The sequence below is a fragment of the Apodemus sylvaticus genome, chromosome 19 (assembly GCF_947179515.1).
Source record: "Apodemus sylvaticus chromosome 19, mApoSyl1.1, whole genome shotgun sequence".
Lineage (NCBI taxonomy): Eukaryota > Metazoa > Chordata > Mammalia > Rodentia > Muridae > Apodemus > Apodemus sylvaticus.
In genome coordinates this window covers 712,597-783,226 of record NC_067490.1, presented here as the reverse complement: position 1 = coordinate 783,226, position 70,630 = coordinate 712,597, and the positions used below count along the sequence as shown (strand labels likewise).

Below are 70,630 nucleotides of genomic sequence, written 5' to 3'. Positions count from 1 at the left end.
CCTTGATCTCCTGAGCCTACTGCCTTTGCTTCCCAAATGCTGATACTGAGATGCCCCACTCTACCTAGCAGGTCAGAGTGTCACCTTTCTCCAATTCATAGTTAATTATTTGGACTGCCTTGAATCTGACCTCCAAATAAAAGACACAAAGACTTGAACTCTCTCCAACTACCAAAGGAATTGGAGTTATGCATAACAACTCTGCTAGGCTTAGAAAGGGCTGAAAATATATTACACCCCCATAAAACCAGACTCTTTGCTTTTCAAACTGAAGGGTCTTTAAGACCCTCATTTCTTCAGCCAGGTCTCAAATAGGGAAATTATCTAAGAGACAACTGAGAAGGTCCTCTTCCCCCAGGAAAGGATCAGTTATCCAGAGTTACAGTTAACTGGACAGTCTTAGCCTTTGTCCTACTGATAGGGCTAGGCTGACTCCACAACAGGCTTCAAACAGGCAGTTTAAGAGACTAGGCCTAGCCGGGCAGTGGTAGTGCATGCCTTTAATCCCAGCTCTTGGGAGGCAGAGGCAGGCAGATTTCTGAGTTCGAGACCAGCCTGGTCTACAGAGTACAGAGTGAGTTCCAGGCCAGCCAGGGCTACACAGAGAGACCCTGTCTCTCGGGGAAAAAAATCTAAGAGAGAGAGAGAGAGAGAGAGAGAGAGAGAGAGAGAGAGAGAGAGAGAAGGTCTAAGTCCAAGCAAGTCAGTTACTAGAAAAAACCCAGGCTTCAGGAAGCTAGTCAGAAAAAGCCCTGTTATCAAAGGCTGCCTAGTCACCTGTCCTGAGGCAAGGACAATGGGTCAGTAACAATTTCCAGACTTCCCCAGGAACAGTTTCCACCCTCCTTAAGGGTTCTGGAATGTCCATAGAGATGGACCCAACAGATTAAGATAGAAGTCACCTGCCTCGGAATTCCCCTGAGGCGCTTTAAAACAGGCCTGCAAGCTCACTTGGTTGTCTCTCTATTCTGATAATGGGAGACCCTTCCCTGCTAGACTTCTGCAGAATAATACACTCCTTGCATTAACATACTATTTGAGTCTGGGATATCATTCTTCAGCGAACCATGGACCCTTACATTAAGGCTTTTCATAAATTTTAAGAAGGCCATAAATGTACTTTGGCTAAACTTAATAATCTATTTTCCTTTTGTTAGTTTGTTTCAATTTTTTTTTTTTTTTGACACACTGGGAAGTGATACAGTGGGTTTAATGGATCTAAGTGGAAGTGGGTGGGCAGCTGCACTTTCATTTTCTTGTGATTTAAACAAAACACAGTGTAGAAAATGAGGGGAAAAAATCAGTTATGTTCTACTGTGTCAGTCTGGGTTCTATTGCTGTGGATGGTGAAGAGATGCCGAGACCGCGGCAACTATAAAAGAAAGCATTTAATCGCGGCTTGCCTTCAAGTAGAGGTATAGTCTATTGCCAGCATGGTGGTATCATAGCAGCACACAGGCAGATATGGGAGCTGACAGTTCCACATCTGGAGCCACAGGCATGGGGGGGGGAGAGTGAGACTCAGGGCCTGGCTTTAGCGTTTGAAACCCCAAAGGCCACCACAGTGACATACTTCCTCTAACAAGGCCACACCTACTCCAACAAGGTAACACCTCCCAATCCTTGCCAATTTGCATTACATCCAAAGGACCACGAATTCAAATCTTTGAGCCTATGGGGGTGGGGGTGTGGGTGTTTCATTCTCATTCAAATCACCACATCTACTAAAGATCAAAACAGGGTGGGGGTGGGGGAATGGGATCGGAGAGACGACTCAGAGTTCAGAGGTTGAGAGCACTGACTGCTCTTCCAGAGGTCCTAAGTTCAATTCCCAGCAATCACATGGTGACTTACGATCATCTGTAATGGGATCTGATGCCCTCTTCTGGTGTGTCTGAAAACAGCTGCAATGTACTCATATACATAAAATAAATAATTCCTTAAAAAAAAAAGATTAAAATGTTACATTTTACATTCTCTCCCGGTGGTACATGCTATAATGTTGCACATGATGGTAAAGGCAGGAGGATACTTGGCTACAAAGCACAGATCAAAGACTGACTGGGCCTAAACAACAATAAACCCCCAAGTAAAACAAAACAAACGAAAACAAATTAAAAAAAAAACTTCTTATGTGACTTTTGTTATTGGAATTATTATTATCATGAAAAATGACCGCATTGAGAGAGAGAGAGAGAGAGAGAGAGAGAATCATGTAGCTTACTGAATCAGGAAAACCAAGCATTTGCTTGCTTCCATTTTAAATGGGAGGGAGAAGTGCTGGTTTTAACTGAAACCGAGCAAGGGCTATCCTGTGGAAGAAGCATTTAGTTGTTTGGTAGGTGGGGGCCGGGGGCCACTGAAGCATCCCGGACAGCTGAGTATGAGAATTTGAAGGCACATATTATTATTCCTTCCTCACAGTGTAAATAATTTCTTCCATCTGGTCTGCAAAGCCAGGGATACACAGAAAAACCCTGTCTTGGGGGTCGTGGGGTGGGGGCATCCAAAGTTTTTTGGAGCTGTAGTCACCGTGGGGAAATACTGCATGAAAGAGCTTCCCTTTCTGGATCAGAAAGCCAGCACTGAACGTTTTTCTTCAGTATCTTTCCCCTTTCCTCTCCATCTCTGCATTTCTGTGATAACTTTGTAGCAGGCCCTTGCTGGGAGGAGACAACAGAGGTTTCTAGTCTGCCCAGCAACAGTGACGTCCATCGCCTGATCATCCGGAATTGGTTGCCAGGACCAGGAGACTTAGGGGGAGTGGGCCTCTAGCATCTGCCAGCGTCGCAGTGATACCAGATACCAAGAAAAACCTGGCTAGCCCTTTCGCTTCAGACTCGCTGCTTCTGGTCACCTGCTTCTCCTCCACTGTCCCTTTCGTTTCTGGTCGGTACAGTGTGGACCCCCGCAGCCATCAAGGCCCGGAGAGGGAGGCCCCGCCTCGCGGTGGGCTGTCAATCACATCGGTGGCAATGACGCCAGCGAGGAGTGTGCGCAGGAGGTTTTTGAGCAGAGCCGCTGTCTCCTTGTAGACCATCTTGGAATCTCACAGCCTCTCTCCTTTGTTTTCTTTTCTGGGGTTCCACCCAGGATCTAACAGAATGGGCGGGCAGCACTCTACCTTTTAATTATAGCCCATCCCAGTCCATTTTCCTAGTAGAGAAAACTATATAACCACGTAAGTATGTGGCCTGGAATTCCTTTGAGCTCTTAGAATTTTTATTCCAATATGAGAGAGAGAGACCTTGTTTCTTCATCTTTGTCAGAAGTGAAATTCTCAAATGTAGATTCTAAGTCTACACCTTCCTAACTGACTGAGGAATGTCTGAGACCCTAACCCTGCACATGGGTTAAAGAAACCCCAACTTCTGTATTTATAAAACGGTAACTTTTAAAGAACCAGCTTAAAGCTATCGTATAGTAAAGACAAACTAGGTTCATTCCTGTTTATGATTAAACCCTTGTTTCTCAAGGTCTAGGCTATGCTCCACCTGTAACCTTAACTACAAATGGTTCTGTAGTGCCCTTTCCAGGAATGACAATCACCTCTTTGTTTCAAAAAGTTTTTTATAACCATCTTGCAACCTTACTTTTGTTTCAAACGTTATATTGAGAGGACCAAGCACACTCCATTTTAGAACAGGCAGCCATATTAGGCCGCCTTCAATTCCCAGAAGTACAGCCCAGGCTTCTCAGAAAAACCGCAGAAAAAGCAACTGACCTGACATCTGGCCAGGGGCTTAACACAGATATAAAAAGTCCCTATAAGGTGTGAATTTATCAGAAGTGTACAAATATCCCATACTATAAGCTCAAACAATCCTAATGAAGGTAATCCAATTGGAAGGAACTGGAAAAGCCATAATTGGTTTTTAAAGGGGTCTGCAAGCTTCCCTAGTGAATGCCGTTTTGCTTAGATGGTTGACCCCCACATGCTGACTGTTACTGAAGAATAAATGCTCTTTGTCTTTGCATAGTATTCGAATCTAGGGTTTTCACTCAGAGACTCTTGGACCCTTACATTATAATAGCCTATGACTATCTTATTATGCTATTGTTATTACTTTGTTTTGACCATCTGTTATGTTCTGCTCTGGTAACCCAGCCTATTACCCCACATTTGGGAAACTCCTACCCACTCGTGAGTTATAAAGCCTTGTCTTTCTCACAACCAATGCCGGCCTTTCAAACCCTGCTTTAGGATTAGTTCAGGGATTACCATTCTATGCCACCATGCCTTAGTTCAATATCTCTTGCTGAATTAATTACATGACAACTGTCCTGACTAGTAAAGTGGTATAATTTCCATTTGTCCTTGGTTCTCAGCAGTGTTCTGAATAGCTGGCATTATTAAGTTACTAAGTAAAGCAGGCATATTGAGTTACAGTTGTAACCCCCCCCCTAAAAAAAAGTCATATTAAAGGAGAGAAAACTCTCTATGCTAGCACATTTTTATTATTTTTGATTCAGCCATTTTATGCATATGCATAGAATATTTTGGCTGCTCACACTCCCTAACTCTTCCTCCTCTTCTTCTTTTTCCATTTTGAGATAGGGTCTCTCTATTATGTAGATTTGGCTGTCCTGGAACTTGCTGTGTAGACCAGGCTGGGTAGCAGTGATGGAAGACACAATCTGGCTAACAAGGTGGATAGTTAGTATAGGTTGGACATTCAATATCAAGGTTTCTATGATGGATGTCATAGGTGGACTCCTAGTCTACCATAAAGGCATAGTCAGAGTTGCCCACCGTGTGAATGGTGAGGATGAAACTGTAGGGCTCAACAACAGTGGTGGGAACCTGGGTGTCTGGGTAAATGGAGAGTGACAGCTTGGACTATAGTTCTCCCCATCTCCTGAATCATTAGCCAGCGTGATCCATGAGGGCAATGGGAGCAGAAACAAAGAGTGGCAGGGATGAGAAGCCCTGTGAGAATGTGCAGTGAATAACCACACCCAGATGAGCTATCAGGAGGCAGAGCAACTTTACTCACGGTGATTCAAGGCTTAGAAAATTTTGAGAGACTGAAGGTCTCTCCTGGACTTTTGCATCCTGGACTTTTGCATCTCATCCTGGACTTTTGCATCCAGGATGGACAAAAGTCATTGGCTAAGGGCTGAGGGCACTGAAATGCCTCATTAGCATAGGGAAGCATTTCAGGAATCTCAGGTGCTAGCTGAACAGGTTTTACCAGGAAAAGGAAATTTTTGATCCCAAATCTAATTGAGGGTATGTGACATTCCTCAGAGAGGGATATGTATGGTATTTTTGTTGTGTTGTGTTGTGTTTTGTTTTTGTTTTGTTGTTGTTGTTTTTTAACTCCCCAGACAAGGTCAGAGGAGGAGAAACCTTGCTAATGAGGGGAATCCCCCATCAGGAGCTGAGCCTCAGAAGGCTATCCAGTCAATGGGAGACTTCCACCTTAATTCGCAGAATTTTCCCACATTGGACTTCTTTCCATAATCAACAGATGGCTACTCCATAAGCAGAGGGGTGAACCCTGAACCACTTCCTCCACCAAAGCTGTGGGAAACCAAGAAGTCCCAAAGACTTGTGGGTTGGACAGACTGCTTGTGAATTCAGTGCAAGGTAAAGTCAGTCATCAAGCTGGGCTGTGGTGGCACACGCCTGTAATCCCAGCACTCTGGGAGGCAGAAGCAGGTGGATTTCTGAGTTCGAGGCCAGTCTGGTCTACAGAGTGAGTTCCAGGACAGCCAGGGCCAGGGCTACACAGAGAAACCCTGTCTCAAAAAAAAAAAAAAAATCCTAATTAAAGTTGGTTTTGAAAAAATCTACAAAGCCTACAAAGTACCAGTGCAAATTTTATCAAAAATGGTGGTTCCAGGTCTAGGAACACTTGCCTGGGCATATAGTTGCCAGTACCTATCTCACTGAAGAGGAGTCATTTCTTTCCTTGATGATATTCTTACTTGATCTGCCCTTCAGGCTAGATTCCATGTTCTAGGCAGTAGAGCTAGCTCTTAGTGAGCATTGCCAACCTGGACACCAGCCTGCCCCATTCGAGCAGAGATACATTCATGTGTGGTAGCTACAGTTTAGGAGGTGAGAATGATAGAAATAGACACAGTCCCAATTAGCATCCCCGGACAAGCTGAGACTCCAGGTATGTAATGCAATAGTAACATTCTTAATAAACTCATGACACTGTTGACTTAGTTATGGACTTAGACTACAAAAGCTGAGACAGCCTAGTCACCTGACTAGGGGAAGACGGGTGGGGGGAGGGTGGGGGGAGGAGCGGGGAAGGGATCTTTGTAAGAACCAGCAAACTATAAACAGTCTGGAACCTTTACTCCAGAGCTGAATGAAGATACAGTAGGAGAGAGAGTTGATGTGGCCACAGTGGTTTTGTTATCCTGGTAGTAATGTTATGAACAGAATAGGCATGTCAAGTCGCTCAGTACAATCCCCACCACTACATCTCTGTAGGGTCCAATGTAGCCTAGGCAGCTATGAACTCGGTGTATAGCTAAAGCTCACTATAAACACTGACTTTCTGTATTTCTCAAGTGTTGGACTTACAGGTTTTTGACACCATGCCCAATTAACAGTACAGAGCTCTGTTAATTGGCTAAACTGGGTTTAACTAAGAGCTTATACATTGTTGTATTCAAATAAGGGCCAGAAGCTGTCTTGAAGCTTACCAGAAATGAGATTTTTTTTTATTTCATTTAGTGCTTTTGATATATTTTCACAGCGAACATATGGACTTTATAATGATAATTTTTGAAAAAAATGTTATAATACAAACAAAACTGAAAAAAGCATTTGCTCTTCAGACTTGGTCCCTTTCTAAAGATTCAGAGCTGTCTTGTAAGTCATGCCGTCTAATGGACTAATTAAGTCATTTACCTGTGTACTATGGTATACACTTGAAATTCTAACATTTGGGTGACTGAGGCAAAAGGGTTACCTAGAGTTTGTGACTAGTCTAATCTATATAGTTCGACTTTGTCTTACACACACACACACACACATACACGTTATCAGTTGTACAAGAGCACAGGAAAAAAATATATGGATGCTGAAAACTTCAAAGGCAAGAGTGAACCGTGATCCAGCCAATTCACTCACTAAAGTTGCACCAAGTTCATGCTTAATGAGATATCAGGCCAACAAATGCTGGTAAAACACACCAACATCTGTATGCCATTCAACTAATATGTGTCAGATTTTTTTCAGCCTTAGAACACTTTTTCCTGTCAATATATGTCTCACAATAGTATATATAATGGTAGATGAGCTGTATTTATTCTAATGTCATAAAAATGGAGGTCAGAGGTGTTGTGAAAAGGCCATAAGTCTGATGATTATTGTTTTTACAAGGTTAGGTCCCTAGACCTTCGGTCACCAGACTGATATTCTTCTCAAAGTGTTTATGTGTTCATCTCTTCCATACCCACTGTGAGTGCTTGAGCTGAGACTCAGGAAAGAGGACTTAAGATGTTCTCTATCAAGACTGGAGAGATGGCTTAGTGGTTAAGAGCACTGACTGCTTGGTTTTCCAGAGGTCCTAAGTTCAATTCCCAGCACCCACATGGTGGCTCACAACCATCTGTAAAGAGATCTGACACCCTCTTCTGGTGTTTCTGAAGACAGCTACAGTGTACTTACATATAACAATAAATAAATCTTTTTTGTTGTTGTTATTTGTTTGTTTTTCGAGACAGGATTTCTCGGCATATCCCTGGCTGTCTGGAACTCACTCAGTAGACAAGGCTGGCCTTGAACTCAGACATCTGCCTGCCTCTTTCTCCCAAGTATTGGGATTAAAGGCATGCACCATCACTCCCCAGCAATAAATAAATCTTTACTTTTTTTTTTTTTTTTTTTTTTTTTTTGGTTTTTCCGAGACAGGGTTTCTCTGTGTAGCCCTGGCTGTCTTGGAACTCACTCTGTAGACCAGGCTGGCCTCAAATTCAAGTCTGCCTCCCAAGTGCTGGGATTAAAGGCATGCACCACCACTGCCCGGCCATAAATAAATCTTTAAAAAAATAAAGATGTTCTCTGTCACATAATGTGATGTTCTTTCCTCAAAATGGTTTTACCAATATATACTCAGTTAACTATGCTTGAGAATACAGTTTATTACATTACTGTCATCACAATTTCATTTTAAAAAAAAATCATGTGTATGTGTCACCAAATAAAATCTCAAGTGCTAGGCACAGGTTACATCTTTTCTGGTTATTGGCCAAAGGAGTCCCATACACCACCGCCAAAACATCACATTTATTGCCCTATTGATTACTCTCCATAACCCGATGGTAAGGCCATGTTGCTGAAGATACAACTTACTTACGTTGTTGAACATGGAGAAATCCTGCTGGTGACCAGCTAGAAGTTTGACTCCTACTGATTAGCATTCATGGGGTTGGAAGATACTCTGCATAGCACTGGGAAAGAAAAGCATTCATTGGTATCACCCAGTAATAAACCTTATGGCTTACAATAGCAACCTGTCTGCAAAACAGACTAGTAGAATCGTGGCAAAAATGTTATGGGAGTAACTGTGTTAGTTTGAATGAGAATGACCCTTATAGGCTCATGTATTTGAATGCTTAGTTATCAGTTTGTGGAAATGTTTGGGGTGGATTAGGTGTGACCTTGTTGCCAAAGGCATGTCACTAGGGTGGGCTTTGGGGTTTCAAAAGTCCACCTCAGGCCTAGTCTGGCTCTTTCTTAGTCTGATACCTGCAGGATCTAAAGCTCTTCAGCTACTGCTCCAGTGTTATGCTTATCTGCTTCTTGACATGATGATATCTATTTGCAATTAATATCTTAGAACTGATGTTGAGAAAGGGAAAGCCAGTTTTCTTCAGTGGAGTCACCTGAGTAGATCAATCAAACTCCAGGGTAGCCTTGTGCTCAGAGGTAGTTGACAAACACAAAACAGACTCCATTTTTTGGTGCACCTTTTGTAATAACAAAAAGTTATTTTCACTTTACTGATACTTTTTATTGAGAGGGAGAGAGAGAGAGAGATATGAAATTTAGTAGCAAGATAAGACTTGGTGGAGAAGAAACAATATGATCAAAAATTTGTATAAAAACATGAATATATGTATGGGGTTTATGCACTTATATGTAATGCTAGAAGAGTGTGTTGGATACCAGGGAGCTAGAATTACATGGGGGTTGGGCGGAGGTGTGAGCTTCCCAGCATAATTGCTGAGAAACAAACTCTAGTCCTCTGTAAGAGCAGTATGGCTAGCTCACCTCACCTCTCACACATTAACCAGTTCTGAGTTTGTGCTACTGAATCATAGACTTCTAGAATTAGGAACACCACCATCCCTACCTCCTTTAGGAAAATGACAAGATAGGATTGAGGAACTTTTATGTGGTACATTTGTCCTACCATTTTGGAGACAGCCCTTCTAGGGCCATCGGTCGAGGCCTCCTTATTGTCTGGCAATCCCTTACCCTACGGTAATACTCATCCATAGAGAATGAAAGTTGGACCCTGGCACAGGTGAAGATTCACTATCCATGTACCTGATTTTGGAGCAGGAGCTTGGGATAAACTCAAGAGTCATGATCTTTTGATGGACATTTTCAGAGAACAAGCAGAGTGATAACAGCCAGGCACAGTGGTGCATACCTATAATCCTGGCACACAGGAGTCTGAGAAAGGAAGATCTTCAGTCGGAGACCAGCATGGGCCATATTAGACCTTCAAAACCAAAACAACAAACAGAAGAGGAGAGAATCAGAGGAGAAGAGGGAGTGGGAGGAGAAGAGCAGGGACAAGAACAGGAGGAGGAGGAAGAGGAGGAGGAGGAGGAGGAGGATTGATTTGGCCCTCCTCTTGGCAGGAGATGTCTCACTGTATTAGTGATCTGACTTAGGCCACAATTATTAGCTTCACTATGTGGAGTAGAACTTGTATATGTACTAGAGGTCACACAATGGCTTCAAGGCTCAGAGATTCTGTCACTTCCAGTGCTGGGAAGAAACTTCAGTTTCCTAAAGACAAAAGCAGTTGGGTAGGAAGTAATAATGTACCTGGCATGACAGCATCCTAGATAGCATCTGTAAACGAGACAAATTAGCAAAGAGATTGATAAAACATGACATATGGCAAACAGTAGAAGAATCTGCTGGACAGGGACTCTGCCTAGAGCCCAGCCACACTGCTGCCAGCTCCACAGAAAGCTGACTCGACTCCCAGAAGAACTGTTATCCAGGTAACGATGACCCTAGTGGATTTATCTACAACAGCACCACAGAGACACAGAGATGTTTCAGGAAGACAGACTATGAGCTAGATAATGCTTCCCTCAGCTATACCTCATGTCAAGTAGGATCTTTGGAGTCAGTGTTTCCATCTTCCCATGTCACATAAGTTTGAGTTTCTTATTAATAGAATGGAAATAGTAGTATCTATGCCAGAATGTTTTCCCCCCATTGGGGGGATTGACTTACATTGGAGTACCTCCGACAATCACCTTCTGCTGTCAACTTCCCTAATATAATTAATTAATTCACATATTTTGTGTGTGTGTGTGTGTGTGTGTGTGTGTGAGAGAGAGAGAGAGAGAGAGAGAGAGAGAGAACATGGTGGTCAGAGGACAACTTGCTGGGTTGCTTCTCTACTTCGAATGTGTACCTCCCAGATAACAGTATCAGGTCTTCAGGCCTGACGGCAAGTGACTTTACCTGCTAAGTGATCTCACAGGCCCTATTTAAAATTTTTGAACTCCAATTTTCTCATCTGACATTGTGAAGAAATTATTACAAAGAAACAAAAACAATAGGACAGAAGGGGTTATGGAGTGTGGCATATTGCCAGGATCCATGGCTACGTATATTATGTCCTGGGTTCTGTTTCCAATTAACACATGTGCACACACACACACACACACACACACACGAGAGAGAGAGAGAGAGAGAGAGAGAGAGAGAGAGAGAGAGAGAGAGAGAATTAGAAGAGAACATAATGTAAATTACACACCATTAAGGTATTCTGTTTCTGCACAGATTCAAGTGTAACAAATACTGAAAGCATCTGAAGGTGTGTATGAGTCACACTGTTGTTCCAGAGTGACGGTTTAGAAAGACAGGCAGGGAAGAGTAAACCCAACAGGTGTTTGTTTACTCTCAATTGAGAAAGCAGAGCTAGCAGCACACCTGTTCCTGGCTTTCCCCTCTGCTGAGATTCCAATGGCTTATGTGATTCTCTGGGTCTGGCGTCTGCTATGCTGTGATAGCTCACTGGTGCAGACTTGGTTAAATTCACAGGCACGGCCTGTGTGGGATCCTTGCTGGAAGTTTTATGGTGTTTCCACGAATAGAATTTTTGGTCTCTTGCCTCAGCTTTCTTGATTTGACTCCTAAAATATCTACTTGCAAATAACTTCTCATATATATATATATGCTTAGTTTCACATGTCATTTTCTGCAATTCCAAACTTGCCAATAATTTCAAAACCAAAGTTTTGCATCTTACTAATTTGGTGGCAAGATCTAGCCAAACTTGCATTTATTCTGTGGCAAAATTGGGCATGAAGCTCTTTACTGATTATCCCACTCCAAGTGAGTCTTACATCTAACAAAGAAATATAATTGTGCATGTTATGGGCTTTATATTTGCATATACATGTTTATTTTAATTTTAAGTTTTTGGAGACAGGATCTCACTATATAGCTTTGGTTGGCCTGGAAGTTACTATGTAGACCAGGATGGCTTTGAACTCACAGCAATAAGCTTACCTCTGCTTAAGGAGTGCTAGGATTAAAGGTGTGTGCCACCATAGCGCCCTACTTTATTTTTAACTATGTATATGAGTGTATGTATGTTTGTATACACTTATGTGCATGTGTATGCAGGTGTCGTTGGAGGCCAGAAAACAACCTTAGATTCCCAGGAGCTGGAGTTACAGGCAGTTGTGAGCTGCATGCCTGACATGGGTGCTGGGAATTAAACTCAGATCGTCACAAACTCTCTTAATCACCAAGCCTCTCCCTGGTCTCCTTGAATGACGATTTCCCCCATAAGTTTCCATTCCATAAGTTTCTAATAGAAAAATCTCATAGAGGACAGATAAAGCACTTTTATATTCTGTGCTATGGGAGCACAATTCATACTGTAGTTCAGCACTTAATCCATATGGTACCTGAGGACAATGTAAGGCTCTGTGGCCTGGGAATATGAAGACCTGACTGCTTATGCGGGGAGAGACAACCACCTGACTAAACTTTGAGATGATTGGCTTGTCTTTGTTCTCATTGTCTCTCAAGTCTGCCAGCTGGAGAGGAGCTCTAAGACAGGATCTTAGGGTATCAATATACAGTTTTTCCATACTGTCTGCTCTCTGGATAAAGTACAGCTTAAAGCTCTTGTCTCTGTCTGTTGGTATTGGTGGTAACAGACAGCAGGGACCAAGGATTCCTGTTGGATACTGAGGTTGACTGGTCTCTTTAGCCAGGTATATTCTGAGAGTCCCACGGGAGTGCACAGCAGTACTTTTGGATGTTGTCTAGTCTCTTCCGCTGAGGATGTCCTACTTTACTCTGTAATAAACTGTGTATGCCTGCTACATTTTAGGAGAGAGAGAGAGAGAGAGAGAGAGAGAGAGAGAGAGAGAGAGAGAGAGAAGAGCTGGAGAGATGGCTTAGTGGTTAAGAACACTGACTGTTCTTCCAGAGGTCCTGAATTCAATTCCCAGAAATCACATGGTGGCTCACAAGCATCTGTAATGGGATCCAATGCCCTCTTCTGGTGTGTCTGACAGATACAGTGTGCTCATATTAATAAAATAAATAAATCCCCTAATGAAAATAGGGAAAGAAGGGCTGGAGAGATGGCTCAGCAGCTAAGAGCACTGACTGCTCTTCCAGAGGTCCTGAGTTCGATTCCCAGCGACCACATGGTGGCTCACAAACATCTGTAATGGGATCCGATGCCCGTTTCTGGTGTGTGTCTGAAGAAAAAGAAAGAAAAGGCCAGGCGGTGGTGGGCACGCCTGTAATCCCAGCACTCTGGGAGGCAGAGGCAGGCGGATTTCTGAGTTCCAGGCCAGCCTGGTCTACAGAGTGAGCTCCAGGACAGCCTATGCAGAGAAACCCTGTCTCGAAAAAAAACCAAATCCAAAAAAAAAAAAAAGAAAGAAAAAGAAAAGAAAAATAGGGAAAGAATAACATAATTTTTCTGAGTATTGTGAGTATTATTAGTCTGGTGTGTTTTTGCTTGATTATTATTTACATTTTAATTATATTTTACCTCTCTCTCTCTCCCCTCCTTGTGTGTGTGTGTGTGTGTGTGTGTGTGTGTGTGTGTGTGTGTGAGAGACCCTGCCTACCTTCCTGCCTGCTGTACAGGTGTGTAGAGCTCAGAGAACAACTTTTGAGATTCGTTTCTCTCCTTTTATTATGTAGGACCAGGGAATTGAACTCATGTTGTCAGGTTTGGCAGCAAGTACTTTTACCCAGGTCTTAACTATGTATGTATGTACGTATGTATGTATATATGTATGTATCTGTATATATGTGTGTATTTGTATATGTATATATGCATACATATATACATACACACACACATATATATATGTAATAGTCTTAGTTTATTTTGAAATATTTAAAAGTCTGATAATTTAAATTTGTATTGGTAAAAACTGAGTCTGGTCTAAGTCAGTTAGTGTATACTCATCCGTATTGTAAAGATAAGTTTTCCTGATTTATTATTGCTTCGGTTACTCTAACACTTAATTACATTGTTCTCATTCACTTATTACATAAGCACTTAAATGTGGAGACTTTATTAATAGAGTCAATCCACACTGCCAACTTGGTAACCTGGTTATTGGCTCTGAGTGTCCCTGAGACAGGGACACGTGAGCTAGAGAAAGGGTTTCACGGTGTTGTTTTTTCTTTATTTCACTGAAGTTTTGTGAATTCTAGGCTAGGCCTACCTGTGTATAGTTGCAAAGGCAAAACAGCAGTAACCAATCTTCCTGTGCCCTAGGGTGGAGCAATGCACTTGCTGTGGTCTGAATGTTTGTGTGTTCTGCTCCTCCAGTTCATATGAGACCTAATGCACCCGATGTAATAGACATGGGCCTGAGAGGCCAAATCTTTTAAGTTCTGACTCGATTTAGAGAACCTGACCTAAGTTTGAACTTAGACAAACTAACAGGCGGTACCTAACATTGGTTTCCAAGTTGCCCTGCAACAAAGCCGGAGCCTAGCGCCAGTCTCCATGTTATACCCCAACAAGACCATCATCTTCAGGTATTCCTCCAACAAACCTGCACCACAAGGTTACAAGCCTGCCCCCTGCCTAACAGCCACCAAAGCTTTATAGTAGCAAGTCAGGGATAAGTGTGCAAGCATCTAATTGGAAAGATTCTGTGGCCTTTAACATAATTGGCTGGTGTTGGGAGTATATCACAAACTTTATTTCTGCTTCCCACTGCATTGGTGGTCATTAGGCAGGGGGTGGGCTTGTATGTAACCCTGCAGTGCCCAGAGTGTGATAGAGGTGGGCCTGAGAAGCCAAACAAGATCTGACTCTATTTTAGAGAACCTTACCTAAATTTGAACTTAGACAAGCTAACAGATGGTACGTAAGAACCAACACTTCAATGTGATAAAAACACAACTATACAGACAAACAAATCCAAAACAAAGACAAAATTCTAACCTATTTATTTATTTTGTTGTTCAGCTTGGCCTCAAACTCTGTGTAACTCAGATTGGCTTTGAACTAGTCCTCCAGCATCATCCTCCCAAGTGCTAGGCTTATTAGCATGTGCTGTGATACTTAGCAAAACTAAACTTTGAAATGCAATATGAAGAATTTGAATATAGACTAGACATAACTATAACCTCAGCCCTCAAGATGTGGAGGCTGGAGGATCACTGCAAGTGAAAGGCTGTCCTGCTCTATGCAACAAGTTCCAAACAGCCAAGACTACACAGTGAGTGTCTTAGTTAGGGTTTTACTGCTGTGAGCAGACACCATGACCAAGGCAAGTCTTATAAAGGACAACATTTAATTGGGGCTGATTTACAGGTTCAGAGGGTCAGTCCATTGTCATCAAGGTGGCAGCATGGCAACATCCAGGCAGGCGTGGTGTAAACAGAGCTGAGAGAGTTCTACACCTTCATCTGAAGGCTGCTAGTGAAAGACTGACTTCCGGGCAGCTAGGACAAGGGTATTGAGACCCACACCCACAGTGACACACCTACTGCAACAAGGCCATACCTCCAAATAGTACCACTCCCTGGGTCAAGCATATACAAACTATCACAGTGAAACTGTCTAAAAAAAGAAAATTAATTTGGATGCAGAGTAAGAAGCTAGAGTTCAAATATTGGCTTTGCTGACTTCCTTGTGCTGCTTCTCACTTTCTCTAAAGCAGTTTAGTTGAATATAAGAGCATGAACATCCATTTACTTCATGTGGTGGTGCGAGGATTAGGCGTCATCTACCGGAAGACGCCAGACTTTTATAGATCATCAACACTGGTCTACTTTGGTTCTTGTGTTTTTATGGTAATTAAGCTTCATGATCTCTAGGATGGAAGAGAAAGAATGGGGGGAAAGCATCAGAAGGAGAATATGGGAAACAAGACGAACAAGAAGGACCACCATTCCATAGGGAATCTGAGTAGAAACTCCTGTTTCCATGGAAAATGGTCACAAAACCAAAAAACTGCACAAAGGAGGTAGCATCACACAGGCATACCTGTGAAGAATGGATTGTGCACAAGAACCTTTCCAGGAGAAGTTTTTACTTTTTTTTTTTTTTTTTTTTTGGTAGAAGGAAAAGAAGGAAGTTGAGGGCTCGAGACCCTACATTCATCCCCAGCATGGTATCTGCTGTGGAAAGAATGGGGCTGACACATTGTGGTTTGAGGAAGGATCTAAACAGGTGTCCTGAGGAACATGGATAAGGAACTCTGGGAATCATACTGAAGGGTAAAAAGGTATGAAAGGAGAAAATGGCAGCTACAGACTGTTCTAGAGGCAAGCAAATCAGAGTCCTTACACAAGGATGTTGAGGGAAGTTTGTGATCCCAGAGAGCATGCTTGCTCTGATGATGTTCCATTGCAGTAGGCAGAGTCCTGCTGGGTTTGGGGAGGGGTTTGTGAACTCAGCTTTGCCAGGATCACAGGGTACCACTTGGCTAGGAAGACTAACCTTCAGACCTGGTACAGGGTCAGACAGAGTCAGGTAGCTCTTCCTTTTGGCTATCTGGAAAACTTCCCTTACTGGTATCTAACTTCAGTTGGCCTTATTGAGAGGACAGGCCACTTAGAGGAGGGTGGCTGTTCTTTCTAGTGGTTAGAAATCCTTTCTACTCTCTGTTCATTGTTTAGTCCAGTGGTTCTCAGACTTTTTCCAGGCAACATTTAAAAGTTTGTGGGGTTTCTCTTCTGTATTTAGCTCTGTAAGAGGGGGTGTACTTATGGGCAGAGCCGTGTAAAAGCTGCCCTCCTGCCAGAAAGAGTTCTCTCTTTATCCAGATTTTCAGAAGTCCCCTAGGACATTCATGTAGGTAAAAACTTGTGTTTAATTATCTGAGCCTAGAACTTAATAGTTTTTTTTTTTAATGGTCTGAATATGCAGTGAACTTTCTAGGAATGTAATTACATTTCTGTGAGTTTAGGGAAGCTTGACTTTGCTACCAAGAGTTGCTCAACATTTCCTGAAGTCATACATTGATGGCAACATGCCGGAGGTAGTTGAGTCACTGGCTGTGCACCTGTATCAGTGTGTGTTGGTAGAAGTTCCATTTCTGTGACTCTGTGGAGAGGTGTAAGCATTTGCTTGCTTCGAGGTAAATGGCACTCACTCTAAAATACTGTTTATGTTATAGCAAATTGCTATGCTCCTCCTTATAGATGGGGAAATATTTTGTTCTTTTTTAGTCACGTGCATAGGGAAGTGATGTAATCTATGATTATTAGTTCGTGGTTTAGGAGTCGTTACAAATACTTGTTCTAACATAGGGTCGAAGGTTGAGAGCCTCGATTCTCCTGGGTCTCATAATATTTGGTTTCCACCCACCTCTCTAGAAGAACTAGCCAGCAAAGGAGTGCTCCCCCCCCCCCCCCCCGCTTTTTCATCTTTTGTCCATCATCATTGTTAAGGACAATCGGAATGCAGGAGCCTTGGCTGTCAGACCTATCTGTCAGGGCCTTCAATCACCCTTAGTCAAGAAGTGCCGGTATCCGTTCTGGTCCGAGAGTAGATAACACAGGCTCCTGCTCATGTGGACAGTCTCTTTTTGTCCCCTCCTTTCTCCATCTACCTCAGTATCTCTTCTTGATGTCCCTGATCTTTTGGTCCCCGCCATAAGCTGGCAAGTAGCCTACCGCTGGACCAACGAGCCACCCTGGGCTCCCAGTGCCAGCTCTTCCATCCCATTTTGATCCTTGTGCCCCCCTCCACCATCGGCTGCCCTTCTGACCCTTGCTTTTCCCCCTTCCCTTTCAAGGTCTGTTCCCCAGGAATATGACATCTTCCCTCCTTTCGCCAGGTCCAGATCTGTCTTCCTTCGCTTTGTACAAACATCCTTTCTCCATTTTCACGCAGGCTCCTGTCTCTGTGCCAGCTCTGCTTTAAGCTTGGGTCGTATAACCCCCCCCCCCTCCCTCACAATCCCCCTCCTGTCTCCATCAGTCTAGTCTGCAGGTCTCTCGTCAGCTCTTCGTCCCCGCCTGCTTGCGTGATCGCCTGTGTTCCCCTCCATCCTACCTCCACGCCCTCCCGCGCCGTGGGCGGTCTAGGGAGGGGCCGGGATCCGGGGCGGCTCCTGGGGCACGGGTTGTGGGAGGCGCCCTCTCCGGTCTCCCCCTCCCTTCCCCCCGCCCCGTCTTCCCCTGCACCCTCCTTCCTCCCTCCGCCCGAGAGCTTCCCCGGTCCCCGGCGCCGCCTCCTTCCCTCCCGGCACCGTGCTCTCGCGGCCGCCGTCGCCCCGGGGAAGGAGAGACGGGGGTGGGGTTTGCGGATAGCAATCGCGAAGGGGAGAGACCCCGGCCGGGCTGGAGCCTGGATTCCTCTGGAAGAAGAACAGGGGGAGGGGAAGCTGGAGGACCGGGAGGGAGAACGGGGACCCGCGGCCGGGCCTGGGCCCTTGAGGCCCGGGGAGAGCCGCGGAGCGGGACCGGCCGCCGAGGTAAGAGCGGGGCCCTACGACCCGGGCTTGGTGAGGAGGCCGGTGGACGCAGGGCAGGGCCGGGGGGCGCGTGGGGATCGGGTGCTAGGGGGCGAGGGATGGGGTAGCGGGACCCCTGAGCGTGGTGGGTAAGCTGGGCTAGCGTTAGCCACAGGGGCCGTGGAGAGGAGGTGGAGAGAGGTGGAGTCCCGGGAGGGTGGGGGGCCGAGGGAGGCCGGAGGAGGGTGGGGACAGGCGCTCTCTCCTCCTCTCCCCCAGCCCGTGCGGCTCCGCCCCCGCCTCCTCCGCGGGGCGCCCTCCGCGTCCCGAACCGCGCGGTCGGAGCCGGTGGGGCGCGCGGTGCGGGACCCGTCGGTCGGCTGGCCCAGGCCGCTGTCGGCGGGCTCCTCCGTGCCCTCACGGCTGCCTTTTCCTCAGATGCTGCTGCTGCTGCTGGTGCCTCTCTTCCTCCGCCCCCTGGGCGCTGGCGGGGCGCAGACCCCCAACGCCACCTCGGAAGGTGCGCCCATCTCCGGCGCCCCGGACCTCTTCCATTCCCAGCACGTCTCCTTTCCTCAGCACTCGCGCGTCGTCAGGACCTCTACCCCGCCCCCACCCCTGGCATCCTGGTCCGCAGCCACTTCACTTCTCCTGACCTCCTTTCTGTCACTCCGCATCACCACCATCACCCATTTCCTCTGCCTCACGTTGCTACACTACACCGTTTTTTGTGACCCCGAATTATCTTTCCAGCCCCACCTCCCTTTACGGGCCCCACATTACTACAGCGCCCCCCTTTCCGTGGTCCATCTTGTTGCTTTGATGGGCTTGCGTGGTCCTCGTTCAATGGGCTTGTGTGGTCCCCACCGGTATTCTCCTTCAGCCCTGTCCCTCATTTCAACCACCCAACATTATAGCCCTTAGGATTTCTTCTATTATTCTCCATTGTACTTCTCAACCGGTGGACTCTCGCACCAGCTTTAGCCCTCACCCCAAGACTCTGGGTTCTGCAGCTTGGGGTTCTTAAGTGTTCCCACTCCCACCTTCCAGTCGTGTATCCCTTGTGCCCCTCCTTCTCTGTCCCCCAGCCCCATCCCCATCATTGACCACGCCCTGCTCTTCCCCCTTTCACTGCGGCGCTGCCTTCTCGCGCCCACGGTTCCCCTGTGCCTCCCCATTCCTTCTCAGGTTGCCAGATTATACATCCGCCCTGGGAAGGTGGCATCAGGTACCGTGGATTGACTCGCGACCAGGTGAAGGCCATCAACTTCCTGCCTGTGGACTATGAGATTGAATATGTGTGCCGGGGGGAGCGCGAGGTGGTGGGACCCAAGGTGCGCAAGTGTCTGGCCAACGGCTCCTGGACGGATATGGACACACCCAGTCGCTGTGGTGAGTAGCCCGGGAAGCCACCCACCACCCCTGCCCCCATCCTTCAGGCCCCTCCTTTCCCAGTTGCAGACCAACCTTAGTTGTTTTGTAAGTCAGCAATTTAAATCCAGTGGAACCAAATTCACAAATATGTTTAATGAATGAGTACTATGTAGGAGGAGGGGTGTTGCTGGGCGCAGCTAGTGGGAGGAAGCAAGCTGAGCCGCCAGCACATTCACTTCATCGTCTTCATTAGGATGTACTGATCGTTGGATGAAATAACTTTGAATTTTCATCTGCGTTATTCCTTGAGGCTCATTAGTGAGAGATTTTTTTAAGTTATAAAACGATTTCATTATATTTTCTGACACCTTTGTCTCCAACTCAATGACCATATAAGCCAGTTTAGTAGTAGGATAGCCCAACCATAATAAGAAAAGCAAGCCTGATCATGCATCCAGATTTACATACATCCACACATTTTAGAGGCAGAGAGCTACCTACTGTGCTGTGAGCACTATCTGTTTTGTGTGCTTATAGCTCCATCTTGGGTTCCTACAATAGAAATGCTATTTTTTTTTTCTGATAGGAATGTGAGTACTGGGGGGCTGGGGAGAGCGGGGAGGTAGGGAGGCATAGACATTGCTCACCTGATTTCCTGTGGAGCAGGGTGCTTGTGAACCCAGACCCAAACCCAAATCCCTGTGCTCCCTAGGGGAAGGATCCTCTACAACTTGCCTTTCTTCTTATTTTCCTGTCTCTCCACAGTCCGAATCTGCTCCAAGTCTTATTTGACCCTGGAAAATGGGAAGGTTTTCCTGACGGGTGGGGACCTCCCAGCTCTGGATGGAGCCCGGGTGGATTTCCGATGTGACCCCGACTTCCATCTGGTGGGCAGCTCCCGGAGCATCTGTAGTCAGGGCCAGTGGAGCACCCCCAAGCCCCACTGCCAGGGTGAGGGGAACAACAGCTGCCTGCCTGCAGCTGATGAGGGTGCTTGCCCTGGAATGGGAGTGGGGTGGGAGTGGGTAGAGGGAGAGGATGGTTGCCGTGAAGAATGTCGGGGAGGACTTTGGGAAGACGCAGGTGAAGCCCATCTTTACACCGCCCACCTGCCCCAGACTTGGTTCCACAGTCCTTTCTGTTGGGCTTCCCCCCACCCTCCTTTCCTTTAGTGTGTTCTTCCTGATTTCAAATCTTGAACCTTCTTCCCCACTCCCCATATTAGTCTCAGCCCCGCCCTCCCTCGGCTGCTTAAAGTTAAAAAAACTGCTCCTCCCCCTGGAAAAAACTACCCCCTCTCTGTAGACTTAGAACATCCTCTGTATCACTCTTCTAGAATTGATTCTTTGCTAGTTACTCTATAATGGAATTGCTGTAATTATTCAGAATTAAATCATACACTACATTTAGGAAAAGTCGGTGAGATCTGGGATTGGAAACATGGAAAAAGCAAAAAAAAAAAAAAAAAAAAAAAAAAATGGTGTAGAATGACCAGAACAGTGATAATTCAAGGGCAGATGGAAGAAAACTATGAGTCTTGTGTACTTTTAACAACCTTGATCATTCCTTGAGGGAATAATTGCTATAATTGCTTTTGTGTTTGCTACCCCTTGCCTGCCTCTTTGCTGTCTTTTCTGCAAATGTCTCCCTTTTCTGGGCACCCAAACTCTTGTATATATATATACCCTTCTCTCCTGGAATGAATTAAGCTTCAGGGTTCTTCATTTTGACTAATCCTCGTTTTGAGCTCTTAAGACTGTGTGCATATGCTAACAAACCTTTGGAGAACTTGCTAAATTAAGGTATTTAAACAGCACTCATTTAAAACCAATTGTTTTGTAATTTGTTTTCTTAAAGAGATCGCAGATTTATATATATTCAAGCTCTACAAAACTCAGCTGCACCCCGACCCCCTTTATTTGCTGACACAAATTCTGTTGTCCTTTGAATAATAGAAGAAAACACGGGTCCTGACCCCTAGCCCCGCCTTGCTCTTATCCCCAGGCACCCTTCCCTCAACGCAGTCTCCGCTCCGCATGAACAGGTGTGGGAGGGGGCTGGGGATCAGGCCTGGGAAGCTGGGCGCCCCTGGTAACTCTTCTCTGATCCCCGTCTTTCCTGCTGCCAGTGAATCGAACGCCACACTCAGGTGAGATCAGAAACCCTTCCCGCGTGCACTGCCGCCCCCATCCCCTCACTCTTCACCCAGCAGGATTTCTTAGCGTAGGTTGTGGGTGTCCTGTTACTCATTTACCCCCAACCATTCTAGTATGAGGCCCGGCCCTCCTCTCCTACCTGTTTCTTGCCGCCAAATCGCGGATTTCCGCGGGTCGCGCTCCCTCCCACTTCCCTGCTTGGCCACGCTCCTCCGGGTCGCGCTCCTCTCGGACTCAGCTTCCAAGCGCGAAGCCCGGTAGGGGGCAGCCGCGCGCCGGAGGATCCCAGATCTCCCCTTCGTGGGGTGCCTTCAGACCTCGGGGAGTCTTATTCCTGCCGCCCCCTACCTAGGTTTAACCGGCGAGGTTCCATCGACCCTGTTCACAGGTCCCACCCATGCGAGCCTCGCATCCTCAGTAGACCCTTTCTCCCATCACCTTTCTTTAAGCCTACCCTCAGCCGCACTATCCTTCCCCTAAGCTGCACTTCTCCATACCAGTTCTCCCTTCTGCAAAGCCTTTCCCATCGCTCTCGCTTTTCCTACCCTTAGTCCCTCGCTCCATCTCCTCATAGCCCCCTTTCAGAACTGTCGCCGGCCCCTCCTACCCTACCCACTCTCGCTTCCCATCTTTGCTCTGTGCTTATCCTCTCACCTTCCAAATTCCCATCCTCCCCTCCAGTCTACTTGGGCAAAGATCCCTCCCTTTCCTTGCGCTCTCCCTCTTTTCCCCTCCCCTCCGGGCCGCTGCACTGGCTCCTATCCCCGCCTCCAGCCCGTGACGTCAAGGCCCCCCTCCTAGCTCCTTTTCTCCCTCCTCCCTCCTGTCGGTCGGTCAGTCGGCGAGGAGAGTCCGCGGTGGCGGGAGCGAGCGTCTCCTGGCCCTAGGAAGCCCACGTCTCTGCCTTCCCCAGGCTCTAGCCCCTCCTCCCCAATGAGACCGGGGATGGAGGCGCCTCCCCGACGCCCTCCCAGAAGCCTTCCCCAGAAGAAGTGTCCCCCCTGAGCTGCCCCCACCCCAAGGAGGCCGCCCCCGCCCCTCCTCGCCATGGGCCCGGGGGGACCCTGTACCCCGGTGGGGTGGCCACTGCCTCTTCTGCTGGTGATGGCGGCTGGGGTGGCTCCGGTGTGGGCCTCTCACTCCCCTCATCTCCCGCGGCCTCACCCGAGGGTCCCCCCGCACCCCTCCTCAGAACGGCGTGCAGTATACATCGGGGCGCTGTTTCCCATGAGCGGGGGCTGGCCGGGGGGCCAGGCCTGCCAGCCCGCGGTGGAGATGGCGCTGGAGGACGTTAACAGCCGCAGAGACATCCTGCCAGACTACGAGCTCAAGCTTATCCACCACGACAGCAAGGTAGTCGGGGTGAGGGACAGAGTGGCTGGGGTGGTGGGAGGCGAGGGCTGTGAATCCACTTTGGGATTTCGAAGCAGACCCCTCCCGAGGGTGCCTGGTTGGAGACGCACAGGAGGTGCAGGAGCTTTGGGATGTCTCAGTAGCTCTGAAGGCCCACTCTCTTGCAGGCAGTAGGAGATTCACAGAAGTGGGGGGTCTTAGGTGCTGATCCTCTGGAGTAAGCCATCCCTGGCCAGGGTTGGGGGCTGAAAGGAACGTCAGAGGTGGGCAGCTGGCTCAGGGGTTTACATTTGCCATGGTAACAAGGTAAATCCTGGCGTAGGTTGGGGCTGAAAGGAATATGGAGAGAAGGGGGAGGATTTAGAGAGGCAAGAGGGTTCTACTTTATCTGTCAAAACAAACAGCTGCCTTACTCTTCATCTCTACCTTTTAGAGGATTCCTGTGAGAATGTGGCCTACAGCTCAGGGAAAGATTAATAATGGTTAAGAGATGGGCTGAGGCACTGGGAGAGTTAGTGTATTGGGGTCCTTAAGGAACCCCTACAAGAGCATTGGAGATGGAGAGTCACCTTACAGGAAGATCAAAAAGAATGGATCAGGGAGTGGGTGGGGAGGAGGGTGCGGACAGTCAGAACCCTGGTCTTCCTGTGGAACTTGGGGCAGAGGGGAGGCATCCTGATTTGGTTTTATTATGGCCTAGTGGATCTGAAAAGAGAAACAGGATGCAGTTTTGGGAAGAGGTGAAGGTTGGTTGTGGTGAAGAAATTCTGGGGTTAGAGGATGGCTTATGATAAGATCTTTACCAAGTCTCTCCCTAAGTGGGAAATGGCATGACAGAAGTTTGGGTGCTTTCTGTGACTCCAGAGATTTGAGGTTAGGAAAACTGTACAGGTGGGAGATTTGGCCATTTTATTCTTGAGGTGTGTGGAACATTGGTATGCACCTAAAAATAGAAATGTGCCTCCAAAGGGAGGCAGAAATGAGCCTGCTGGCAGAATGCTAGGGGAAGGGGCTTGGAGGGGAAAAAACCCTTAAGTTCCCCTGGATTTTTGCTTTCTTTGTGTGTCCCAAACATCACTGAACAAACACACCAGTTGTTTAAAATACTAGTTTGAACTCCTTAGTCCGGAAGGAATCCCAACTAGTATCTTTGTTTTCATCACAGAAATCCTGCCTAAGGAGATGGCTGCATGCAGCTTACTCCAGGATGCCTGTGGGAAGAGAGGCAGAGCACAAGGAAAAAGTTAGACGTGAGGGTAGGGAGGAAGGAAGAAGAGAGACAGTTTTGATCTGGTTAGAGAGCAATATAGATTATTGACTATGAGGGGAAATGAGAAGAGACCAGAGATGGAACACTACTACAGTAAGATAGGGGAGGCCTGGCTTGAGTTCAAATTCCCCCTTGACAAGTGATCCCTAGAGGTATTGGGGAGCAAATGAGGTGGGGGCCTCTAGAAGAAGGTAGCCATGAAGGAGAGGATATGGTGCAGCGAAGGTCTTGATCCTTGGCCAGTGGTAAGATAGGAACTTCATGGGTTGGGGTAAATGGTTGTGTATGGGGTTTTTGTAAGAACAGGTAGAGAAGAAATGAAGCAGAAGACATTAGTGCACACATTAGGCCACACAGGCCCTGTTTTATGTAACTGTAGGTTTCTGAGTATCCTCATTGTTCCTGTGAAATCGTTTCTTCAGACAAACAGTGGAGGGACACTTTCAGGACTTAGGAGAAGCTGGGGTTAGTATCTGTTCTAAGTCAGGAAGAACCCACTAATGCTAAATAATAATAATAATAATAATAATAATAATAATAAATTGTAAAGATGCTAAGTCGGAGGCATGTTCTAAACCTACAGGTGAGCCCTGCCCTTGACAGGGGTGGAAAACAGAGCAACAGCAGTGTCCAGAGTATGGTTTTTTGGGTGCCCAGAGTTGCTAGCTCCCCCTGGCTCCCTGGGCTTCTTGTCTCTAACTTCCCACAGTGTCTCAAATGTCAGGCCTCAGTGGGGAGCAAGCAGACTTCTTTATTTTCTTTCCGCCCCTCCACCACGTTCACTCTTCAGTCCCCTGTGCCTCCAGTCTCTGTTCCCTCTGCTCTGACGCCCCACTGGCTTGTCATTTCTTCTCTGGCTTCTTTTGGGGGCTCCAGCAGCTTCTGAAATGTCATGCTTCAGCAGGAGGGGAACAGACAGTGGGGGACCCACTGCTGGCCCTTCCTCCCCCAATTTCCCCTCCTACCATTCTTCCCTCTGTAAGCTCCCCTGTCTTATCTTTTCCAGGCACCTCTCTTATCATCTTGCCAGTGGAGAATTCCACTCTATTTATTTATCTGAATCTCCCTCATTTTAGATTCTTCTACACTTCCCGTCCCCCTTTTTTCTAATGGACTTGTCAAATGTCAGGGCCCAGCAGGAAAGGATAGGGTGCTGAGCAGACACCCTACTGATCTCATTCTTGTTCTCTGAAATTGAAGGTGGAAATTTCATTGGGGGAGCTGTCTGGAGATCTGCAGAGAATGTATTTGTATTCCTGCAGACTTTTCTGGGCAGATGTTTCAGACCCTGTAAACATGGGACTGGGGGGCAGTGTGCACAGTTGACCAAAGAGAATCGAGTGGGCTTAGGGTTGATTGAGAATAAGCAGAAGTGGAGGGCAGTAGAGTACGTGTTAATATGGAAGGAAGGGCATTGCCGTTGTGAGTGGGGCCAACATGCCAGATGGAAGACAAGAGAAGGAAGCTTAATGGAAAAAAAAGGTGAAACTAGAAACTTGACAGGAAGAAGGTGGTGCTGGAAGTGAGTAGTTAAGGAAGCGCACTAGGTTGTCCAAGACTGTAGACAGCATGCGATGTGGTGTCAGTATGTTGGTGGGGGGCTTGGGAGCCAGCCCTCATTTCCTCCTTCCTCCCTCAGTGCGACCCAGGGCAAGCCACCAAGTACTTGTATGAACTACTCTACAATGACCCCATCAAGATCATCCTCATGCCTGGCTGCAGTTCTGTCTCCACACTTGTAGCTGAGGCTGCCCGGATGTGGAACCTTATTGTGGTATGCAAGGCAGGGGGGTCACTTCCTTTTGGGCTGGATTAAGTAGAGAGATCCCGGTTATGTTCGAGAGGACCAAGGAGAGGGACCACTGCCAGGACTCAGCCTACTGAGGGCCTGAGCTGGTTGACTTTCTGGTAGAATTGCCTGAAGGGCTATGGGGATTTACGGGTGTGTGTGTGTGTGTGTGAGTGACTTTTCCCAGGGTAAAGGTGGGGAAGTTTGGAGAGTTGGGAGAAAAGTCAGGGCCAAGAAAGAAGTAAAGACACTGCTAGCATCCTCAGTTTGCACACGGACACCTCCCATTCTTCTGCCTCAGCTCTCATATGGCTCCAGCTCACCTGCCTTGTCAAACCGACAGCGGTTTCCAACGTTCTTCCGGACACATCCATCCGCCACACTCCACAATCCCACCCGGGTGAAACTCTTCGAAAAGTGGGGCTGGAAGAAGATTGCCACCATCCAGCAGACCACCGAGGTCTTCACCTCAGTGAGTCCGGACAGAGGGTGGGATGTGAGGTCCCGGGGCATCTGCTCAATGCAGGCAGGACTTGATGGATTATCAAAAGAGAACACATTCCAAGTGGGCGAAGTGCTTGTTCTTTCTGTAGCCTGGGGAACACACGGATTGGGTTTTTGGAATCCTCTCCGCCGTTTCGATTTGTTCGGCAGAGACAGATAGGACTCTGTTCTGTTAAAGCAGGTTTAATTCCAATTTGAAACAAGAATTAGGGTCTTAGGGGAGTAGTGGATTCTAGTGCCTTCAGGGGTGGAGGGTGATTGGCATCTGAGTGTGGAGCTGCTGGATGCAGTGGGAAAGAGCGTGAGGGGGCAGGCAGACAGGTAAGAGACGATTGACACGTGTGTGGGTCTTGTAGTTTACCCAGAGAGATGCTTACAGACAGTCTGAAGAAGGACAGGGAGGTTTGCAGAGGCATAGAGGAAATGGCCAGGCTCCACACTGGAGAAAGTAGCCTGATTCTTCTCTTTGTTTCTATTCTTTGAGTCCTCATCATTTTCAGTAGCCCTTTAATTTTCCCTTCGCACTTTCCCTCAGTGACTCAGTCCATTTTCCTGTGATCCTTTTGACTGTCTGCCCACTTGCCTCTTGAGTTGGCACCATTTTGTGTATTCCAGACCCTGGCTTGCTTTTTTTCTCTTTTCTTTGTTTTCTTCTCAATGTCCAGAGTGGGGTAGATGGGGCAGTATCCCTGGATACAGATCCTGAGGAGGGGTTCATCATGCATCTCCGAAGCTGCCTCCTAAGACTGGAGGTGCTTTCTTTCATCCTCTCCTCATGGGGCTCAGGGGCTGCTCTTGGTATAGGGTTCAGATCCTACTCCCGCGCTGTGAGTATTCAGTCAGTTCTTGCTTGCAAGCTCTGCTTTATTCTCGATGTTTCTTATCTCCACCTAAGACACTGGATGACCTGGAGGAACGAGTGAAAGAGGCCGGGATTGAGATCACTTTCCGACAGAGTTTCTTCTCAGATCCAGCTGTGCCTGTTAAAAACCTGAAGGTAGGAAAGCAGGGATGTTAGGTTCAGCTCACTGTGGCGCCAGTGTGGGTGGGTGGTGGTTGGCTGGAGAGGAAAACCTGGAAGAGGCAGTTTTTCATTCTGTGAGACGGCTCAGTCTCCTGGGAAGGTTTAGTTCAGTCTTCCAGTTGACATTTATCCACTGCCCATTCACTGAACATTTCTTTGCATTAAGCACTTGGAGCTGGGAAATCAGCACTTAGAAAGCACTGGCTTAACCCCTCAGGCGCTTTTAGCGTCTCTCAGGAGCTCTGCTTCTGTTTCTGTTTTATAGCGTCAAGATGCTCGAATCATCGTGGGACTTTTCTATGAGACTGAAGCCCGGAAAGTTTTTTGTGAGGTGGAGATGGAGATGGAATCTGGACCAGGGAGGGGTTGGATGGGCTCTCTCCTGTGGTTTCCTCCTGGGTCCTCCTCACTGCATCTCTGCCCAAATTGATAGCAAATGATCTGAGGTGATAATGAACACCAGGCCTGTCTGTAGGCCCTGACTTTGTTATTTGTCTATATTCAGACACATACGCACACACGAACACATTCTCATTTTATTGCTTTGTGTTTTGGCCCTGTCTTTTCCGAGTGGCCAAAGGAGGCATTTCGTTGAGACTTTCCTATGATTTAAAGATATATATAATTAAATTTTTAGATCAGCATACACAATAGTGGATTTCAGTGAAGATTAAAAACAAAACAAAACAAAAAAAACCCTCCTGCTCTTTGATTCTTGAGAGGCTAAACAGTATCTAATGAAATAACACTAATTGCCCCAGAACAAAAGCAAACCTCCAATGCTTCCCTCCCTACTTTGAATGCAGGTCTATAAGGAACGGCTCTTTGGGAAGAAGTATGTCTGGTTCCTCATCGGGTGGTATGCTGACAACTGGTTCAAGACCTACGACCCATCAATCAATTGTACGGTGGAAGAGATGACTGAGGCTGTTGAGGGTCACATCACCACGGAGATTGTCATGCTGAATCCTGCCAACACCCGAAGCATTTCCAACATGGTGAGGGAGCGTGGGAGGGGAGGAAGAGGAGGGGGATGGAGGATAGCAGGGGAGTCAGGACATGGGAAGGGGCCGTACCCATCTTGTTCTTCTTTGTGTCATGTCTCATGGGTTCTACCTGTGCTTGCTTGGTTTTCTTGGGCGAGAGAGAAAAATTGTGGAGCATACAGTAGGCTTCTGATGAGCGGAAGGGCTGTTACCATGGAAACAAGGAGCAGTTGGTGAGAAGTCAAGTGAGGGAGAGAGGCGTTAATGGTAATATAGTCTTGTACGCAAAGCACACTTTCTCCAGAGAGCTTCCCTTGGGCACTGATGTGTTCTTATTTATTGCTATTATTATAGTTATTATTATTATTTGTGTGTGTGACTTACATTAGTGCCTCAGAGGGTTGTTTAATATTCCCTTTCTTGTTTTTGTTTTTTTGTTTTGTTTTTTGAGACAGAGTCTCTCTATGCACTTCTGGATGTCCTGGAACTGGCCATGTAGACCAGGCTTGCGTCAAATTCACAGAAATCCTCCTGCCTCTACCTCCCTAATGCTGAGATTAAAGGCATGTGCTAGCATGCCTGGCTTAAATATTCACTTTGTATCCATGTGAAATTAATTTTTAGTAATACGCTCTTTTTTTTTTTTTAAAGAACTTTGTATGTACACAAACTTCAGAAATCCTTTAGGCCTGGTTTGTTTTCTGGTGATAGGCACTTCAAAGGCACACTGTCACTGTCTTGATTTAGAGGACCAGGGTAATCCTGTCGTGGGGGTGATAAGTGAGTGAGCGTGGGTGTGGATATGTGGGGAAGAGACCCTTGCTGCACAGCACCACATTGCAAGGATCTCCATCGTTAAGTAGGGTAACCTGGGTACCTGGTATAACTAACTGTGAAATATCAGCTTTCAGAGGGGTGAACTAATGATGGTTTTAATAATGGCTGATTTTTATGAGGAATAGCAGGATATTTAGTGTATAATTTCAGGTTCTTAACAGCAATACTCTAAAATAGGTTTGTTAGTTACATCTTATGAGCTACAAAATTGGAACCAGGAAGGTTTAGTGTCCTGGGTCATGCATCTCCTCGTGCTTTGTGGAGCTGAATTCCAACCTGCTCTTACACATCACTTCCCATGGCAAAGCACAATGCCTGACCAGAATCTTTACACCTTCGTGTGCAAATACTGTTTTCAGTTAATGGTGGTGTTTTATTCATCAAAGGAAAAATGAGATCCGGGAATCTGATTCTGGCAATAGGTTGTGGTAAAAAGGTAGGCTGCCATGTGGATTCTGGTTATAACCTGTGTTCTGGAATGTTCTAGCAGGATGTTATACTTAATTTACCTCAATTAAAAGCAACAGTGAAGAAACAATGAACAACCACTCTCCTTCAAAGGACAAGAAAACTGAGTCATTTTCCAGAAACCAAGGTAGTGGAGTAGGCTACTAAAATCAGAAAGGCTTATTAGTGTCCTAAGCCCAGAGCCTGGCATTCAAGGTCTCTGTCTCATACTGGGGAGAGAGAGAAGAAACTGATGAGAGCTTAGAGTTGGGGGTGAGGGGGGAGGATATCACTGGATACTTGGGCCTTGGGGTAGGATGTCTGTTCTGGTTTTTGGCTTTCAGAAAATACATCTTTTTTATTTATTTATATTTTTTAAAAGGTGTTCTTTTCTCAAGAAAGCTGAAGGCCTTTTGGAGGCAGACCCTAGCTGAAAATGTCAGGTGGAAAAACCCTAGTTATTTTCAACAGTGGAAAGAAGCAGCCTTTTCAGGGGACTAGGGATCATTGGAGGTGGGTCAAATGGTACCCAAAGAAGTGGATCAGAGCAAGAGTCGGACTGAAGGGTGAAATGGGCAGGACCTTAGAGATATAGAGAAACGGAAGAGTTGCCTTCATCCCAGAAGGGTGGCCTCGGGTATGATTGGATCAGTTCCCAAACTCCCATGGGGACACCTGGAAAATTAGGTTAGTGAGTAGGTTACTAAACCCTTTTCCTAGAGTTCTCTAGATCTGAGGTGTGGGACCTGAGGATTTCATTTCTGGCAAATTCCTAAAGTTTCTGATGCTGCTGATCTGGTCGCCCATGAGAACTACAGGGAGGAGGTTGCAGTGTGTGGAGGGTGAGGATAATGGGGACTCTAAATACCCTACCATGCACATAGTTCAACCCCCAGTGACAAGACTTCCCAGATTAATAAGTTCAGCAGCGTAGGAATTGAGAAACCATGGTTTAGAGAAAGAATCTTAGGTACCACGCCTAAGGAAATGGAGGGTCTGAGATTATATACACTCCACCCCACCTCCCCTATGGAAGAAAGAAAGTATAACCATAATCTTTGCTGACTCAAAGGGGAAGAGTGGTTTTTTATGATTTTCAGTATGGCTCCTCTTGGCTAGCTGTACCGTCCTGAGTGAGCTGAGAATCTGAGGATAATATCGTGCTGAGCAGATTAATCCCTTCCCAATATGGCAATTTTCTGATGTAATCTTTACTTTGAACTGAGGATTGGGTAGACCTGAAAGCTGAAGGCCTGACTGCTCAGAGCCTGTTAGCTCGCTGCTGTCTGAGAGCTTCCAGCATAGAAGCAGCTCAGAGCAGTGCACGGGAAGCACAGTGGTGCATGCTGGACACCCTGGGCTGGGAGCCCAGCATCAGTACTGGCTGCAGTTAGTTACAGGACCCTGCGTCTTTGTTTCCTCATCTCTAAAATAGAGATAATAACAAAGCACACTCATTGAAATGTCTGAGGATTAAACACATTGATCTGTGTGCTTGGCCCAAAGTAAGGACAATATAAATATAGCTGTCACCATGACACCTACAATCGCCACTCCCCAACATCATCATCTTCACTACCTCCCACCATCAGCCTCTTTTCTTTCCCCCTGTATAGAGGGATGATATTAATGAAACATTAGAGCAAACAGCTTCAGAGGATTTGCTGATTTGATATGTAATTTACTGGGAGTCTTATTCACTGGACACTGGGAGTATGAGAAAAAAGTGAGCTAGGTTTTGTGTCTTTTGTGTTTTCTCTGTCTTGGTTTTCATTTTGTTTTATTATTTTTAAGCATGTGCGAGTAATGTATATGGGGGTGCCAGTGTAGGTGAGAGATATCTGATCCCATGGTACTGGAGTTTCATGGACTCTTTACAGTAACTTCTGCACTCTGGACCATTGAACCATTTCCAGCCCACCTGCCTTTCTGTTTTGTTTTGTTTTGAGATGAGAGTCTTACTATGTAGCTTTGGTCAGCCTTGAACTTAACGATGTACACCAGAATTGTCTCGCATTTGAAATCCTATTGTTTTTGTCTGCCTCCCGGGTTTGAGATCATAGGTGTGTGCCATTATGGATCCCCCCTCCCCCACCCTTGTCTCTGAGGTTGGTCTTACTGTGTTGCCCAGGTTGATCTTGAACTTACAGACTCAGACTCACACCCCCACACTCCCTTTAGCCTCATAAGTAGCTTGGTTTTGCTGCTACTGTTCTTCCTTTGAATCTGAAATCAGTGGTCATGTATAGTGACAATGTGTTTGAATAAATGGGAGCTACAAGAGGTTTAGAGCCAGAATTATAGGCCTGAGCATTGGGAACAAAGACGAGGGTGCAACTAGGAAAACTCACAGAGAGGGAGTGTAATGTACTTCATACGCAGCATTTTATGTATTCTTACTTAATCCTTGCTGGAGCTCTTTAGTGCAGTATTATTCCCATTTTCAAGCTGAATAGTCAGTTTAGTGAGATTTAATAACTTGCTTGAGATTTCTTAGTAGGTAAGTGGTTTAATTAGAGTTAGAACCCATTCATCTACTTATCCATCCAGTGGACTTTCTTTTTACTTGGAGATGTTATTGTTTTAGGCTCATCACAAAATTGAAATGAAGGCCCAGAGTTCCCATACTTTCCCATGCACAACTTCTTCATTATCAGGTTACCAACACATGAGTATACTTGTGAAATTTGGTGATCTTTATCAACCAGCCACTGTCACCCATGGCTTATATTAGGGCCAGCTGTCGGAGTTTTGCATTCCGTGGGTACATGTGACATGTGTTTACTTTTACACTGTCATGTGAAGTACACAGAGTTCCAGGGGGGCATTTATATCGTGTCCACTGCAAGCTATGTTCAATGCTAGGTACCAGTCCCCAGGAGAGGAGTGGGGCTTATTCCTATTTTAGGGTAGTTGAGGCCAGACCTTTGTGTTTCAAGGTCCAGGCTATTTCTAGAAAACTGGACAGAAAAATAAATGTCTTGAGGGCATGAGAACAAGGTTTAAAATTTCTTTAAATTACATTTTATCCATTTGTTTTATGTATGTGTTCACTCCAAGGTGCACATGTGAAGGTCAGAAGTTAATCTTTGGGTGTTGGTTCTCTCCCTCCACTATGTGTATACCAGAAATCCAACTCAGGCTTGGCAGTAGTAAGTAGGTCCTTTTACATGCTGAATCATCTCACTGGCCAGGAACAAAGATTCTTCATTCGCGTATCATCCCTTCTTCCTTAGAGTGTGCCTGTGAATATTCTAAACCCAAACAATTATCTGTGCTGTAATTCTGTGTCATACATGTGTTCTGCCAAGAGAAATTTAAATGTTTCCCTACGTGGTCAGGAAAGGAAGGTGTGATGCCTCTCTGCTATGTGGAAGGCAATTCTGAGAGGTTCAGGAATTCATTCACCCATGAGTAAGAAAGCCAAGCAGAGCTATCATAAGCTATACAGCCATGTCTCTCCATCCATGAAAGTTAAAGGATTACCATTCCTTTTAGCTTTCTTAGAAAAAAGGTTGAGTGCAACGAGGAGAGTGAATAGGACTAACTCTGGACCTCAAGTGTGTGAAGGCTGCGTCCTGTGGCTTTCATCAGTCCAAAGAGGCAGCCAACAGAAGTCATACCAGGCTAGCAAGAAGTCAGGTCCCTAAAGAACGATCCTCCTGGTTGGCAGGCAGAGTGCAAAAGGCTGTGGTGTCGCCTTTTCTGGATCTTTCAAGATTGGAGGAATTATTAGCTCCTGGGTCACCTCCGTTGTGAGAGCCTGAGGGTTGGAAGAATGCCACCTGCCTCTCTCCACTGCAATATCCATCTTCCTTGGCTGTGGTTTTGCTTCTCTCGTTTGCCATTCATCTCCCAGAGTGTTTATTCATCAGATTTCTCTGTTGTTTGTAGTTCTGAGCTAGCAGCTGTACACTCTTAAGACCATTGGACTCAGCTAATCCCCGCTTTTAGTCTTGTAGCTTCCAACTCAAGATAGACACATGGGTATAGCTAACGATTTTGTCTGTACATATGGTCTACCCCACAACACGAACACAAACCATCCGTTCGAGTCACAGTGTCTGAGCCAGAACTGAGGCCTCTCCCCCTGCTCCCACGCACATTTCAGTGCTCTCTCTTCTTGTTCTTCCCTCTAGACATCACAGGAATTTGTGGAGAAACTAACCAAGCGGCTGAAAAGACACCCTGAGGAGACTGGAGGCTTCCAGGAGGCACCACTGGCCTATGATGCTATCTGGGCTTTGGCTTTGGCCCTGAACAAGACCTCAGGAGGAGGGGGCCGTTCGGGTGTGCGCCTGGAGGACTTTAACTATAACAACCAGACCATTACAGACCAAATCTACCGGGCCATGAACTCCTCCTCCTTTGAGGGTGTTTCTGTGAGTTATAGCAGCTTCTGTTGTGTACCTCATGTAAAGGGACATTTCCTCAGTTATATTTCTGTAAGAGTCGGTAAAGCAGTCTTAGACTAGAGAGGAGGGACCCCCAAACCAGAAAGCCATACAAAATATGTCAGTGAAAAGAATTGCTGTATTCTAGTGCTTTTCAAGCTGGTCAAGGAAGGTGTTTAAATTTTAGATGAGACGTATACAGTTTTAAAAAGAGATAACTTGAGAGTTCATCTCCCCATGCCTTTTAAAATTAGGAAATTAGTGTTCAATAGACTTTGGTGATTGCTCATGACCCTCTTTCTGGGGACTCTCTGATTCAGATCTTAAGGGTAAAGCTTCTTCTCCAAAGAATACTGTTTCCAGAATCTAGGGTATGTGCATCTGGGGTGTGTCCTACATGCAGCAGATGCCATAAATAGCCTTCATTCAGAAGCTCAATTACATCAAAAACAGAAGGTTTGGAGTCCCTGATGTTCTCTTTTTCTCCTGCTTTTATCCCCTCTGCCTTCCTCCACATGTTTCTTCTCAGGGCCATGTGGTCTTTGATGCCAGCGGCTCCCGGATGGCATGGACACTTATCGAGCAGCTACAGGGTGAGCCTGGGTGTGAGGGGGCTAAGAGAGGGGCAGGCAGGGACTGGCAGGGGCTGGGGTGAACGCGTCCTTGGAAGAACAGTGATGAGCCTCAACAAGATTGCCTGGTATATTTTGCCTACCTTGCATTGTGTTCATCAAGCTTTTAAATAATGATAAAAAGAACATTGACAAGCCCCCTGAAGTGATTCTGTTCTTTCAAAGGGGGCATGCAGGTTAAAAAAAAAAAAAACAACAAAAAACAAAACAAAAAAAACCCAACCAACTGTTCTTTCTTCCCAGTGGCTTTTAGTTTTAGTCCTAGGAGTTGCCTGCCTGAGGCTGGATTGAAAGGTGAAGGGCTGTTAGCGTGTGCAAAAAGATCAAGGAAAGTTGGCCCTGGAAAGCTGGCTTCTTTTAAAAGGAATCCACTTAGTTCTTTGCTATGTGAGAACAGCATTCCAGTCTAACTGGATTTTTCTAGATAGCATTCCATGTAACTTAGTTCTGAGGAGTCTGCAGAGCTACTGTGAGTTAATCCTTCAGTTCTACCTGACTTAACCTCTTGTGGTATGGCCAAGAGACCCATTTCTTAGCCTCTGTGAAAAGTTTCTTTCTTTCCCCACTACCTCTGCCACCAAATCCCCTCAGCTCTCTTTGTATATGGGACAAGGGAGGCTGGACTTCAGCCAGGGCAAAGTGGGTGTGATTTTGTGTTTGGAAGGAAAGTTGTATTAACTGTGGCCATTCTGCAAAGAGACATCTTAGGATTGACTGCATTTTACTGACTGGCACTTTGAGAGGCAGATCTTCTCCAAGGCATTAGAATCCAAGCCAAAGGGAGAGATGGTTCTAAAATTAAAGCCATGGGGGAAGGGGGGGGGTGGATCCTGCACTTCTGTCCATCATAAGAGGGAGAACAGGCAGAAGTTGTTTCAAGCTTTGGAAGCGAGAGACGTGTTGCTGGGAGAGGTGTGAGGCAGTAGAATATGTGGTAGACGTGCCGAGGCGTCTTCCTCCGTAGAGAGCCCTACATGCTTAAGGGTTATATTACTTATTCATGCATACACACACATACATATTTATTTATTCATATATACTTCCTGCTTATTCATGTATACTTACTGCCTTGGGAGCCACCTTGTGTTGCTGTGTATTTAGGTAACCTACCCAGGTGACTTGGGGGCTTACAGCACCCCTGAGTTGCTTATTATACATTATTATATGCAACCATGGAGAGCAACCTTGAGGGTGATGGAAGCTTGAAAATGGCTTTTCCTTACCCATGGCAACCCCTGTCCTTTGCTCAGGCGGCAGCTACAAGAAGATCGGCTACTATGACAGCACCAAGGATGATCTTTCCTGGTCCAAAACAGATAAATGGATCGGTGAGTTCTTCTTTGGTGCTTCTGAATAGTCGAGGGAGGGTGCTTTTAGGTTGAAATGGAAGGTGGGTCAGGGCAGGGACTGGGAGTGAGCGTAGCCCCCACGAAGGGAGGAGAGGTAAGTTGGTGTGAAGCCGGAGCAGGCCAGGGGTTATCCTCTTTTATTAATAGTGCTTTGCTTCAGTGGGTGGGAATTAAAGGCAACAGAGGCCAAGAGAAGTGGAAACTGCCATCCGTCCTTGATACACTAGAACCAGAGTCTTCAGGTCCCTATCAGAAAAGAGGCTGCTTACCTGTAGGACAGAAGGCAGAATTTTGTGCTGTTCTTATTGGCTCGTTTGTGCTTTTTTGTTTTGTTTTCCCTTCAAATTTTATACATTTGTTTGTGTACATGTGGAGGTCAGAGGCCAACTCACACGAGGCCTCTCCTACCTCCCTGTGGGTCCTGGGAATTGAACTCAGGTCATCAGACTTGGTAGCAAGAACCTTTATGCCCTGTGCCATCTCTCCAGCTTTTGTTCTTTGGCTTTGGTGTTTTTTCCGCCCTTTTTTTGAATCAAGGCTTCGTCTTATAGCTCGTGCTGGGCTTGAACTTGTTCTGTAGCCCAGGCTCATCTTGAAGTCAGGGTGATCTTTCTGCCTCAGCATCTCAAGTGTTGGGATTTACGGCATATACCACCATGCCTGGCTTACCTCGTAGGGTTTATTTATTTACTTTATTTTTAATTTTTTAATTTTTTTTGAGAGTCTCACTGTTTACCTCTGACTGACCCGGAATTTGTGATATAGACTAGGTTGGCCTCCAACTCACAAAGATCCATCTACCTCTTCCTTCTTTTTCTTTTTTCCTTCTTGCTCCGGCCCTGCTCGCTCTACCTCTTCCTTCTAAGTGCTGGGATTAAAGGTGTATGCACACCTGGTCTACAGTGCACGTTTTAAAAATTTATTTATTTATTTTTGAGTGTTCTGTATACATATAAGGTGCAGGTCAGAAGAGGGCATCAGATCCCATTATAGATAGATGGTTGAGAGCACCATGTGGTTGCTGAGATTTGAACTCAGGACCTCTGGAAGAGCATTCAGTGCTCTTAACCCCTGAGCCATCTCTCCAGACCTACCATGCACTTTTTAAAGATGGGAAAGAAAGCTGTTATTTTTGATGTGCTAAATGACAGGGAAAGGGAAAGATATGGAGGTAGGCCAAAAAGAAGTTCCTCCTGATGGAAAGGCCGTTGAAGGCAGCCTTGCTCAGTGAAGTCTTATCCTTACCAGCACTGCTGGAAAAGTTAGCGTGTGTGCACATTCATGCTGTGTGGCTGCGGTGTTCTTGTGGAGGTTAGAAGACAGCTTTGTGAAGCTGGTCCTCTCCTTCCAGTCTGTACCTAGTTATTCAGCTCCAGCTTAATGTTGCCAGGTTTGTGTAACAATTGCTTTTACCCACTGAGCTATCTTTCTGACCCAGCTTTACAAATTTAACTAATTTTTGTGTGTCAATAAGTGTTTTGCCTACATGTATGTATGTGCACACTATTTGTGTGCCTAGTGCCCTCTGAGGTCAGAAATGGACACCAGAGTACCTAGAACTAGAATTATGGATAGTTGTGACCTACCACGTGGGTGCTGGGAAACTGAACTTAGGTCCTCTGGAAGAACAGAGTGTTCTTAATTGTTAACCATCTCCCCCAACCCCTGTTTTATTTTGAGACAGAGTTTTACTTTGTAGACCAAACTGACCTCAAAGTTATGTCAGTTCTGTCCTAGCTTCCCAAGTGTTGTCTACGTTATTGTGTGAGCTAACATGTCTGGGCTTTACTTCATTTTTTAAATTTTTTATTTATCTTTGTAGCTTGAATTCAGGTCAGTGTTCTGTACAGTTATAGATGCTGCATGGCCTAAATTGGCTTTTTAATTTTTATTTTAAAAGCTGAGCAAATTGAAATTAAGTAGGTGTTTTGTGTCTCCCCCACCTCCAACCCCGCCCTACAGATTTGAGCTTCGTCTTAATAGTAACTAGAAAACAGTTTTGGGGAACACATCCCTGCTAGGACTGTTCTCCTGTCTTTTGCGGGATACTCGGAGGCTCTTCTGGCTTTCTGTTTCTGTGATTGTCTTTTGCACCTTCTCGTGGAGTGATTGATGAACTTATAGGGTTATTTCATCTGTTCCCTTTGTTCACCTCTTATTTTCCTTTGCTCTGAGGCAGAGAAAACAAGAACAAGCATTAAAAGCTGGCCGTGGTGGCTCACACTTTTAATCCCAGCACACAGGAGGCAGAGGCAGGAGGATCTCTGAGTTTGAGGCCAGCCTGTCCAGGCAAATCGAGTTCTGTGAGAGTCAGGGCTACATGGAGAAACTCTGTCTCCAAAAACAAAACAAAACAAAACAAAACAATAAACAAACAAAAACCCAAACAAAACAACAACAACAACAACAAAAACCCCAAACCAAGCCAACCAAACAAAAGCAAAAACAAAACAAAAGAAAAAAATCCCCAGAGGGACAAGCAATCAAAGACTGAGCCCCTCTTCAGTACAGACCTCATTGTCATATTTCTACGCGTTTCTCAGGGTCCCCAGTGCCCTCCAGCATTCCGCCCACCACAGTTCCTCAGTGTGTCGAGGACCTCATGTCTTCAGCCCACACAGACCCCCTTCCTCAGCAGCTTGTCTTTCGCTGTTTTCTCTTACCCTGCCTTGATGCCACGCTCTCCCTCCTTTTTCTTCCCCCCTCCCTCCCCTGTGCCCTGCAGGAGGGTCTCCCCCAGCTGACCAGACCTTGGTCATCAAGACATTCCGTTTCCTGTCACAGAAACTCTTTATCTCCGTCTCAGTTCTCTCCAGCCTGGGCATTGTTCTTGCTGTTGTCTGTCTGTCCTTTAACATCTACAACTCCCATGTTCGGTAAGTTTCTCTTCTGACTTGATCCCTAGCCTGGCTGTCTCTCCAGATACTGACTGTACTTTCTGAAGAGTAAGAAAATTGTGACTCTCAAGGCCATGTGCCATAGAGAGTAGTGTGATGACTCAACAGAGATGTAAGGGGGACGAGGCAAGACCCCCTACCCTTGCTTCAAAGCAGTCAGCAAGAAAAACAAAAAACATTCTAGTAGGGCCTTATGCTGTAGAAGCCCCATAGTCCCCTAGGTCCAAACCTCTGCTCAACAGTGTTCTTATCCTGAGTGTTCTTCTTGCCTGTCCCCAGCCTGTCTCCTTTTTTGGCTCTGGGGATAGGGTCGTGCTATTGATGGCATTTCTGGAGAGCCGAGCCTCCCTGGAGGAGATGGGGTAATTCTGCTTTCTCCCACCCTCTCCGCCTCTGCCCTAGTTATATCCAGAACTCCCAGCCCAACCTGAACAATCTGACTGCTGTGGGCTGCTCACTGGCACTAGCTGCTGTCTTCCCTCTTGGGCTGGATGGTTACCACATAGGGAGAAGCCAGTTCCCATTTGTCTGTCAGGTGAGTAGATGGTGGGCCAATTGCTGAACATGGCTTTCCTAGCCCTCTCAGGAGCACCCTCCCTGTCTCTCCTCTTTCCCTGACTAGTGTCTCCTTTCCTGCCACCTAGCATCACCCTTGGTCTTTCTCTAGCTCTGACTCTAGCTCTGGCTCTTCTTTCTGGGTGCCAGACCTATTCCATTCTGCAGTTTCCTGGCTGGTTGCAAGGTTGCTAGGCATGCCTTGGAGAGGAGAGGGGTGACTTACTGAAGACAAAGAAAGGGATCTGCATACAGAAACTGTGAACAGTGGCGGCTTGTCTGTGGTGTGTGGGCTGAGAAACAAAACTGTGGGCTTTCCCGTGGGATCCTTGCTTGGAGTTGAAAATGTTGAAGGCAGAATCTAAGCACATAGAGTTTGGGCAAGGGAGGAAGCCTCTGGGACTGGACTCATGGAGTTTCTGGGACTGTGAGGAAAGGCTGGCTTCAATGATGTTTGAATGTTTCTCTCCTATATGAAGCATCTACCTGGTTCTTCCCACTGGCTCCCTCTCTTCACTGTTTCTGTCCTGATCATGCGCTATGCACACGACGTGTGCACACATGTATGCGTTCACATCTTCAGGAAGTGCCTGTTTTAGTGAGATTGGCATGCAGCAGGAGAGAGCCAACTAGCTGCAGTGTAACTGTAGAAAGTTCTGTGGACAGAGAAGGGAAGTGGCTCACTGTCTATGTTTGAGTGGGTCTCAGGAAGGAGGTGGCTTTTGTGCATTTTGTGAAGGATGCAGGAGATCTGAAAGAGAGTAGGAAAGGGAGACTGGGTAGTTCAGCATAGCTGGGTGGGGCACAGGGTCAGTGAAGGCCTGGGAGGTGATGGGCCATGCTGTGTCACACTCAAAGGTGTGCAAGTGGTAACTGTAGGTGCTAGATTAGATCAGTAGGGTTTAGCAAGAATACCGGTGTTGTAGCAGTAGTAGAGACAGATGATAGGAGGAACGAGTGAATACAGACCCCCTTCTCGCCCCTCCTTCCACTTTCCCTCCCATCCCTTCCATTCTCCGCTTGCTTTTTGTCATCTGATCATGATTCCCATTGCTTCCTGCAGTTCCACCCACCATGGCCTCAGTCCAACCTATTTCCAGTGTCCTTTCTCCCCTTCTAGGCCCGCCTTTGGCTTTTGGGCTTAGGCTTTAGTCTGGGCTATGGCTCTATGTTCACCAAGATCTGGTGGGTCCACACGGTCTTCACAAAGAAGGAGGAGAAGAAGGAATGGAGGAAGGTGAGCTACTTCCCAGACACAGCCTTTGATCCTGGGCATAGAGAAGACCTCCTTCTGATCTGTCTTCTCTGGCTGTCTACTCAGACCCTAGAGCCCTGGAAACTGTATGCCACTGTAGGCCTGCTGGTGGGCATGGATGTTCTGACCCTTGCTATCTGGCAGATTGTGGACCCCTTGCACCGAACCATTGAGGTATCTGTCACTTGAGGAGTTGCTTGGGTCAGGAAACTAGTTAGGGCTCACCAGCTTAGCATCTGCAGGGCTATGTGTGGTCCTGAAGGAAATGTGTAGTGGTACATACCTTTAATGCCAGCATGCCTTCAATTCCAAAACTCAAGTAGCAGGGACAGACAGATTTGTGTGAATTTGAGTCTAGCCTGGTCTACATGATGAGTTCCAGATCTGCCAGGGCTACATAGTGAGACCTTGCCTCTAAAAAGAAAAGGAAGCTACTCAGGGAGGAAACTTTTCCATCTTCTATACATTAGGGGTTCTCTGTCTTTGCTAGATGGAGCCTTATCAGAAGCTTCTAGGTTTATCTAAAGAAGGGAAGTTGGAGATCTGGGAGGATGTATAAGGTTTCCGAGTCTTGGGGAAAGAGGAGAGCAAGCCCTTCTAGTGTGTTCAGGTGAATGACCCCAGGCCTGGAGTGGGATTTGGCACAGTACTGAGTCTCACAGGGAAACAGGCAGAGGTGGAGGGTCAGGGGCTGGATAAGAATGCAGTCACTCATCCGGCTCCTTTCTCCCTTAGACTTTTGCCAAGGAAGAACCAAAGGAAGACATTGATGTCTCCATTCTGCCCCAGCTGGAGCACTGCAGCTCCAAGAAGATGAATACATGGCTTGGTGTGTGGGATGTGGGTGGGATGAGGGAAGGGAGAAAGCAAAAGCAGGAGAAAAGGGTAACAGCAACAGGCCAGGGGAGAAGGGCCATTCAGAGGAGAGTTTCAGTGCCTTTATCTCTACTACACTAAGTTTTTCCAAGGATAGGAGAGCTTTGGTCTTTTGCTGTGAGTAGTGATGTTCGACTCACCCATCTGTGTCTGGTCAGCTCCTGAAAGTAAGCGACCAAGGTTGTGAGGTCGTGGGCTTAGCCTCCCTTCAGCCTGACCAACAGTCATCTAATCTACAAATCTACCTGGCTAACTAAAATCCTTAGCCTGCGCCGCGTGTTGCTGCCTGGAGGGCAAGGGTTGAGATACTGGGTTGCATCCGTTGGATCATTTCTAGCTGCTCCACAGGAAGCTGCAGAGGGTCTGGAATGGAAAGAGGGGGCTTCCTTTACATAGAGGAGCTACAAAGATCAGTAGTAAATAAAGAGCAAAGAGAAGAAAGAGAGGAAGAGGATTTGAGTTGGGAGTAGGATGGTCCTGGTTACCCCTGTGACCCTTTCTTGCTCTTCTAGGCATTTTCTATGGTTACAAGGGGCTGCTGCTGCTGCTGGGAATCTTTCTTGCTTATGAGACCAAAAGTGTGTCCACTGAAAAGATCAATGACCACCGGGCTGTGGGCATGGCTATCTACAATGTTGCGGTAAGCTTTCTTGACTCCTGGCGCTGGCCCTGGAAATGGACTGTGGCATGGTTAAGGCGATAGCACTAGAAGACTCAGAAAATTAGATCTGAGATTGTTATGTGTAGGAGTCATAAAACACTGGCTAATGTCTGATTTATAAAGTCATTTTTAAAAAAGATTTTATTTATATGGGTGCACTGTATAGTTGTCTTCAGACACACCAGAAGAAGGCACCAAATCACCATACAGATGGTTGTGGGCCACCATGTGGTTGCTGGGAATTGAACTCAGGACCTTTGGAAGAGTAGTCAGTGCTCTTAACCACTGAGCCATCTCTCTAGCCACCTAAAGTCATTTTTTTTTTAAAAATTTCTTTCCCAAGGAGACGTGAGCAAATGCCGATTCACCCTAGATAGGGTACCACAATAGAAATGATTCTCTCTCTCTCTCTCTCTCTCTCTCTCTCTCTCTCTCTCTCTCTCTCTCTCTTTTTTTTGAGGAGAAAGGGCTTATTTCAGCTCACAGTCCAGGTCATAGTCCATCACTGAAGGAAGTCAGCATAGGACCTTGAAGTAGCTGGTCATCCAGAAGAGCAAAGGCAGACATAACAGCATGCACGCTTACTCGTGCTAAACCGGGAATCCTAGGCTTAGGGATTGGTGCCCTCTATAGTGATTGAGTTTTCCCACATCACTTAACAATAGGAATCAAGATAATCCCCTCCACCCCTCAGAATATACTTAAAGACAAAGCTTCACTGATAGTCACCTGAGTCTAGAATCTAGACTGTCAAACTGACAGAGCTAACCATCACACTTGATGAACCTATCCGTCTGGACTACAGGACTATGAGGGACTTAATCACATTTATGACATCTAAAAACTCCACCACAGCAAACTCATAGTAACTGCACACCTAGAGTCCCCTGCCCAAATTGTACACACAGTTCCACAGGAGAGCATTCTCTCTCACCAGGACTTGGTTACTGCTTATATGACTTCGGGGTTGGGCTTCCTGAATCTTGTAATTGACTGACTTTCACCTGTCTCCCTCTTTCTTTGGGGAAAGAATGCTTGAATCCAGAGGACATAACTACACAGCAGTTTAGAAAGCACACTGCATTGGGGTCTAGGTTCTGGTGCTTACAAGACAAATTTAGAACCCACATCAGAAAAAGTAGGTGTAATGACATGTGTTTGCAAGCCCAACTCTAATAAGTCACAGACATGTAGATCCTTGGTCCTCAGTGACCGGGCAGCTTCCATTAGTGAGGGTCCCTGTATGAGAAAACAAAAATGGACAGGCTGACAGTTAAGGTTTTCCTCTAGCCTCTGTGTACATGTGAACTCCCATGCATGTGCACACACACATATGATATAATAGATAAGGGGGGAAAAGCTTTAAAAAAAAGCACACCATAAATCATTTTGTGACAACCGAGTGAAGTTGTCTCAAGGACAGACTGAATGCAGAGATCCAGAGGGAGGCATTGATCTAGAGCTGAGAACTTGGTCGTTTATCTCTGAATTTTCTTTCTTTCTTTCTTTCTTTCTTTCTTTCTTTCTTTCTTTCTTTCTTTCTTTCTTTCTTTCTTTCTTTCTTTCTTTCTTTCTTTCTTTCTTTCTTTCTTTCTTTTTAGCTATTTAAAGTTGAGGATTTGTAGAGTGTTCATCACAAGTCTGTCTTTACTGATTCTTGAGGGGAAGAAAACCCTGCATGTCACTTGAACCATACATAGCTCTGAGTCTCCCAAACTCTGTCTTTCCAGGTCCTGTGTCTCATCACCGCTCCTGTGACCATGATCCTTTCCAGCCAGCAGGATGCAGCCTTTGCCTTTGCCTCTCTGGCCATTGTGTTCTCTTCCTACATTACTCTGGTTGTGCTCTTTGTGCCCAAGGTGAGGAGATCTGGCTCTCCCTGTGCAGGCTCCCTAGACGGAAGCAGGACTTCGACTCTGTCCTTGCTTTGGCCCTACCCTGTCTTAGTTTTTAATTATTCTTTATTTTACCAGCTGCTCACTTACACGGCCACCCAATGCCCAAACATTTGTCCACAGATGCGCAGGTTGATCACCCGAGGGGAATGGCAGTCTGAGGCGCAGGACACCATGAAAACAGGATCATCTACCAACAACAACGAGGAAGAGAAGTCCCGACTGTTGGAGAAAGAAAACCGTGAATTGGAAAAGATCATTGCCGAGGTGGGTGTTGACAACCCGTGTCTAAGGGTGGATTGTCTGTAGCTGAGCCTTAGGTACAGGTTCAAGTGTTGGCGATTTATGGAGGGTCTCATAAAGCCTGCAGAGGAACAGGAGAGGGAAGGGTTGAGTTTCAGTCCTATTAGCCTGAGGAGAAGGAGGAGGCTCTGGAGATTTCAGCCCTTCTGAGGCAAAAGAGCAGTCCCTGGAAATAGTTAGGGGGAGGCCATTGTGAGCCATTGTTGTAGTTAGGGACTGCTGGGTGGGGGTGGGGAATAGCCTTCCAACTTGTCTGATGCAATCTTATCTATTCTCTCTTTTCTTTTAAAATCACTTCTTTTCTCCATCCATTCTCTCTGTGCATCCATACGTTCTGTGGCTTCCTTTGTTCTTCCCTCGATTCACATTTTAATTTCCTTTCTTACTTGTACATCTTGTTTCAAAATCTCTTACCCCTCCCCCTTGTCCTCCTCCCATACCACATCACCCTCCTCCCACACTCCCAATTGTGTTTCTTCCTCCAGAAAGAGGAGCGTGTCTCTGAACTGCGCCATCAGCTCCAGTCTCGGCAGCAGCTCCGCTCGCGGCGCCACCCCCCAACGCCCCCAGACCCTTCTGGGGGCCTTCCCAGGGGACCCTCAGAGCCCCCTGACCGTCTTAGCTGTGATGGGAGTCGAGTACATTTGCTTTACAAGTGAGGGGGTATCGAGAAGGATAAGGCGTAGGGGAGGGAAGGGTGTGGGAAGTGGGTGGGGGACTGGGAGGAGGGTAAGGACTGCTATCTCCAACTGGAGAACACGTTCCAATCCCCGTTATAAATACATGTCACTCTGTGTGTCTGGGGTTATTTGGGTCTTCAGTATTCTGGGAAACAGACTGTTTCCTCTCTTTCCATATGATTTTATATCACTACTTCTCAGTTTCGTTTGAACCCCGCTTGGAGCTATTCACTCTTGACTCCAGAGGGGCATTTTTTTTCTCCCATAGCCTGTCTTGTATAGTTACCACAGCAACTCCTGCGGTTTCAACAGCAGGGGTCTTCCTACATTATAGCAGGGCTCTCTCTCCCTCCATTTCTCAGCATCAGAACCTCCTTCCATCATCATCCTACATATCCCCATGTCTTCCTCTCTATAAATGTTGCTTCTTCCAGGGGACTCATTACGCGCGCGCGCGCACGCACACACACACACACACACACACACACACACACACACCACACATCCTCTCCTCTCCTAGGCAGCTGGATGTGGTTCTGTGCAAGTGTGTTCTTTTCTGAATGCTGCTATCACTTGTGCTGTCTGCATGCACTGCACCTGTGAGTGCACAGTGGTTGCGGGTGTGTGCTGTGGTGTCGCGTGGGTAGGTGTGTATGATGCGTTGAGTTCACTCTGCTGTCTTCCTCGTGTGCACACGTCATGTCTGTCTATGTTTTACTTGTGTGCCTCCGTGCATTGTGTATTTTTTCTTTGCATTTTAATATGTGGTGTGTGTGTGTGTGTGTGTGTGTTACCCTGACTGGCGTCATGGCAGGCTTCCTGTCTCAGCCTTCTGAGTATTGGGATTATAATTGTCTGCCTAGTTGATGTCCTGTCTTCTTCCAGCAGAGCCATGTGCACCCAACATGCACACAGCTAAGCAGGCTCTCCCCCAGTACATGTTTTCTGAGCCATCCATGTCTCTCCTTGACCTTAGGTTTACCCTCAAGTGTTCCCTCTATTCTCTTGTGCCTCACCTTGGGTCTGTACAATCATCTCTCAGAACTACCGCATCTTGGTTTTTCTTTTCTTTATTATCATTATTATTAATTTTTCAGACTAAGGAGAAAAGAAATGGGGGCAGGTTGGAGGCTGTTTCCAGTGGCGAGTGGGTGCACGTCCTGACCAAATGAAGGCATGGACAGAAGGACTGATGGGGCGGGAGGCAGCGTCCCTTTCACATTGTGGTGTCTCTTGGGGGAAGGATCTCCCTGAATCTCAATAAAGCAGTGACTAGTGTGACTCAGCACCTCATCCTCTGTCCTGTGAACTGAGTGAGCTCCAGGAAGGGAGAAGCCCAGGCTCTCAAGATTGCAGTTAATGAAAAAGCTCTGAAGCAGTGAGGTGCAAAGAGCTGTGTGATTGTTCCATGCAGGGGTTAGCGGGCCGGGCAGGACGAGATGAAGGCCGCTGGTTAGTGAGTGATGGCACTAGTGGTTAAAAGTGTGGGCTCTTGAGTCAGGCCTGTACCACATGCAGAAATGTCCCCCAATCTCTATTCTCCACTTTTGTGATCTGATGATAACAGTAAAGATGATGCATTTCTCCATGGAGTGCCCACAAGAACTAGGTCAATTATGCATCTTGATGCCTGGATCTGCTTGGTCCATGGTAGTAGCCTCTGTTACCGCTGCCGCCTGGATTCCCCGACAGCGGTGGGCATGCTGCGGGAGCCTGGAGCAGGTGGCTGAGCAGATGTGAGGAGTCTCCTCCTCAGAAAGGAAGAATCACAAGCAAACAATAGCTGCCAGGTTCTGGAGTAAGCGCCTCAGAGCTTGAAAACTGTTCTCTAAGGAACTCAGCATCTTGGGAAGAATTTTTGATCAAGATAACGTTTGAGAAGCCTGGAGGAGAAAACTTGGTTTTTTGTAATTCTTTAACGTGATTCTTCTTCCCTCTTGCTGCATGGAAGCTTCAAGGGTTGGATGGGCCCACCTATCGTTTCACTGTCCTGTTTATGTCAGGTTATGATCTTAAGCCTCCTTTGAAAACCACCCATAGTGATGATCCACTTTGGACCAATCGGATTTAATTTGAGTTCCCCTTCTTCCTGCAGTGGAACGGTCTCAGAGAAAGGAGAGGCCTTGAGGAGTAGAGAAACTGTAGAAATTAGCAGTTGGCTTTAGAAGCTACAGCCGTAGCCACAGACCAACCCCTGGGTAGACTAAAGTTACATCCCTTTAAAAAAATTATTATTATTATTATTGGATTTTTTTTTCTGAGACAGAGTTTCTCTGTATAGCCCTAGCTATCCTGGAACTCCCTCTGTAGACCAGGCTGGCCTCGAACTCAGAAATCCACCTGCCTCTGTCTCCCAAAGTGCTGGAATTACAGGCGTGTGCCACCACCTATTATAAGTAACTGTAGGTGTCTTCAGACGCACCAGAAGAGGGAGTCAGATCTCATTACAGATGGTTGTGAGCCACCATGTGATTTCTGGGATTTGAACTCAGGACCTTCGGAAGAGTAGTCAGTGGTCTTAACTGCTGAGCCATCTCTCCAGCCCTAAAGTTACATCCTAAACCTGTGTTGCACTTAGGTGGGAAGTGAATAGTTAATCAAAGCTCAGAAGTCCCACAGTTGTTGGACCGTGGTGGCGGACGCCTTTAATCCCAACACTTGGGAGGCAAAGACAGGTGGATTTCTGAGTTCGAGGCCAGCCTGGTCTACAGAGTGAGTTCCAGGACAGCCAGGGAACTGTCTCAAAAAACCAAAAGAAGAAGAAGGAGGAGGAGGAGGAGGAGGAGGAGGAGGAGGAAAGGGGGGAGGAGGGGGAGGAGGAGGAGAAGTAGGAAGAAGGAGGAAGAGGAAGGGGGAGGAGGAGGAGAAGGGGGAGGAGGAGGGGGAGGAGGAGAAGGAGGAAGAAGGAGGAAGAGGAGGAGGAGGGGGAAGGAGGAGGAGGAGGAAGAAGGAGGATGAGGAGGAGGAGGGAGGAGGAGGAGGAAGAAGGAGGAGGAGAGGAGGGAGGAGGAGGGGGAGGAAGAGGAGAAGGAGGAAGAAGGAAGAGGAAGAGGAGGGGGGAGGAGGAGGGGAGGAAGAGAAGGAGGAAGAGGAGGAGGAGAAGGGGGAGGAGGAGGGGGAGGAAGAGGAGGAGGAGAAGGAGGAAGAGGAGGAGAAGAAGAAGGAAGAGGAGGAGGAGGGGGAGGAGAAGGAGGAGGAAGAAGGAAGAGAAGGAGGAGGAGGAGGAGGAGTCCCATAGTTGCCAAGGGTGAGGCAGACTAGAGCAGGAGAACGCAGTAACCCCAACTAGCAGAGCTGAGGGAAGTGCTTGGTGTCAGGGTCTGAGAGAGCCCAGGAAGCATCAGTCTCTGGACTCAGTGGGACTGACCGCACCTGCAGTTTGCCTCAGGCAGTATTTCCTGTCACTTACTTAAGATTGTTCTCATCTCTGCCCTAGCTACAGCCACTAGATCTCCAGGCTGTGTGACAGTTATCTTTGAAATTCACTTAAGATAGGGTTTCATCGTATTGTTCAGGCTAGCCTCACCCTCACCATATAGTTCATGCTACCCTTGAAGTGTCCTCTTTCTGAAACTTCTCAAGTATTTGTGTTGCAGGGGTGTACTACCATGCCTGTTAATAGGTAGGGTGTTCTGTTTTGTTTCGATACAGGGTCTTGTCACATCGCTCAAGCTGGAGTGTGCTACTTACTGTATAGCCCAAGCTGGTCTTGAACACATGGTAATCTTCTTGCCTCAGCCTTCCAAGTATTGGGTTATAGGTGTTAAACATTGTGCCTGGTAGCAGATTTTATTTTATTTTCTAGAAGGGATCTTGTTGTGTATCTCTGGCTGGGTAGTCCAGGCTGGAATGTACGGAAGTCCTTCTGCAGCCTTCGTAAGGAAGCTACTGCATCTGGCTCAGTTAGGAAGTGATGATTGGATGAGTCAGTTACTAAGGCAGGGTGTGCTTCTAGGAACTGGGAAAGAGTTGTGAGCAAGATGGCCTCTATAAGAGGGAAGGGAGAGAGAAACAGACCCCCTCAGGACAGTCTTACGGAATGGGGTTGCATGCTCATTACCTGGCCAGGAGCCTACAACCAGGGCAGAAGAATGATTGTCAACAGTAGGGAGTGGAGCCAATGTCCAGACTCTGCACAGACTACTGTGCAGCCTGGTACCCACAACAGCTGAACAACAGCCACATCTTAGCTTGTATGGGATAGGTGTTAAATAGGCTACAGTGCGAGGAGTCCACACTATACAATGGCCTGCAGGTTTGAAGATGGAGTAGTTAAGTAACCCCTAGAGACGGGTTTTGTCTTGGAACTAGCATGCTTGCCTAGGATGTGGGCTGACACCCCCTACTCAGGATTCCAAAGGTGAGTCTCCCTGGAGGAGAGAGAGACAGGTTCATACATATTTGTCAACAATCCTTGGAAGTCACACAGCAGTTTCTACTACATTCTACCATGCTAGGTTCAAGGGGTAGAATTGAACACATGTAGAATAGAGTAAGTGTATCATTGCAGTTTTATCTGGAAGCATGGTCCATTGAGGCTGATCTCCTACAAAGGCAGTATTCATAATCTCACCATATCAGGCATCTTCTCTTTGTACGATCACCCAGGTTTGTGCGCCCCCTCTCTTCCTTTTTGAGATAGGACCCTAACTGGCCTAGAACTCACTATGTAGACCATGTTGACCTCAGACTCAGAAATCCACCTGCTTCTGCCTCCGGATTGCTGGAACTACAGGTGTGTACCATTGTACCCAGCCTGCTCAAACCAGTCTTGTTAAATCTCATCTGACACTCAATATTTCACTGGGATCTTCTTTTTGGAGGTTCCAGGAGGCCAGTTGCTACCCTAGACCTACCCTTTCTGTCTAATTTGAAGATGGCTCTACTAATTGCAGCTTCCCCTGACAATGCTCAGTAACCTTAGGCTGCCCTAAACAGGCAAATTTTGGCTTATTCACTAAGGCTTTTTAGAGTGGGGGAATTCTTTACTTTGTCCTTTAACCAAAAAACAGTCATAAAAGTGGGCTCCACATCATGCTGCCTCAAGCATGTAATTTAAAAAACTCATTAAGAGCCATTGTAAATGCATTCACCCTTACAGCCTCCCTGGAGCAAGAAGTAACACTAGACTCTAGTGCATCCATTTTCAACTTGTGGGTCATGACCCCTTTGGAAGTCAAATGACCCTTTCACAGTGGTCTCATATCAGATATCCTGTAAACCAGATATTCACATTACAATTCATAACAGTAGCAAAATTAAAGTTATGAAGTAGCAATGGGATAATTTTATGGTTGGGGTCCAACCACAGCAAGAAGAACTGTAATAAAGGGTCACACACAGCATCAGGAAGGTTGAGAACCACTGCTTTAGTGACTAGAGACTGAAGGAAGGTCCCAGGACAGAGATACAGAGGTGTGGGCCTGACAGGTTCTGGTGCGGGAAAATGGTATGCATCTGTGGAAGAAGGAAAAATCCTGTCGTAAGTTCTTCAGCTAAGGTCCTGCAAGCAGGTAAAAGATTAATGAGAGACAAATGTGAAATTAACACGTGCACTGTAAGAATGTGTTCTGGTTTTAACCCAGGTGTGGGATATGGGGCTGCTTCGGGCTGTCCGCAGCAGCTGACTATAATTTGCCTCGTGCTCTAGCAGAGGCATGGTTTTGCCAGAGCAGTTGAAGCAGAGCATTAACTGGTAGAACATACTGCAAGAGGCATATGTGAATTGCATAGAGCTCAAACTTTTTTTTTTTTCTCCTTCAACTTGATAGGTTTTCTCCCATGAACAGAATAAGCCAATTCAGGTTTGTTGGGTTACAGCAGGCAGGGTACAGGGTGGGGGAAAGAGAAGAAGAGGGAGAGAGGCAGAGAGACAGAGACAGAGAGTGAGAATGAATGAATGAATATGAACCTATGAACCCAAAATGATGTCTGAATTATATAGTGAAGAACCTGGCCCCAGGGCTGGAAAGTTCTGGGCAGAGGACAGGCCCTGTAACTGGTAGACTGAGGGATGCTGGGAGAACCTGGTCTGGGCTGCTTTGGTATGTTACATAGGCACCTTGGCTTGCTTGTCTCAGGACTGAAACCCAACACAACTCACTGGGCTCACCATGCAAAGGGAAGAGAGTATTATGGAATGGATTTCCTAGGACAGAAAGTAAAAAAAAAAAACAAAAAACAACAACAACAACAAAAAAAAACAAAACAAAAAAACAAAACCTTACATAGAGAAAGTTTCTGATTCATTTATAAAAGGTAGAATAAGACTATGTCAGTTATCAAGAACAGACCCAGCAGAATCCTGGGAACTTTTCAGAGGGTGTATAGATGCTAGTGCCTCGAAAGGTGGGGTTGGTTGGTTGGTTGTTGACCGTTTAGTGGGGTTGGCCTTGGTTAGTGATTGTTAACAAAGTACACACATGCTTTTAGAGCCTCATTACGGATGGTTGTGGTTGCTGGGATTTGAACTCAGGACCTTTGGGAGAACAGTCAGTGCTCTTAATGGCTGAGTCACATCTCTCCAGCATCCCCCCCCCCCCCCCATTTCATTTCTGAGTGAGTTGGTGTAGGGGGAAGGTGTTAGGAGGAAGGAGGTGGCACACGCCTTTAATCCCAACACTTGGGAGGCAGAGGCAGGCGGATTTCTGAGGCCAGCCTGGTCTACAGAGTGAGTTCCAGGACAGCCAGGGCTACACAGAGAAACCCTGTCTTGAAAAAACAAAAACAAAAACAAAGAAAAAAACAAGAGGAAGGAGATCCGGGGAAAGTGGTAAATACCAGCCAGGGAATAAAAATTGGTTATGTAGATTTAAGCAAGGGCCCTCTTCATTGCTAAGAATGAGGCCTTTTCAAATGCAAATTTTCTTTAGAAAAGGAAATTTTGTTCCCTGCTGGGCAGCATCCCTGGGAGGTGGGGATGGGGAGTTGATTTCCTCTTGCCTTTAGCTCGTAGTAATTGCTAGAGGCTTGTGTTTAAGACTAGTGCTGTGCAGGGTGTGGTAACACGCCTTTAATCTCTGAAGTCTGAAGCTGGAGGCTCTGGAGAGTTTCAGGCCAGCCTGGACAACTGGTGAGATTTCTCAAAAAATAAAATACTGCGAGGGTTCAAAAGTCCCTGAAGGAAGACCACAGATTCAGTATACAGAAATAAAGAGCATTTATTCCTCAGAAACAACCAGCATGAGGGGAATCGGCCATTCTTTGAAATGGAAACCCCAGACAAAGGCACGCAGGCCTAATAGGAACTTCCCCTTGGGGAACATGGGGAACTCTCTAGAAGGATTAGATAATCTAAAATTTCACTGGTGGGTGCTAGGGGTTTCACAGGGGGTCAGTAGTCTGCATTCCTATGCCTTGAACTTTTAAACAACTCTATGAAATAGGACTACCCCCTGCAGATGGCCCATCCCAAGATAGTTCCCCAGTTTTGTGGTTATCCCCAGGCTTTTCTTTGGGAGGAGGTTTTATGATCTTGTTCTGCATTTTATGGTCTGTCCCCCCCCCCCAAGCTGGTGACTTAAAGTTTGTTTTTTTTTTTTTTTTTTTGAAATCAGACATGGTCCTTAAATGGAGACAAGTGGGGCTTATGTTGTCCTTACAATACAAAAATATCAAAAATAAAGATGTGCGTTTTGAGGAATTATTCTGCTACAGGTTTAGGGTGGTGGTCAATTGTGCACAGTGAGAGGCTAGCTTTGCTGGGGACTCAGAAGTGAACTGATGGTCAGAAATGACATGCGGGTGTGGCCCTGAGCTTCCACACTAATGTCTCTGGCTCCTGTGGTATTCACAGGTATCTGTGCTAAGTGCTGAAAGGGTTATGATTCGCCAGAGACACCCCAGATTCAAGTAGTATGCAGAAGTCCAGAATGCTGGGGTTTCCCATTACTAGAATAGAGAGACAACCAAGAGAGCTTGCAGGCCTGATTTAGGGGATGTTAGGAAATTCTGGGGTAGGTGACCTCTATGTTGATCTGTTGGGTCCATCTCTATGGACCTTCTATTACTTGGGTGTGGGGACTGGAAATTGTTGCTGAGGAAGTCTGGAAACTGCTGCTGACCCATTCATTGTCCTTGCCTCAGGTCAAGTTGTGGGTCAGCTTCTGAGGCCTGGATTTGTCCAGTTCTTGGAAACAGATTTAGGCCTCGTCTCCTTAACTGCCAGTTTGAAGCCTGTCATGGACTCAGCCTTCTTAGTGCTTTCTCTAGAAACCCTAAGTACTGAAGGTTAGAAACTAAAGAATCCTTTGAAAACCTATCCGACCCAGTAGCTTTAGTGTCTTCCCAAATCAGTCTAACTCTAACCTTATTTAATAATGTTGGGTTCCTAGATTTATCTGACTCCCATCGTGATGTGCATCACACATAGTTCTCTCTATACAGCTAAGGTCCCAGTTTGTCCTCAGATAATAATGATTCCCAAGTTAGCAGATATTTCAAATGTTGTTCTTGCTACTGTGGGACAAGTTTCAAGAAAAAAAAAAATGTCTGCCCTGCCCTGGAGAACACAGGGTTCCTTCTGAGGGTTCTTGGTCTTATAGATAAAAAAAGATTTAAAAGGGAACGCAGAACAATACTTGAGGACAATTTGGAGTTTGGGGGTGGGGGAAGAAAAGACAGACAAGCCTGAAATTTCAGCTGTTGTCAAGAGGGGAGAGATGGCTAAAGGAGGGGGAATTAGGCTCTCTATATCGACATTTAGCAAGCATGGGTTCAGCAGTGGATGTTGGGAGGTATGCTGTGTAGGCACGGCTCTTCAGAAACAGAGACTGTCAGGGCAAGAAGTTTAGGATTTTGGCTGGCTAGTAACCAAGAAAGGGAGACAGAGGTCAAAAGGAAAAGTTATGTTTTTTTTTAGGATGCAGAAAAGCAGGAAGGATTAGCAATGAGGATTTTAAGTTAACTACACGAAGAGAAAGGATTCTAGGATATATGTCCCATTCAGGGGGTAATTAGTCTTTTCATCTTAAGATATTTTTAAGTAGGACAGCATTCCTGAGGGGCAGCTTCCTATCCTGGTGACTGACAGTTCTATTTGGGTTAGCTTCTAAGACGGGCCTATGCTTTTGTGATCTTACAGTGATTTTTGCTATTCCAATAAAATGTTACAAAAACAGTTAATGGCCACAGACATGGTTTGCTGACCTCTGCCCTATACCATGATCTGTCTACAATGTGATGAGATGTCTAGGAGATGGCAGGGGCATGGGGCATTTGGGGAAGATGGTCAGAAGCCTCTTTCCCAAGCAAACTGACTTTGTCAGGGTCTCGCACTGAGGAAAAGCTAGCGGTATTGGGGAGGGGAGGCCAGCCAAAGTCATGGTTGTTTCTTGGACTGGAGGCTTCCAGAGCCAAGAAACTCTTCCTGTCAGGGGCATTAGAGCAGCCTGGAGCACTTGTTCAGTAATTTCTGGAGTAGTGCTAGAGAGATGGCTCAGTAGTTAAGAGCACTTGCTGCTTTTGCTGAGGTCTCAGGTTTGGTTCCTAGTGTCACATGCAGGTCCACGGCAGGCATCAGGCATACCTGCAGGGCATATGCATGCAGCCAAATTGCATGGTGGCACAGGCCTTTAATTCCAGGACTTGGGAGGCAGAAGCAGACAGTGCTCTGTGAGTCTGAGGCTAGCCTGGTCTGCATATCAAGCTTCAGATCATCCAAGCCTACATAATGCTGTATTAACAAAACAAAGCCCAACAAAAAAATTAAAAAAACAAAATATCCATATTTTTTTCTAAAAAAATAAAAGGTTGCATTACTTACAGATCTAAGATTAGAATTATTAAATATAGCTAGAAGAAGCCCTGCATCAGGACAGCTTCAAAATGTAGCTGAGGAGACATACTATGGCTCAAGAAATGTTGCAGTGGTGATTAAAGTTAAGCTAGAGCTAACATTGACACTCCGGGCTAATGCCAAAGTAAATGTTAATACTTGAAGTAGAAATGAAACTAGGATTTTCCTTTTTTCCTTTCATCATTATCATGCGCCCAGAGGAAGTTTGGCATTGCTGTTTAGCAGGAAAGCTAGATAGATTAGAACCCCAGAGATCCTTACGCATACTTTGAGGGAGAAAATTTCATGCCTCTCTGTATCCACTTTCTTTGAAGTTCTACTCATGACTGGAAACTCTGAAACTGGTAGAACCAAAGCAGGAACAAGTTGAGACAAATTTTGCTTCTCCCCTGCCCCCACAGGGTCTTTCTATGTAGCCCAGGCTGGCCTCAGATTTATGGTGACTCAGTTCCCTAGTTCTCAGATCACCATAGATACTGGAACTCCAGCTCATGGCCTTGAATATGCAAGGAAGTACCGTCCTACTGGGACAAACCTCCAGGCTCAAACTTGTCAAAGTTGTCTTCATCTCTAGTGTTCTCACAGGGTACATTGAAACACTTGGAAAACCTATAGGGTTCAGGATGGACTCCTGTCTAGTGAAGATTGATTCCTCTTAAGTTTGAGGACAAATTGAGGCTTTTCATTTGAGCTAGGAGGGCTCTATTTATATCGAGGCAGGATTACTAGCTGGATGGGTACCAGTCCTAGCTGAGAACTTTGAGAGATGATTTTGAACTCTTGGTTTTTGCTTCTGAAAAAAACTTCATAATACTACAAGAATGAAGTGAGTCAAGGGGTGTAAGTTACTTTGAACAGTACTGGAACGCACAAGGCATGAGTATATCACACCAACTACAATGTTAATTACACCTAGCAGTCTTGGTGTGTATTTCTGTTTAAGGAAGGGTGACTTGATGGTATGGTATCGATGCAGTTCCAGATATGGCCAGTAGATGGCACCAAAATCCCAGGGCAGGAATTGTTCTACTTCCCTTGAAGAGAAGCCATTCCTAGCCATTCCTAACCATTCCTGTTGGGAGCTGGCTATCTGATATTGGTAAGGAGAATGCTGACTGCATTTCAAGCTGCTCCAAAAGTCAGTCTCTCTCTCTCTCTCTCTCTCTCTCTCTCTCTCTCTCTCTCTCTCTGTCTCTCCCTCCCTCTCTCTCTCTCTCTGTCTCTCTGTCTCTCTGTCTGTCTCTGTCTCTGTCTCTCTCTGTCTCTGTTCTCTCTCTCTCTCTCTCTCTCTCTCTCTCTCTCTCTCTCCTCTCGGCATCAAGCTAACGATACTGGGACATTTTTCTGATTGGTGTGGGAATAGCAGCATGGATGTGACAAGGAGCCAGAGAGGTGACTCAGCATTAAGAGCATTTGTGCTCTTTCCAGGACCAGAGTTCAAGTTAGGCACCCATGTTGGATAGCTCAACTGTCTGCTACTGCAGTTTCAGGGGGCCTCCTCTTGCTTCCTCAGACGTTTCCACAAATAAACATATTCACACAAAGATATAACATAAAAATAAAACCTTGAGCTGGAGAGATGGCTCAGCACTTAAGAGCACTGGCTGCTCTTCCAGAGGTCCTGAGTTCAATTCCCAGCGGTTGCTGGCTCACAACCATCTGTAATGGGATTCAGTGCCCTCTTGTGGTGTGTCTGAAGACAGCTACATTGTATTCATAAAATAAATAAATAAATCTTTAAAAAGTAAAATAAAACCTTAAAAAATAAATAGTGACACTCTGTAAGGGAAGGGAATGAGAAACAAAGCCAGTGCGATGGAATGTATGAGGACAGGACGAATTAATAAAATGAAAATACAGGTAGATTACATTTGATTCCTGTGGTAAGGTTTCTCACAGTTATACACCTTTACTAAATCTCTCTTCTTTGTGTCTTATAGTCTGTCAGTCACAACAGAGGCAGGGTAGATCTGAAGAGGGTAGAGAGGAAAACTTAAGCCTACAAGGCATGCAATTCTCCATTCAGCTTACTGAGAGTGTGTCAGCTGGGCTCCACCTCCTTCCAGAGCAGCCTCCTGAATGCCCTCTTTACCTCCTTGTTCCTCAGGGTGTATATGAGAGGGTTAAGAGAAGGAGTTCCCACAGCGTAGAAGAGACCAAAGAACTTCGCCCTCTCTTGGGCATAGGGATTTTTGGGCTGCAGATAAACAGCAATCACTGAGCTGTAGAAGAGGGTGACCACAATGAGGTGGGACGAACAGGTCCCCAAAGCTTTCCTGCGCCCCTTTGCAGAACCTATCCTCAGCACTGCCCTAGCAATGGCACCATAAGAGACCAGGATGAGGCTCAGAGGCACAACCAAGATGAAGATGCTGGCCACAGCCATCTGGATCTCATTGTAGGTGGTGTCCCCACAGGACAGTCGAATCAAAGCAGGGACCTCACACACAAAGTCATCCACCTGATGGTGGGGACAGAAGGGCAGGTGAAGAGTGGATGGTGTCTGAACCACTGACTCCACCAGGCCAATGATCCAGGCCACACCTGCCAGCTTCCAGCACAGGCGGGGGTGGATGATGGTGGCATAGTGCAGGGGCTGGCAGACAGCAACATAGCGGTCAAAGGCCATCACTGTCAGGAGGATGCACTCTGTTGTCCCCAGGGACAGGAAGATGAAGAGCTGGACAAAGCATCCCAGGAAGCTGATGGTCTTTGTGGGGCCCCAGAGGTTGGACAGCATCTGGGGAACACAGGTTGTGGTGAAGCAGAGGTCCAAGAAGGAGAGGTTAGAGAGGAAGAAGTACATTGGGGAGTGGAGCCTGGGGTCCAGTGTGGACAGCAGGAGGATGAGTGTGTTTCCTAGGAGAGTGAGGAGGTAGGAGCACAAGACAACCACGAAGAGAACCTTTTCCAGGTGTGGGTGTTCAGAGAAGCCCAGCAGGAGGAAGCCCATGGGGGAGCTCTGGTTGACCATGGTCTCTGTGTCTAGTTGGCGGGATGAGACAGTCAGATTAGTGTGGTACAAAGGGCCTGGTGAGAACTCACCCTGCATACTTCTCAGGACACACAAAGCAGACTGATGTTTCTCAGGCTCCCTTCTCCAGGCCTGTCACCTAAGGACTTTTCTTCCATTGTTCCTCCTGGTCAGTCCCGTAGCTGAGAGGAAACCAGGAGTGTGGTGGAAAACGGGTGGCTCCTCACTGGCTTCCTGGGCACAGGAGGCTGACCTCAGCAGAAGCAAAGCCCTCTGCGCTTTCTTTGTACAGCTTTTGCTGTGTTACCATGGTGGCACCCAACTCATGCATTGACTTCTGTCCCTATTAACTTTCTAATTTGGTTGTTCTCTTGGCAATTAACACCTTCCTTTTCTCTATCTCTCTCTCTCTTTTTTTTTTTTTTGGATTTGGTTTTTTTTGAGACAGGGTTTCTATGTATAGCCCTGGCCGTCCTGGAACTCTGTAGACCAGGCTGGCTTCGAACTCAGAAATCTGCCTGCCTCTGCCTCTCAGAGTGCTGGGATTACAGGCGTGCGCCACCACCGCCTGACCTTCTGCTTCATTTCTGAATATCTTTACATATTTCAGATACCTGTTTCTTTGCTTCTTTCTTTCTTATGAGCTTTTCCATTTGCTATAATTTCTCCTGGTTTGTGTCTTCCTGGCTGTTTTTCTTTTCTTTTCTTTTCTTTTCTTTTCTTTTCTTTTCTTTTCTTTTCTTTTCTTTTCTTTCCTTTTCTTTCCTTTCCTTCCTCTTTCTTTCTTTCCTTCTTTCCTCCTTTCTTTCTTTCTTTCTTTCCTCCTTCCTTTCTTCCTTTCTTCCTTCCTTCCTTCCTTCCTTCCTTCCTTCCTTCCTTCCTTCCTTCCTTCCTTTCTTTCTTTCTTTCTTTCTTTCTTTCTTTCTTTCTTTCTTTCTTTCTTTCTTTCTTTCTTTCTTTCTTTCTTTCTTTCTTTCTTTCTTTCTTTCGAGACAAGGTTTCTTTGTGTAACCCTGGCTGTCCTGGAACTCACTCTGTAGACCAGGCTAGCCTCACACTCAGAGATCTGCCGGTCTCTGTCATGGGATTAAAGGTGTATGCCATCACTGCATAACTATCTTTCTGACATTTATTGGTTTGTACATTTGTCTTTTTCTTGATCTTTAAGTTGTAAACATTGTGCTATGAGCCAGGGCATGGGTTGGCCATCTGAAGAGGTCAGTGATGGTCTAGTAATCATTCTCTTATTTTTCTATTAGCATCTTACACCTGTGAAGTACTTTCCTTGAGCAAATTGTGATAGATAGCTATCTGAACATCTGGTTTCCATAGTGTCATGGCAATGATCTTCTCAATTTTATTAATGATCGAACTGTCTCAGGGTAAATAACATGTTTCAGGCCGCCTATTCAACAGATACCAGGATCATCTTTTCCCTGGCCTGATGTTCAGAGAAATGCAGAAAGAGGGGGGACTGTGGCTGACCATGGTCCCCTCCTATGTAGAGCTTGAAGGAATGAAACCACATGACCACTTGATTCAATATAGGTGATAGAAATTCACCCTGCTTAGGTCAGACGTACTGGCCATGCCTTTCATGGTAGCACTCAGGAGCTGGAGGATGGAGAACAGTGAGTTTGAGGATGGCATGGGCCACAGAGTGATACCTTATTCCAAAAAGGAGAAATGGGCTAGAGAGTTGGTTCAGTAGTTAAAAGTGCTTGGTGCTCTTACTAAGCCAGAGTTCAGTTCCCAACACCCATGTTGAGCAGTTCACAATAGCCTATGGATCCAGCTCCAGCATATCTAGATCTAATGCCTTTTTCTGGCCTCTGCATGAACACACACACACACACACACACACACACACACACGCTGAAATATTGTTTTCTGTTATTTGTTTGTTTTAAAGCAACCTCCTCCAATAGCAAACACACAAACAAACAAACTCCCTGGTTTCATTTGCCTTCCAGTCTGAGGCTTGGTTGTTGAGTACACATCTGATATTTCACAGTTGAGAAATATTTTACTTACCTTCAACCACAGAATATCCTCTTTGGCCACTAATAGTCTGTCACCAAACTCTCAACAGGTACCCAGTCCCCAACATGGACACCAAGAAGAAAACTGAATATAAGGTTACTCATCTCTGAATGGGTGCCTAGATCTCTAGTATTAGTAAGAATTGACGATCTTTACTACTAGGCACTTTTCTAAGTATTTGTGTGTACAATGAGTCAGAGCTAGTGTGTAACATCTCTTAGTAAATAAATGTTAGCTAGCATCTTCCTTGTTAGGAATATTTTCACTGTGTAAATTCAGCAAATAATATAAACTAAGGCTTTGAATCCCTATAACCAAGCTGGTTGAAAAACATCTGCCAACACACTTATCATTATCCTATATATCTGCACCTTCTTAACATGAGAAGTTTAAGTAAAGAAAGTTGAAGTCATTAAGCTAAGAGAGTATATTTGTGAGCAATTAGAGCTGTGTAAGCAACTGCCTTTTCTATAGCACAAGTGAGGTCAAGGTAGGGCAGAGTCCTTTCTTCCATCAAGGTTTTTACAAACAGCCTTCCCCTTCAGTACAGATGGAGAAGTTAGCATTTGTCCTCGTGGTGAAAAGAATGACATGGTATTTGGTCACCATTGGAAAGAGGATCCCAGAACTCCTGTCCTATGGAGAAACAGCTCATTAATGCAGCTGAGACCCAAGGGTTCCACAGCCCATAGACAATTAATTAGCTTGTAATTGTGGTAAAGGGGCATGGGACTCTAGAGGAAACATGCCAGCAATAGTCCCCACTGGAGTAGGTCAATAGTTCACCCACTACCTTTCTCTCAATAAGATAGTATTTGGAATAACTAATGTCATATCTGTTCTTCACCCACCATCCAGGCATCTTCTATACATCCATATAGGACTATACCATTAACATCTTTCAAATTCTTTCTGCTTAATCCCTCTGAAATATTCTATATTGTAATAACATGGGATGATCAGATCCTAGGTTTGTAGCTGACTTGAGATATTTGTCTACCCTTCATTAATGGGAACATAGGTTCCACTATCCCAATTCAAATGAAGGTGGCTGTCTCAGGGCCATGGTTATACTCTGACTGTGTAACTCAAATGCATATATTTGGTAGTTGGCACAATTCCACAGTGTTTCTTTGATATGTTGAGTGACAGCTGTAGAAGTGGTAAAAACTCAAATCTACATTCTCTTCACAGAGGCAGGAGGACAGTGTTATAATCCAGAAGATTATCACAGTGTAAAATGCTGAGCATGGTGTAAAGGATGGTCAACCCCATTACTTCAGCCATGTAATTAACTATTCTAATCATTCCCAAACCTAGAGGTATCTTAGAGACGATGGAATCCCACAAAGGAAACTAAGGAATAGCTACAACTATAGTAGTGATGCCTAGGTTTCATGAGTTTGAGTCTACATCACCATCTTTCTGTGTTACATGTGCTGAGTAGACTCTTTTCAAGTGCTGTCATGAAAAAAGACCAGACTAAGTTTAGATTTACAGGTATGAATGTAAGTTCACACAACAGTCTTGCTTCTAGTTTGTGTCAGAACTCTTTTATAACTGTGTTCCAATGGGATATGGACAGTATCCTTTCCTTTAGGCAAACAACCTGTGATAGAGCATATATTGATTTCTGTACTTTGACTTAACCTTCTTCCCTCAATCTGTCCTTCTGTTTGTCCTTTTCCCTCCTTTCCACTTTCCTTCACTTCCTGGTTTATACAGTCTCCTTATGTATCCAAAGATGACCTGAAACTTTCAAGACTTTCTTTTTTTTTTTTTTCTTTCTGAGGCAAGGTTTCTCTGTTTAGCCCTGGCTGTCCTGGAACTCACTCTGTAGACCAGGCTGGCCTCGAACTCAGAAATCCGCCTGCCTCTGCCTCCCAGAGTACTGGGATTACAGGCGTGCGCCACCACCGCCCTGCTTCTTTCAAGACTTTCTAATGATGATATTAAAGTTGTATACAGACTATTTGTCTGTAGTGTAGAGTATCCAGTTTTAAACTATCAATATGGTGGGGCCATGGTGGAGCACATCTTTAACCCTAGCACTTAGGCAGAGGCAGGTGGATCTCTGTGAGTTCAAGGTCAGACTGGTCTACTTAGGAAGTTCCAGGATAGCCAAGGCTACATAATGGGATCTTGTCTCAAAAAACCAACCAACCAGCCAGCCAACTAACCATAAACAAATAAACCTAGAGTTCGAAAGAAATGCACAGTTAAGAGTTACACTGTTGTCAGTGCATGCTATAATATTTTACCACTTAGAAGTGATGAATATGAATAGTCATAGTTGTTTACAAAGTAAAACAACTGGGAAATTATGAGTTTAAATAATTATTATTTTTGTTTTAATATAGTTTATTTCAATATGAATTTGAATAAATTAACTTTATAATGCTTTATGAACATATTTATAATGATAATTCTCTTCTTTTTTTCAAAGATTTATTTAGCATATGTAAATACACTGTAGCTGTCTTCTGACACCCCAGAAGAGGGCATCAGATCTCATTATAGATGGTTGTGAACCACCATGTGGTTGCTGGGATTTGAACTCAAGACCTTCAGAAGAGCTGTCAGTACTTCTAACTGCTCAGCCATCTCTCCAGTCCAATTCTCTTCTTTTAAATAATTAAAAAGGATTTTTATTTTTTTATGTGTATGTTGTGTAAGGGAGATGCCCACAGAGGCCAGAAGAGGGTTCAGGATCTTCTAGACATGGAGTTATGGGAGATTGTGAGTTGCCTGATGTGTGTGCTGGGAATAGGGCCCCAGGTACTTTTAGCTGCTTTTAGGAGCCATTTTTCCAGCCTCTCAGAACAATTCTTTTCCCCCTCTAGGACAGAGACATGATTGTGGTACTCTTTGGTAGATAGCATGAGGTGTAAGTATAAATGAGGATGAAAAATAACATTATAACAATATAAATATAACAAGATTTATATGAGGAAGAGAATGTTAGTTGTGGGCACATGATAGTAATGACCATCTGTGGAAGGAAAAGTTGGTCAAACTTGTGAACTTGATTATGACCATGTTCTCATGATAATTTTGAACATATTTTTTTCAGAATATGAAAAAGGTAACATTTGCTAATCTAAGTATTGTGTGAAGTAAAGTTCTAGAAATCCTCAATTATTGATGAGGATTCATATGAAATATTTAAAAACATAGGGAGTTAGAGAGATTGTTCAATAGTTATGCATACTTATTGATCTTGTAGGGCACCAAGAATCAGTTCTCAGCCCATACAGCACAGTTCACAACTGCCTGTAATTTCAGAAATCTAACATTTTCTTCTTACCTCTGAGAACTCCTGCATAGGCATCTACACATATATACATCCAAGTACTTTCACATATACCTCAAATAAATTTTAAAATGTAAAAAATACAAAATCACAGAAAATATGATTTCAAGAGATTCTCTACACACATGCAGACACATGCATGCATGCACACTATGCAGGCATACACATGAACAAACCTGTATGACAAGAAACTGATCACATGAAACTAGTACCAAAAATTTTAAAATTCAGAAACTAGTTTTCAATGGTTCATTGATCAAAATAGTTTAAAAGCCACACAAAATAGTCCCTTTAATGTTAGAAAGACATGTCAGCCCATCCGTTGATTCAACATGGTTTAAAATACATGTAGCACAAACTCATTACCTAAATTTGATTTTAAATAAACACTACCAAAATACACACTATTACTGAAAAAAGGGTCTTCAAACATTGTACTTCAACTTCAATTTTTAAGAATGAAATTAGAAATAACATCCCCAAGATCTTCTGTTTTAACTTATTAAAACTCTCTATATATGTATGTGAATGTGTGTGTGTGTGTGTGTGTGTGTGTGTGTATCAATCAGCCTATTTATAGCCTTCAGAACATTTCATTCAGGGTGTGAAATACCTGAAAATGCTAGACAAGGTATTGTGTATCAAGATTTCATAATTTGTTTGTAGAATTTGCCACACAGAGTATTTTCATAAGAGTTTAAAGAGTTTAAGAGGCTACTACTGACAATTGTCTAGTTTCATCTTTAATTATGGCTAAGTTTTACAACTGTTTTATAGAATTCCAGAATTCAACCATCAGCTTTATTGATATTGTATTGATTAAGGTTGTATTGATTGAGATTGCATTGATTAAGCAGAGTTAGCCAGGAAGATAAGTGTATTAGTAGCTCTAGTGTAGCAGCCCAGAGGGTAGGAAACAAAACTCATAAAGATCTAGAGCTTCTCACATGTCTGTAGTTGTTAGAAGTTTATAGTCTGGATCATTGAATGACATCCCTTCAAAGTAAGGACAAATTCTGTGACCACATTTAACACCACTAGTAGTAAACCACTAATGCTTTTGACACAGGGGAAGCAAATTTCAGTGGTCGATTTTTTTCCCCCCAGAACCACTTACTGATGAATGTCTAGACTACAGAGCAGGAAAGATCTCTCATATCTGTACACTGCTGTTTTTAGACCCACCAAACTCTAGAAATATCAGTGGTGGGAAGGAATTCTTAGACTCTAGTGTTCTTGGTCAAGATAATCTTACAGTTGCAAGAAAAATATCCACTAGGAAATGTTCCAGACCTGCTCTTCATTTTAGAGAAGCCTCCCTGTTAGAGACAAAGGTCCCAATTGTGGAATATCTAATGTCTTCAAGGCTAGAAATGCTTACTATTGATAAGTCAAACCAATGGAATGATTAAACCATATGGTTACAATATCCTTTACTGTAGTGTACTAGTTGTACATCTTGGTGTAACATGCGTAACTAAAGTCAGAGCAAACCGTAACTAGTCCCCATTGTTGCCCTAGTATTTCTCTTGAGTGTATCAGTCATTCACATTCCAATTACCAGTATCTCCCCGGTTTTGTTCAAAAGTCTTAGTGCGTCTACCAATCTGGCCTTGAGTTTATAGCAATCCTTCTGCTATGACTGTTTCTGTCTTAGGTATTTTTGGAGTCCTCATCCTTCCCCAGCATCCTCCAGAATGCTCTCTTTACCTCCTTGTTCCTCAGGGTATAAATGAGAGGGTTCAGTGTGGGGGTGCCCACTGCATAGAAGAGACCAAAAAACTTGCCCCTCTCCTGTGCATAGGGATTTTGGGGCTGCAGATAGACAGCGATGACTGAGCTGTAGAAGAGGGCGACCACAATGAGGTGGGAGGAGCAGGTCCCCAAAGCCTTTTTCCATGCTTCAGCGGAGTTTATCCTCAGCACTGCCCTGGCGATGGCACCATAAGAGACCAGGATGAGGCTCAGAGGCACAACCACAAGAATGACACTGGACACAGCCAACTGAATCTCATTAAAAGTGGTGTCCCCACAGAACAGTCGAATCAGAGATGGGACTTCACACAGAAAGTCATCTATCTGCCTGTGGGGACAGAAGGGCAGGCGGAGGGTGGGAGGGGTCTGGATTATTGATTGAAGCAGCCCCATCATCCAGGCCACACCTGCCAGCTGCCGACACAGGCGGGGGTGGATGATGGTGGCATAGTGCAGGGGCTGGCAGACAGCCACATAGCGGTCAAAGGCCATCACTGTCAGGAGGATGCACTCTGTTGTCCCCAGGGACATGAAGATGAACAGCTGTACAGAACAGCCCAGGAAGCTGATGGTCTTTGTGGGGCCCCAGAGGTTGGACAGCATCTGGGGGACACAGGTTGTGGTGAAGCAGAGGTCCAAGAAGGAGAGGTTAGAGAGGAAGAAGTACATTGGAGAGTGGAGCCTGGGGTCCAGTGTGGACAGCAGGAGGATGAGTGTGTTTCCTAGGAGAGTGAGGAGGTAGGAGCACAGGACAACCACGAAGAGAACCTTTTCCAGGTGTGGGTGTTCAGAGAAGCCCAGCAGGAGGAAGCCCATGGGGGAGCTCTGGTTGACCATAGTCCACGTTTCTGCTATGAATCCAACTGGAGGTATTGTTCCATCATTATGATTCAACATGTCCTGAAGTTCTGTTGTGTGGACACTTCTGCATCTGCCTCTTCTTGAGCAGATGACCCAGCAACTCCTTGTTTTCTCCCACAGCTACTGGTCTTTTCTTACTGCTTCTGTCAAATGTCTAGTGGTCCCAAGAAAACCAGGAACAGACAGATCCTGTACTAGACCCTCTGATTCCTTGGTTAAGGGAAAAAGAGGCTAATTAAAAACATGGATTCACTCATTAATTTTTATTATCACAACAAGCATTTGCTAAGCATATGTTATGATCTGAACACTGGCCTACTATTGAAGTTGTTCCTTTTGGGTGGTAGGAATAATAATGAATTTTGTGGCGGATTGATGATATGATGATAGATATTAGTTTGGATTCATCTTACTTTCTGATAGCATTTGCATAGATGAGAGATTAGGTTAGATGAGAGATTGAAACTGGATCTATGGATGAGATATTTCCCCTAACAAATGTTGCGATCTCCAGTGAGCTCAATTAGGATTCTTGTTTGAAAACAATGCTTATGGGGCTGGACAGATGGTTCAGTGATTAAGAACACTGGCTATTTTTCCAGAGGACCTGAATTTGATTCCTAGTACCCATATGGGGGCTCACAGTAGCTGCTGTTTTGGATCTTTCAGGTGTGCAAGTCATACACACACACACACACACACACACACACACACATACACAGGCAAACCGCCCACACACAAAACAAAATTAAAATTAAATCAAAACAATCTTTATGTTTCATCAGATTGGAACAAATATTTTTCCTCTAAGGGAAAATATTTTTCATTATATATATGTGGAAATTTTTTCAAAAAGAAGTGTTATTTTTACAATGATTGTCATCTGATATTGTAATGACATAATTCCTAAAGAACATAGAATCCTAGGGCTGGAGAGATGACTAAGTGTTTAAGAGCACAAACAATTTTCACAGAAAACTTGAGTTCAGTTGCCAGCACCTATGTTGGCCAGCTCACTACCCATACTTCCCATTCCAGGGGATCTGAAAACACTGGCTTCCTCAGTCACCTATACACACGTGCGCATACTCACAAATACACACACACACATGTGCGCATACTCACAAATACACACACACATAATTAAAAACAACAAAAATAATTTTCTTTCTTTTTTTTAGATTTATTTATTTATTTATTTTTTATGTGAGTACAGTCACTCTTTTCAGACACACCAGAAGAGGGCATTGGATCACATTACGGATGATTGTGAGCCACCATGTGGTTGCTGGGAATTGAACTCAAGACCTCTAGAAGAGCAGTCAGTGCTGTTAACCACTGAACGATCTCTCCAGCCCCCAATAATTTTCTAAATTTGAAAAGAAAATAGAGAGAAGATACAATCTGCGCATTGGACTATCTTAGGCTGTGAATTTGAGATAGCCTGGGCTTCAGAATGAGGCCTTGCCTCACAAAATAAAGCAAAAAATAACCAAACCCCATGCAGTTTGCTAGTGAAAGTCTGAAGTAGGTTAATTTAATTATTTTATTCTCATATATGGCAAAATTTTGTTGCAGGATATTTGAAGTCCCTCCATCTCCTTTCCCTCCCTTCTTCTTCTCTCCTTTCTGCTTTCAGAGCTAGGGTATTGCTGTATCACAGAGATTGATACAAACACATGCAAGACTGACTAGGAAGTCCTGAATAGATTTGAACTTGGGAATCCTCCTGCCTCAGCACCGTAATGTCGAAATACGAGACATCCAAAGTAGAGTTTTTGTTTTGCATAATTCTTAGTTAATATGATTCAGATACATTTTCAAATATTTTACTTTGAAGTAAGTTTATGTACTCATAAAAGCTACCAGAGTGGTTTGAAAAGTGCCTATATAACTTTTTAAAAGAGTCACCATTAAAAAAAAATTTTCACTTATACTATATTCCCCAAGTACCATTTTTACTCTGAGTCATTGTAAGCAGGTTACTGACATCAAGATCCTGCAACACTATGGTCTCTGAAACAAAATATATAAGAAATTAATTCCACGAACTTATAATTGATACAGTGTCTCACCAACATCCCACATTCAAAAGCTGTCCATTGTTCCAGTACCTTCAGAAGTGTTTTTGTGAGGGCTGTCATAAAACGCATGACCAAAAGCAACTTGGAGGGAACAGGGTTTAAATTCAGATTATAACTCTCAGGTTGTTCTTCATCACTGAAGGAATTCAGGGTAGGAATTGAAGAAGAGACCATGGAGGAATTCTACTTATTGGCTTGCTTTCCATGGCTTGTTCTACCTGCTTTCTTATACAATCCAGAACCACCTACCTAGGGATGGTACCACTAACAGTAGGCTATACCTTTCCCTAATTAATCAAGAAAATGCCTTAGAGACTTCACTATAGGCAAGATAATGGTGGCATTTTCTCAATTGAGGTTCCTCTTCCTAGATAACTCTAGCTTGTGTTAACAAAAAACAGAAAAAACCCCAATCCTAACAACTCCAATCCCAACAACAACAACAACAACAACAATAGCAACAACAACAACAACAACAAAACACCAACCAGGCTAATAGGGTTGCCTTTTTTTTGCACAGTATCAAGTCAAAAATTCACATACAATATTTAGCTCTGTTTAAAGCAGCCCATAGTAAGTCACTAAGCTAAGGATTTTTTTTTTTTTTAATATTGGACAATGTCGACAGATCATGTGTCAGAGCTCATAGGTTGGAAACTTAAGTGGAGGCTTGTCTTTGAAAAATCCAAACATCATCAGAAGAACCCAGAACTGAAAGGCATAAAGTAAAGCTTCTGAGTGGGGGAAGAGACAGAGCTGAAGAGAACAGTGTTGCATCTTGCAGGATGCGATGCTACTGTTGTAAAAGAGAGGGGATCTGGGGCACAGAAGCTCACCTTGAAGGTGGCAGGCAGTGACAGCCACTGTGACAGCTGAGAGGCAGGATCCCTGCAGGCTGATTGGTGGGGCCTGCAGAGGTGATGGGTGGACTGTGTCTCCTCACAGGCACCCTCTTGAGTTATTGGAAGTTCTGTGCCATCTGCAGAGGGGATGGGTGGGCTGAGTCTCCTTACCGGTCCCCTCTTTCATGTTTGGAAATTCTGTACTATTTTTCCTCTTCCAGCTTAACTCTGAATCTCCTGCCTTCTTCTCTTCCTCCCATTTTTTTCTCTCTTTGAGGGAAATATTAAGTTGTTAATAATCTCTGCAAAAGGCGTAGAAGCCATTTACACACTTCTCCTGGTTACAATCACTTCCTACCCCTTAAGAGGCAATCACTCTTACTTAGATCGTTTATATTAAGTTCTCCAATGCTGTCTTTAGCACGTCCTGTGTTACTAAAAAGCAATTCAAGGGTTTCCTAGCTGTGTACTCTTCAATATCCTTGCTGTGTCCCTGGCTTTCTTACTGTCCTAGTTACTCTGAGTAAATTATTCTCAGGCTCTTCAATGTTCACCATCCTTTGACTGTCTTTCTTTTTACCTGATCTAATTCTGAGCCACCAAAATTCAAATATTAATTGACAGTCTTCCAGGTATTTCCATTTTCATGGATATGCTCTCTGTCTGTCAGTCAGTCAGTCTGTCTGTTTTTTCAAGACATGTTTTCTCTGTGTAGTCATGGCTGTTCTGGAACTTGGTCTGTAGTCCAAGCTTACAGAGATCTATTTGCCTTTGCTTTCCAAGTGCTGCTATTACAGGCATGTGTCCCCACGGCCTGGCTGTTCCTCTTCTTTACTGATCACCAAGGACTTAGGCATGCGTTAGAAGGTACTGGGAATGGTTGTCATATGCCCTTGTTGATGTCCACATCATGACTGTCACCATCTGCTGAGAACTTTCTGCACATCTGTCTCCACGCTACATTTCTAGAAGATTCACTAGCACTGTTCTCTCTTTACAGAGGAGTACTACTAGGATATTGAAACACCTCACCCAACATTACACAGCCAAGAAGGCCGGGCCTGGATTTTAAGCCCTGTTTGACTTCCTATCCAGTACTCGAGCACTCTGCATCCACTGTGCAACCCAGGTACAATGACTGCGTTCTGCCTTTGCAGATAAAGAGAAACACAGACAGGTTAAATAATTTGTTCAGGACAATATAGATGTGGCCCCACTCTTTAAGACATGGGGGATTTTGCAGGCCTACAGAAGAAAAATCCTAGGACTTACCATGGTCAGGTGAGAGTCTTCTCACTCCTTGTCAGGTGAGGCTTCCCCATGCTGAGGAGCTTCTGGCCTGAATGGAGTCTTTACTTGATCTTCACACCATGGAAGGTGAGAGCAAATTGATGGCTTGTGCTCTTTGACAGCACTGGTGTTAGGGCTCAGCATACTGTGGATGGGAATGCCATCCTGAACTTCCCAAAGCACTCTGCATCAGTGATATTACCTGGATATAACTACTGCATGTTCTCTTTGATTTCAGGTGAAGAAACACATTCAGGGGAACTCAATAATACTGAGCTTCGGACCACAAGAGTCTGTGTCCAG

At 45.4% G+C, this 70,630-nt stretch overlaps 3 protein-coding genes across 4 annotated transcripts; 1 reads left to right on the top strand and 2 right to left on the bottom strand.

The window, feature by feature from the left end:
* Positions 1-17,834: 17,834 nt before the first annotated feature.
* Positions 17,835-46,662, top strand: Gabbr1 (gamma-aminobutyric acid type B receptor subunit 1). 2 transcript variants are annotated; one of them, XM_052163934.1, is made up of 22 exons: positions 17,835-18,153; positions 18,571-18,652; positions 19,321-19,524; positions 20,272-20,457; positions 22,855-23,015; positions 25,925-26,059; positions 26,376-26,546; positions 27,474-27,575; positions 27,868-27,933; positions 28,409-28,600; positions 34,012-34,254; positions 34,796-34,859; positions 36,149-36,226; positions 38,973-39,123; positions 39,547-39,679; positions 40,820-40,936; positions 41,021-41,128; positions 41,690-41,783; positions 42,343-42,470; positions 44,222-44,350; positions 44,510-44,653; positions 45,175-46,662. In XM_052163934.1, the coding sequence occupies exons 2-22, from the start codon at positions 18,571-18,573 to the stop codon at positions 45,346-45,348; spliced, it is 2,862 nt and encodes a 953-aa protein (XP_052019894.1). In that variant the 5' UTR covers positions 17,835-18,153; the 3' UTR covers positions 45,349-46,662. The 2 variants fall into 2 exon arrangements, with proteins under 2 accessions (XP_052019894.1, XP_052019895.1); XM_052163935.1 differs by lacking the exons at positions 17,835-18,153; positions 18,571-18,652; positions 19,321-19,524; positions 20,272-20,457 and adding an exon at positions 20,682-21,655.
* Positions 46,663-57,206: 10,544 nt separating this feature from the next.
* On the bottom strand, positions 57,207-58,139 carry LOC127669777 (olfactory receptor 2H2). Its single transcript, XM_052163985.1, has one exon. It carries the CDS (start codon positions 58,137-58,139, stop codon positions 57,207-57,209), a length of 933 nt encoding a protein of 310 aa, XP_052019945.1.
* A 7,009-nt stretch (positions 58,140-65,148) lies between these two features.
* On the bottom strand, positions 65,149-66,087 carry LOC127669774 (olfactory receptor 2H1-like). The gene has a single exon (XM_052163981.1). It carries the CDS (start codon positions 66,085-66,087, stop codon positions 65,149-65,151), a length of 939 nt encoding a protein of 312 aa, XP_052019941.1.
* Between the last annotated feature and the right edge of the window lie 4,543 nt (positions 66,088-70,630).

What these genes read in the sequence shown, in the direction of transcription:
- Gabbr1 (XM_052163934.1), top strand. Translation starts at nt 18,571, where the DNA reads ATGCTGCTGCTGCTGCTGGTGCCTCTCTTCCTCCGCCCCCTGGGCGCT. An exon ending in GGACACACCCAGTCGCTGTG is followed by an intron (nt 19,525 to 20,271) that starts GTGAGTAGCCCG and finishes GTCTCTCCACAG; the next exon opens with TCCGAATCTGCTCCAAGTCT. An exon ending in TTATCCACCACGACAGCAAG is followed by an intron (nt 23,016 to 25,924) that starts GTAGTCGGGGTG and finishes TTCCTCCCTCAG; the next exon opens with TGCGACCCAGGGCAAGCCAC.
- LOC127669777 (XM_052163985.1), bottom strand. Translation starts at nt 58,139, where the DNA reads ATGGTCAACCAGAGCTCCCCCATGGGCTTCCTCCTGCTGGGCTTCTCT.
- LOC127669774 (XM_052163981.1), bottom strand. Translation starts at nt 66,087, where the DNA reads ATGGTCAACCAGAGCTCCCCCATGGGCTTCCTCCTGCTGGGCTTCTCT.